The sequence below is a fragment of the Oreochromis aureus genome, linkage group 11 (assembly GCF_013358895.1).
Source record: "Oreochromis aureus strain Israel breed Guangdong linkage group 11, ZZ_aureus, whole genome shotgun sequence".
Classification (NCBI taxonomy): Eukaryota; Metazoa; Chordata; class Actinopteri; order Cichliformes; family Cichlidae; genus Oreochromis; species Oreochromis aureus.
Genome location: NC_052952.1, coordinates 15643867 through 15715955, shown reverse-complemented (window position 1 = coordinate 15715955; position 72089 = coordinate 15643867). Strand labels below are relative to the sequence as shown.

General features: G+C 41.7%; 1 protein-coding gene and 2 pseudogenes across 1 annotated transcript; all 3 read left to right on the top strand.

Moving 5' to 3' along the window:
• The first annotated feature begins 14707 nt into the window (after window positions 1-14707).
• Window positions 14708-17229, top strand: LOC120442638 (annotated as a pseudogene).
• Window positions 17230-42672: 25443 nt separating this feature from the next.
• Window positions 42673-55387, top strand: LOC120442637 (annotated as a pseudogene).
• Window positions 55388-63869: 8482 nt separating this feature from the next.
• Window positions 63870-69755, top strand: LOC116335604 (chemokine-like receptor 1). The gene is made up of 2 exons (XM_039619274.1): window positions 63870-64008; window positions 67474-69755. The coding sequence occupies exon 2, from the start codon at window positions 67494-67496 to the stop codon at window positions 68577-68579; it is 1086 nt and encodes a 361-aa protein (XP_039475208.1). The 5' UTR covers window positions 63870-64008; window positions 67474-67493; the 3' UTR covers window positions 68580-69755.
• The last annotated feature ends 2334 nt before the right edge of the window (window positions 69756-72089 follow it).

Below are 72089 nucleotides of genomic sequence, written 5' to 3'. Positions count from 1 at the left end.
AGATGCATACACATAACAGCATTCAGTTGAAATATGAGGACTTTAAATATAAAGTAGCATGCATACCTTGAAAAACTAAATTTTAGTTTTTAAACTCATCTTGATTTTGTAGAGAAGGTGATCAGGCTTTTTCTTCATCTCCTGAGACCAGCTACACTGGATCATCACCAGCTTGTATCTTTATCCTTTTTCACTCAGTGAAGTCTTTCTTTTTGTTGACCATTCATGTGCATTCGTAACCAAAGCGTATGATCACAGGTGAACACACAATTTCATATTTGAAATAACCCGCTCAGCATTATATGAATTGAATTTTCAACATATGTTAAAGCAAAGACACAGTTAGACACACCATCACGCCTCCTGCATGCTTCACAGTGGCAACCAAGCATGTAGAGACCATCCGTTCACCTTTTCTGTGTTGCACAAAGACACGGCGGGTGGAAACAAAGATCTCAAATTTGGACTCATCAGACCAAAGCACAGATTTCTACTGGTGTCATGTCCATTCCTTGTGTTTCTTGGCCCAAACAAATCTCTTCTGCTTCTTGGTTTTCCTTATCAGTTGTTTCTTACCAGCTATTTGACCATAAAGGCCTGACTTTCGTCGTAGCACTTGATGGATTTTGGGACTGCACTTTGAGATACAGTAAACACAATACAGTACATTGAACTGTATTTTTACAGGGGTTCCAAGGTTCATCGAAAGGATCAGGGGAACAGGGTCTCCACTCTTGCACACAAGTATTCGCACTCATTCCACTCGCTCCTCACAGGGGATCTTTCTCCTCGCACACGCCACACTAGTCAGGCAAACTCATGTACAGGCTCAGGGGGATGGGATGAATCTATATACAAAGACGAGATATTAACACTAAGAACACAAAGGAATACTCTGAATAATACACACCAGGATTTCACTAATGAGGGTTACACAATAGTCCAGAGATGAGATGCTCACAGCCACTACCTTAAGTAGTGATAAGCAGACGGGGTGATGAACCACAGGTCAGTGATTGCTTGCAGGTGTGAAGGCCATGGGCGGGAGCCCACAATGAACTCTGCCCAGGCAGCGCAGAGCGAGTGAGAAGGAGAGAAGAAGACAAATCAAAAAACACATGTAGCCTCACTGAGCCGACCGGGCAGACACAGAGACCATTGAGTACATACTCAAGTCAAAGGGCAGGCAGTTACATTAGGTCTGTATCCATTTATATAAAAAAAAAAAAAAAAAAAAAAAATCTAGGCTATATTAAGTAATGTAATCTAGGCACCATGCAGATACACAGAAAGGCCCCGGTCACACGGTGGATTTAAACACAGCATTTTCTTGCTGTGAGGCAACAGTGTTGACCACCATGCTGCCCAGTATTTCAAAATGGCTTTGCTGAAACCTTTGGTGTTCTCTTTTCATGTTTGTGTCTAAATCTAAAGTCAGAGTGACACACTGTTAGGATCGACACACAAATGTTTATGTTTACATCTTCTCGTGCCTCTCATACATCGTGAACTTCAATAACTGTATCAACAAATCTTTACTTGCTGGCAAGTGAAGTAAATAGTTATGTAAATAGTTATCGCATAAGTTTGTCATCATCACAGCTCTTTTCTTCTTCATCACTTTCTTAACTGGAATCTAGACTTGCAACCTCAATTCCAAATAAAGAAGAAAAATTGAGTTGCCGTGTACAAATAAAACATGTGACCTGTAAATCTCATTAGAACCATATGTTATTCAGAGTGCAAGACAGAAAGCATGTCAAAGGTTTATATTGCGACATTTTACTATTTCATGACAAAAATTTGTTTATTTTTATTTATTGACAGCAACAGAAAAGTTGGGACAGGGGCAACAAAACGCTGGAAAAGTAAGTCGTTCTAAAAAGAAACAACTTGAGGAAACATTTTACAACTAATTGGGTTAACTGGCAACAAGTCAGTAACAAGACTGAGACAACATTACCTTAAAGAGGCAAAGGTTTAAAAAATTAAAGGCTACATCTATAAATTGCGGCACAATCTCAGAATATTGTTCTTCACCATAAAATTACGCAGCATCAGAAATTGCAAGTTAGCAGCACCTCAGATTAGAGCCCAGATAAATGCCACACAGAGTTCCAGTAGCAGACAGACCTCTACATCAACTGTTCAGAAGAGACTGCGCAAATCAGGCCTTTATGGTTGAATAGCTGCTAAGAAACCACTACTAAGGAAAAGCAACAAGCAGAAGAGATTTGTTTGGGCTAAGAAACACAAGGAATGGACATTATGCCAGTAGAAATCTGTGCTTTAGTCTGATAAGTCCAAATTTGAGATCTTTGGTTCCACCCGCCGTGTTTTTGTGGGATGCAGAAAACATGGATAGTTCACACTATGAAGCATGCAGGAGGTGTGATGGTGCTTTGCTGGTGACACTGTTGGGGATTTATTCCAAATTGAAGGCACACTGAACCAGCATGGCTACCACAGCATTCTGCAGCAACATGCCATTCCATCTGGTTTGCTTTGACCATCATTTATTTTTCAACAGGACATTGACCCCAAACACACCTCCAGGCTGTGTAAGAGCTATTTGACCAAGAAGAAGAGTGATGGAGTGCTACGCCAGATGGCCTGACCTCCATGGTCACCTGACCTAAAACCAATCCAACAGACCTAAAAAAAAAGTAAAGTAAAACACAAAAGTTATTACACAGAACACTTTTCTTGCAAGGAATGCAGTATGTTACTTAACTGCACCCACAAGCAAGACATTGGTTGTACTACTCGTTACATTACTTTCATGTTACTCAGTAAAATGATCTGAAACACTGTCTCATAATTACCAATTAATAAATCTACAGGCTACAGCCCCACACACGAACACAAATCTCTATCCTAATGAGGACACATGCGATCTTTGTCTTTGTATTTAGGTATGACCACAAAGCCGAGAACACAAAACAAAGATAAAAACCAGAACAAAGAGACTTATTTAAAGCGTTCGTCACAGTGATTCTACTGTAGAAACTTGAGCAGATAGAAACAGAGGCTGCAGCCTGACTGCTCATCAGTTTGTAACCTGCTGAAGTTCAGCAGCAGCTGGCTTCACCCCATATGACAGCTCACTTTATCACGGTGCTGGGCTGGGGTCAGCATTTACTCAGCTTTAAGTCTGTGAAGGTTTTCGGTCATCCAGGTCAGCTTCTTCAATTCTAAGAGCAACTGGTGGAGAGTCCCAGATTTTAAACGCTATGGGAGTGTCCCCAACAGGGTCATAGACCCCCTATTGATCCTAATCACGAGCCAAGGTGTGAAAACGGGTGGGGGTCACAATCAGCCAAGGTTTTGGGTGAACCCACTGTGAAATCTAGCCCACCCAATCAAGTTATTTACCGACGTCAAATGGCCCAGGATGTGAGTAGGCGTTAAGGCGTCGTTCACAGTGGACATAGGAGGCTTCTTTCACTCCTCTTTCAAACCATCTGTCTAACCATCTGAAAGAGAACTAACGTAATAAACCAGAACCAGTGCACATGAATTGTGGTACAATTTCTTACTCTTAAAACCCCCAAATTACTTTCCAAAATATACAGAATGCTTTCTAAAACAGATGAATCAATATCACTTCCTATTGCAAAATGGGAAGCGGATTTATCAGTTAACTTACACCAAAACTTCTGGTCTCAGATATGCTTCAAAACCTTTCATTTAATTAGAAATCCCAGTCTTCAATTAATTCAATACAAAATACTACATAGAGTGCACTATACAGGTCATCGGATGTTCAAGATGGGCTTTATGTCTACCAACAACTGCTCACACTGCCAAACCAATTCGCCGGACAATTATATCCACGCTCTTTGGTTCTGTCCAACAGTTCAGAAGTTTTGGCGTGAGATATGTGAAGACTTATCGAAGTGTCTGAAATGTAACATTCCAACTTCCCCTTTAGTGTGTTTGTTGGGCAGCTTAGATAATGTCACTACAGAAAAGAATATAGCCCATATGGTTTTCACTGCCCTTTGCATAGCCAAGAAAACAGTCCTCATGAACTGGAAAAATAAAAATAATCTTAATTCTAACCAATATAGAAATTATCTATTAGATTACATTAGTCTTGATACAGCCTCTGCCACCACATCAGATCAATTGCTCTGGGCTCCTTTGATCAGCTCCATCACCTAGTGGGGGTGGGGGGGGGGGGTGTCATAGTTAGGTCCCACCATCGCTGTTATGATTGGTGTGGGGATAGGGACAGGCTTGGGGCGTCGGGGGATTCCCCAGGAGCATCTTCCTTGGAGGGGCCTCCCTGCTGCTGCCGAGTCGGGGCAGTCTGCTTCTCTCCACCCCAGGGAAAAGGGTAACACTACCTGGGTCTGGGTGCAGTTTCCCCCTCCAGGGGCAAGGGTACCTAGACCTGGGGTATAGAGTACGCTTGGGGAGTGTGATTGTGTGTACAGTGTCTATTTATGTCTGTCTCCACGTTGAGGGTGGGAATGGATGTTTGTATCTGTGTGTGCCTGTATGTCTGTGTCTATATGTCAGGTCGGGTATCAGACGCCACCTCTCTGGGGACATCTCAGGCCCTCCAAGGTATGGAGGCCTATCTCCCCCTCACCACTTCCCCTGCCAGTGGCAGACGCCCTCAGACATCGGTGCGTTGGTGGTTCTTTGTGTCCAGGGATGGGCATCCAGGTACACACCGGCTCACTCCTTGGCGGCTGCTGGTCGGGGCCTGGAGCCTGGGGCTCGCTCGGGCCACTTCGGGGGTGGGGTGTCCTCGGCCTCTCGGCCTGGGGCTCGGACACTCTGGCACAGCTGGCTGCCGGTGGAGCTCACGGGCACGTCACTGCAACCCCCCCTGGCTTCTGCTCCGCGGCTGCTGAGTGACCCCTCATCTGGGGCTCTCCTCAGCTCTTTCTGGGATAGTGGTGTGGCTGCCCCTCTGTTGGTCTTCCTTGGTCTCTTGTGTTCTGAGGGCCTCTGGATGTCTGGAGTCTTGATCTCCTCCATACCTGCTTGATGCCCTGGAGGACGGGGCTGTGGCCCCCCACACCCTCTAGCAGATCGTTACATGAAGGAACCTTTTAAATACAAGCGCGTCCATGCTCACAGGTGTACACACGGGTGCTCTCTCACTCACACACACACACACACACTCTACACCCTTTTTGGCTCCTACCTCAAAGCACACTGTGCGCTGTCGATCTTACGTGCTGCACAATAATGTTTAATATTTAGTACTTACTGTTATATTCCCATAGATCATCGTGATGTTTATTATGTTGCTTTTTCTTCTGCTTGTTTTCTCTTTCTTTCTCAACAGGTGATCGATATATGTATTTTTTGGTCTGCTTATTTTGTTGTGTTTTGTTTTTTGCCCTTTATCCCCATCCCTCTTCCCCGCTGTTTTTCTTTCCCTCTCCCCTTTCTTTTCCCCAGTCAAGTCTGTCCCATATTTAGCAAGTGAAAATAAAATAAACAAAAGGTGAATCAAATAGACCATTACGGCAAGGCTGGGATGGTCCATTTGGTAAAGTAAATCCGTTGGGCATCTTTCTTCGCCTTTAGACAATAATTCTGATGGCAAAAGAGCCAAACGGGACAGGCCAAAAAAAAAAAAACACACACACACACACACACACACACACACACGTACTTGAACAGTTCACAGACAATGCTTTGGAAATATTTTTAACTCTTACAGAATATTTTAAAAAGTGTTATTTTCAATATGCAGTGTAAGAATTACAAATTACTTTATGTTATATCAACTACTAATATTTCAAACCTTGAAGTGGATTGAGAAGAAAAATAGTGAAAAATGGTAGGATACATAAGACCGTAATATGTGTAAGAAAAGTTCTACAACATTGTAGGTGCGGCTGTGGGTGCGGCTAGCTTGACCACGGTCACCTCTGGGTGGAGTCGCCGAACTCTGGCGTGTCTCCACACCTGCGGGCAATTGAGCTGCCAGCATTTAAGATCAGCACTCACCACTACTCTTCGCCAAGTGTTCTGCTAACCACAGTTAGTGCTGGCCGTAACAGCTTTTGCTTAAAGAGAGATGGCCCTTATGCTTGGCAGCTCCGTTCTCCTTAGCTCTGGTCTGCTCAACTCACCTGCCCTCCAGCCACCCTCATTGCATTCAATTCTCTCTGCTCTCGGAACCCAGCCACCTCACCCGGACCTCCTACCTCCCCTGTCGCCAGTTCTCCACCTGCAAACTGTAAGGCAAACCTGCTTTGATAATAACTCCTCTGGATCGTATGGACTCAGCCACTAAATCCACTCTACTCTCTTTGCAGTGTATTGAGAATCCCAGTTGGACTCCCTGAAGCCTGTGGCTTTCCTTCATGCCCCTGAGCTTAAGCCTCTGTAGTGAATTTAAGTTCTCTCATGTTCAATCCAATTATGTTTGCTTCTAATCATACCTTCACGTTAAAGTCACAGACTTAAGAAATCTTTGTTCATAGTTGATGGTCTAGTTGTCCTGGCAAAATAATTGTGTGGTTTCTAGTTATTGCTTTACAGATGTAGTAATTCTCAGTTCATAGTCCAATTGTCCTTGCCGTTTAGTGATTTGTACAATAAAGTTGTGTTAATCATGCTAACCTATGCCTCCATGTGAGTTCTACTGAGTCTGTCTATTCCGCCCTCGGCCTTGACAGTTTTGAAGGTCACAGGCAAGAGGTCAGAAACCAATAGTTATTTACAAGCAATCTCACAAGACACGTTGTAATAGAACACATACAACCAGTAGAGGGAGCTATATTACATAACATTAAGAGATCAGGGTAACAATTTTTTTTTTTTTTTTTTTTTTTTAATTACTCTGTAGGACTGCGTGATCTCTCTCTCTCTCTCACACTCTGTCTTGTGGATCAACAATCAGTTTCATTGCCAGCTCATCATCTCCTGAGTCAATAACAAAATGAAAAGAATTAAGAAAAAGCTTTTTGCTTCACTGCTGTCCCACTTTTACTATAAGTCTAATTCTCATCTTATAATAACATGTGCACACAGAACAGCTTATCTTATTGTATTGAACAATTTGTGCGGTATTTGCAGCTGCTGGCCACATGCAGAACTCATTTCATGAAAAACAATTTCTGACTATTAATCGGCAGATGAAACTGGATTTCACATTGGCTTGTGTGTGGTTAGTTTATTCCCCATTTGCCTGTTTCGGGTTTTTTTTTTTTTTTTTTTTTTCAGATCATTTTAAGTTTAACTTCAAGAAATTTGGTATTTTTAGGCTCTAGGTGTGTTACTGTCATTAAGCAATGCAAGTATGGCTATGAGTATATCAGCCTTCCTAACATCCCACTTGGGAAACCAAAATTCAGATAATAATAATAATAATAATAATAATAATAATAATAATAATCTTAAAAATAAGGAACTCATGAAGTAGATTGCCATTCAGCATTGCACCACTGAAGACTTTGCGTGTGGAAATGTTTTTCAGTTGAAGAAATGACTAAACATAAGATTCAAACTAACTGACCAAATGTGAAAGTTGATCACCTACTCTTTACCTTAACATAAACAGGCAAATTTTGATTCATAATTATTTTTGACTGTTTTAGTGAAAGCTAAACTGTAAACTGACGTGAGTTCAGTTAGTTTGGAGGTTCAGAGATATCTAAACAATACACCTTATTACGAAACCTCACAGTGCCAGGGAATTTTATCAGTTGGTTAAAATTGGATGTGGATGCTCTTCTTGAAAGAATCACTGTGAGAGAAACATTAACACAAGGAGAATAAGCCACACTGTGTATATCTTATGGTCCTGAGTTTTTGACCCAGGACCATAAGATATATTAGGTCCTTAAATTAGTCCAGTTCTTGTTCTGGACTTTTTTTTTTTTTTTTAAATTACCAGCAATATGTAAAGCTATGACTTTGAGTTATGTCTCAGTCAGCTGAGTCCTGTATCTCGGTTCACACTCTGCTCGCCACACACACACGACAGTACCTTTTACTTCAATTACTTTATCACGTTATGTGTTACTGCCACTTGAAACACCTTGAATTTCCTCAGACTTCTTTCAAAACTTAACACTGACCAAGCACAAGAAGAACATTGATGACTGTAAGAGTTAACAAGAAATTTCAAGCAAGGTGGCAAAACAGGATGCGGAAATTTTTCGTTATAACAAGTTGCATGGTACATTAATGACAACACAACGATTGTTTTTCTCTCTGTCTCTTTAGAGCAGCTGAGAATTTCTCAGTTTTTGAAAACTGAGTGCCTATGAGTTGTTGTGGGTAATCACATACTCCCTTTCAGAATTTAAAAAAAAAAAAAAAAAAAAAAAAGCATAAAGATTTTCACAAAGGAATAAAAAAAAAAAAAAAACATAGAAAATACATACATGCCTAAACTAATTTACATAATGATTAAAGATAAAGGATACTCCATTAGTTGTTAGAATTTTGTTGTAGAAAGTTGGTCACAATCAATTTTTGACAAGGGCTAAAACTACCTTTGAAAAAAACCCCACAAAAAACAATGGCAATAAAAAGAACTATAAAGAACAGCAATTAAAAAAGAGCTGTATCCAAACCAGGAATATATGCAAACATTTTCTTGTTGTTATGGCAGCAACTAACTGTAGACATCAGTGACACTCAAGGCTTTATATTATGGTGCACCCAGTTACATCTAATCTGATCTTAGAGTCTTCATTATAGAGTTTTGTTTGTTGATGTGCTCTGTATGAAATAATGGAACAAGTGGATTTGTTTGTTTGTTTTTTTTAAACAAAAATAAAACTGACAGAGTCACATTATAATCTTTAAATCAGCTCATGTAAAAGTCTGTACCTCTATATCCATTTTAAAGGTATGTTTTTGGTTAAGCAGATTCAGTTTTTGGGAAATGTTCCAAGCAGATAACAAACATACTCTAGATTGTAATAACGTGTTTGAGTTTGTTCTGGGTCTCTTCCACCTGTGTTTCATCCACACCCATCAGGAGAGCCAGCTGTGGATGGATGTACACAAAATTACATTGAAATTATTTATGGTTTTACACATATCTGTGCACATACACTACATGTGAATTAGTATATAATAAGCAAAAAACATTCCTATTTCCTAAAAGTGCGTTGTTTTTTGTTTTTTTACGAGAGGTTTATAACTTTTTTTTTTTTTAAGTTTTGGTCATCGAGTTGTTTTCATACTTCCATTTTAATGCTTGTGTCTACATATTGAAATTCCAATAACATACTGTTAAGGAAGAAACTGAAATTGTAAGTGGGAGAGTTCCTCTGGCCTCTAAGGAAAGCCTGGCCTGTTCTTGCATCGTGAGTTTCACTCTCTGGCTCAACCAGTATAGTTAAGCATCCCATTCACACTGAAACCACAGTAGTTGTAGTTGCAGTTTACGTGTCGAAGCAGGAGGGGAAACAGTGTTTCTCTTCTGGGTTTGGCTGGCCCAGCCCCGAATAAAACCACGAGTATGGCGACCCAAATGTGCCACAATTGTGATGGATGCAGCATTCCTATTCCTCGGGAAGATGGCCATGATGAATACATATGCCTTGGCTTTCAACATGACATGCTGACCAGGGAAGCTCCAGTCCTGTATTGCCGACATGGACCAGCGAGGCCCATGCTCAGTTTTTTGCCTCCAAGCATGCCAGTGCCTGACTTCCCAACATGCCTAAGGCCAGAGGTTCCTGAAGTGTGGGGCCCGCTATGGGGGAGAAAACACACACACCCCGCTAGCATAATGGATAGGTTTTTGACGGGGCTCCCACATAAACGGAAAGCAGGAGATGAAGCATTGCCAAATAAGTTTCCATATTGGGGGGGCATGAACATTTTTCATGTAAAGCAAAGGGGGGCCTAGCAAATACAGCTTGAGAACTACTGCCTAAGGCTAAGGTAGGCTAAGGTAGGGAAGGTGGATGCCTTATAGGCAATGGCAGAGTGTCCGGGTCCATGGGCCTGGTGTGCAGGCAGTTTGACTCCCCTGCAGCCTTGCACCAGTGGTCCCGTACCTGCAGAAGATTTCCTTGCACGCATAGCCGAGAGCAGATTGCTTGGGGCTTGCTTCCCCCAGTGAATCCGCCCCTGGCCCGTCTGGTCGCCCCCTCATTTCCTAGCCAGGACGCTTGGGTAATGGACACCATGCTAGCTGGGCTACACAGCGCCATGGCAATTCAGGCCTGTCTGTCTTACTCTTACACCTGGCAATTCAGATGCAGGTATGATCTGGGGACCCTGGCAACACAGGCGAGTTCTTGGCTGCTTCTGTAACACTTCTGGAGTCGTTATAGTATATTAGGACCAGTTAGGTTCGACTACTAGAGTAGTAATGAGTGTAGCGTGTGAAAGACCACAGACCAGAAAATAAGTTTAAATTGCTGGCTTATTATTGTCAGGGCTCTGTGTGCAGGCGGATGGAGAGGTGGATCCAATCGCAGGACTCAGACACTGAATTGTAACTTAAACCTCAGCTTTATTGCTGGCACGAAAACAAAACAAACTGAGCAATGGTAGCGAATACTGAACAGTAACATGGAAACACACAGGCATAGTCTGATGGTACGACGCGACACCGGGTTGAGGAAAACACAGGGCTTAAATACACAGGGTAGTAATGAGGGAATGGGCAACGGAAGGGAGACACAGCTGGGAGAGATCAGGGCTAACAAGACGGGGGAACCAAGCTGCACACTAACATAAGACAGACTTTCACAATAAAACGGGAAACATGAATTACTGAACAAGCACGCAGACTTAACACTGAGAGACAGAAAACACCACATGGAACTCAAATACATGAAACCACAAATCCTAAAGCACGGAATAAACAGAAACATGAACTCTAATAATAACCATCATCATCACCACCACAAGAGCATGAGAAAACAATCCAAAACACCAAGATAACTGAAACACAAAGTACCAGAGAAACAAAGAATAATCCATGATGCAAAAGTAAACCAAAACATAATAAACTCAAAATACTGGGTCCGACGGACCCAGAACCGTGACAATTATTGTGTGAAAACAGAATAGACAGTTAACACAAATTACATAAAAACTTTCATCACACATTTAAGGAAAACAAGATATTCTTTCCCTTTTTTAGTTCAGTAATTTCTTTTAATTTATCCTGTTTTATCTCAAAACCTTTTATTTGGCTTTAAAAGGATGTTATTGTCAACCTAGGTTATTGTTTTATTTATTTCAAGTTCATCCTTTAATTTGAATTAACACTGTTATTTTATATCAAGTTTAGTTCTTGTAGGCCCAAGATTTAATTTAATCTTGGTCTAGTTCACCTTTAGATTTCAACCATTTCTTATTTTGTTTTAACCCAACAAAATTATTTACATTTCCACTAACACCATTACAGCATTAAAATGTACAGTTGACCAAAATAAATAAAAACATGTAAAAACTGAAAACAATACAGCAAAAGGCTGAATGACCCCTTAAACAAATGAACAAACAAAAGAAAGTTGTTTCTGTGTCCTTTAACTATTAATCCTGGAATTGCTCTGAATGGTTATCCAATGCTTTGAAAGTCCACTGTTCTTTTGCAGAGGTGTATGGATTAATCCTACCAGTTTCTTTTAGCGAAAGAGCTCAACGTCCAGCAAGGGGCGTTTTTCCCCCTTTCCTGCTCGGTACAGTTCAGTGGGTCCGTGGGTGGCTCGCCATCTTGTTTCTCGCTCAGCGGGTCAAACTCCAATTCTAGCTCGGCATTTCCCGATCCAAACCTTAATGGCCTACCATAACAACAAAGCAATATGCATAAACATTTGAAAATAACACATGGGTAGCCCTTAACAGTAAAAGGGCGTTTTTTCCAACTTATTTAGCCGTTAATGAGGTGACATCAACATGGCGTGCTGAAACACCGTCAAAGGCCTTTGAACTGCAGCCTGTGTGTCGGTTAAGCACCAATGCACCGTTTTTTAACATAAAACAGCATGAATCTGCTACCTTGACTTTCCCTTTGCATAAAATAAGCAATATAATACAACAAAACATTTCTTGGATGAAATAAAATACCATTTCTGAACTCACCAAGTCCCGTTCGGTTATGTTCACAACGTCACCAACCCAAGGACAGGTCGGAAAAACAAAAATTGTCATGAAACACTGTGTGGCAGGCAGGAGATGAGGACTCAAGGTGCAGGACTCACAGACTCAAGGGATGAATTTAAACCACAGCTTTATTTGCTGGTAACAGAAAACGAGCATACAAAGTAAACTAAACTGGGGAATAACGCGCTAAACTTACAGGGAGACACCGGGAGATCCACACAGCATGAGAGACAACGAGGCACTGACTCAGAGAAACAGGGTTTAAATACACTGGGAAGTAACAAGGGGAATGAGACACAGAAGGAGAGCACAGCTGGGAGAAATCAGGACTGACGAGACAAGGAAGCAAAGCAGGGCACATTCACATAAGACACGGACCTTCAAAGTAAAACAGGAAGTATGACACAGAGACGCGAACTTGGCACAGTGGAGACAGCAACTAAGAAACACAGAGACATAAACCATAAGCAGTAGCGGTTTTTGACCATAAGCAGCCCGCTCTGTTGCGGTCCTCGCAACTTGTGGGACTCGTTCAGGCCAGTCTTGCATCTGGCTGACTGGTGAAGCATTCTGATCAAACCATCGCCGCACAGCTGTTTTATAGGTAAGCCGTGGGGCATGGCCAGGCTGGCAGGATTGTCTTAAAGTATCATCCATGCACCATGACCAAAGGGTGTTATTCCCTGTACATATGGAATATATAATGGAGTGAAGAGATATTTAAGTTTTAAGTTAAATTTACCTTAAAGAAAATTGAAAAAAATTTGGTATTGTTAGGCTGTGTTATTGTCAATAAGCAATGCCACACAGTGTATATCTCATGGTCCCAAACATCTTTCAAAACTTAACACTGACCAAGCACAAGAAGAACATTGATGACTGTAAGAGTTAACAAGAAATTTCAAGCAAGATGGCAAAACAGGATGCGGTAATTTTTCGCTATAACAAGTTGCATGGTACATTAATGACAACACAACAATCGTTTTTCTGTCTCTGTCTCTTTAGAGCAGCTGAGAATTTCTCACAGTTTTTGAAAACTTTGTGTTATGGGTAATCACATACTCCCTTTCAAAATTAAAAAGTGAAAAGATTTTCACAAAGGAATAAAAACATAACATAAAAAATCAAAGGATGACAATATCCATAAACCAATTTACATAAAGACTGATAAAGGATACTTTATTGGTTATTAGAATTTTGTCGTAGAAAGTTAATGACAATCAGTTTTTGAAAAGGGCTAAAAGTACCTTTGAAAAAAAACACAAAAACAATGGCAATAAAAAGAACTTTACAGAATAGCGATAAAAAGAGCTGTATCCAAACCAGGAATATATGCAAACATTTTCTTGTTGTTATGGCAGCATCTAACTGCAGACATCAGTGACACTCATCAAGGTTGTATATTATGGTATATGAGTGCTTATAAAATATTTAAAATGTTTACAAAATAGGCTTTCTAAAGTTTTGGTCATCAACTTGTTTTCATACTTGCATTTTAATGCTTGTGTCTACATATTGTGAAATTACACCAACATGCTGTTCAGGAGGACAAACAAAGAGAAAGTGTACATGTTCTTCTTTTCTTACTCCACTCAAAGATGACTTCAGTAATATCATACGTCACTGTTTTAACACTGTCCCCACATGTCCCACACATGTAAATCACTTCATAGTACACTCCTGTATTGTTATTTTTCATCTCAAGAGCGAAAACTTCTGGTTTTCTGAATTTTGTTATTTTATGTCATTAATTTATGATAATTTCTACTCTTCTTTGCTTCTTTCTTAGCTCCACAGTATGAAGGCCTAGACAACCTTCAGTGCCTAAATCTGTGCTCATATAGAAAATCTCTAGTCTGCAAGCATTACAGTAGAAATATTAAAGATTTACAGACATTTATATTGTTTCTTTATATCATCTTCACTGGTCTCAAGACTATGATGGATATGACAATTAACTCTTTCAGTCAAATCAATATAACTGCTGCACCTGATCCAAATGGCTCTGTGTATGCTGAGTTGTTTCAGTCTCTCACCAACATGCGTATTGTTGTTTTCTCCCTGGTCTCTTGCCTTGGCGTGCTCTGGAATCGAGTGGATATCTGAGACCAGGATCAAGATGAAGAAAACAGTCAGTACATTTCAGTACCTCAACCTTGCTGTAGCTGACTTCATCTTTGCAACATCTCTACCCCTGAGTGTGATACACCATAAATATGGTCTTGTGGCGGACCACCAGATGGCTCCACTCACACCCAAGTTGAAGGGAAGAGCTGGGTGGAGATTTTGGCGCTTACTGTATCTTAAGTTCTGAGAGACAGTGTGTGAATAAAACAGTTGGAGTGAGACACACGGACCTCTCGTGTCGTTATTTCTTACCTCCACATTGGTGACCCCGGTAGCGAACATGCTAAGGCTCGACGACGAAGCCAGCTCCGGCCTGGAAGCATCGGCTGCCGCCGGATTTGCACCTCCGCCGATGGCTGCGTTTGCTGTGGCGCTTAAATTGCGGATTTTTGGCTTCACGATCCCCTTCATGGTTCGTGCGTAACGAGAAGCTCAGTTTGCTCTTCGTGGAGTTTCAGCCGACGATACTAAATACCACCATGTGGTGGCTTCTCTTGACCCGCTGTCAACCCGCCGCGTGATGACTCTCCTCCGGGACCCTCCAGCCCAAGGCAAATGCGCCGCTCTCAAGGCGCTGCTGCTGCGGCGTTACTCCCTCTCTGATGCTGAGCGAGCCGAGAAACTCCTTTCCCTCGCGGGCCTGGGCGACGGCACCGCCCTCGAGCTCATGGAAAGCATGCTGTCCTTGCTGGGCGCGGATGATGGAGGATTTCTCTTCACCCACCTCTTTCTCCGACAGTTGCCGGCTCCAGTGCGCGCTGGCCTTGCCAACTCCCGCTATTGGCCACGAAGGATTACCGCTCTCTGGCGGAAGAGGCAGATCGCATCCTCCTTGCTACCAGGAGTTTCGGCGTCCAGGCGGTTGTTCAGGACTCACCAGCGTTTTCCCCTGCCTCCTCACCGATGCTCCAGGGACCCTCCGACTCGTCCACGGTGGCGGAATCGCTGCGGCGGCAGCGCCAGCGAAAAACTTTGCTTTTATCACCAGCGTTTTGGAGCGAAGGCCCGGCGCTGTCTCCCGCCTTGCAGTTTCCAAACCCAGGGAAGCGGGCATGTCAGCGCTTCGGTAGCAGCCGCGACCGCTGGCAACAAGGAAAGGCTGCTTTTCTTAGAGGACTCACGCTGGGGGCGTTTCCTGGTGGACTCCGGCTCACAGAAGAGCCTTCTTCCCCGGCTGGCTCGGACAGGCTAGCTGAGGGCTGCGGGCCATTGCTAACAGCGGCTAATGGCTCTCCCATCAAAACCTTCGGTGAAAGGTTGGTGACTGTTTGCTTTCATGACCGTGACTTTCAGTGGAACTTTGTTGTTGCTGCTAGCTCTGTGCCTATAATAGGCGCTGATTTTCTTTGTGCTCACGGACTGCTGGTTGATGTTGCTAACAGACGTTTAATTGATGCTGTGTCATTTTCCTCATTACCCTGTTTTACTCGGGGTGCTCAGCCCGTGGTGCATGCTAACTCAGTGGATTCGGGTGACGTTTTCAATGTTTGCTTTCTGAGTTTCCCTCACTCACTGTCCCCACTTTCTCGAGCACTGTGACGAAGCATGGGGTGGAGCATTACATAACTACAGTAGGGCCCCGGTTTTCGCGCTGGCAGCGCCGCCTCGACCCTGCTAAACTGGCTGTCGCTCGGGAAGAATTTGCCACCATGGAGCGCCTGGGCATCGTGCAGCGTTCGAATAGTGCCTGGGCTTCTCCGTTACACATGGTGCCTAAATCTGATGGTCGGTGGCGACCTTGTGGGATTTCCGCCGCCTTAATAACGCCACAGAGAACGACCGTTATCCCATTCCCCACATCCAAGATTTTTCCGCCCATCTTGCGGGGACCTCGGTTTTTCGAAGATCGATTTGGTACGGGATATCATCAGGTTCCCGTGCGTGCGGAGGACGTCCCAAAACCGCCGTTATTACACCTTTCGGCCTTTTCGAGTTCCTGCGCATGCCGTTTGGCCTGAAAGGTGCCGCCCAAACCTTCCAGCGGTTGATGGACTCTGTCTTGCGGCTGGCTGCCCTTTGTTTTTGTATATCTTGATGATATCCTGGTGGCCAGCAGCTCGAAGGAGCAGCACCTGTTCCATCTGCATCAGGTTTTTCAGCGTTTGACGGAGCATGGACTGATTATTAATCCGTCTAAATGCCAGTTTGGGTTGCCCGTTCTCGATTTTCTTGGGCACCGCATTTCCGCTGAGGGCGCGGTTCCGTTGCCTGACAAAGTCCGAGCTGTTTCAGAATTTCCGCGTCCTGCAAACGTTAAAGCAATGCAGGAATTTTTGGGGATGGTGAATTTTTACAATCGTTTTCTCCCCAGGGCGGCACATCTGCTGAAGCCCCTTTACGGGCGTTAAAGGTAAGAAGGCTAATGACGCCGTCGACTGGTGTCCAGAAAGCATCCAAGCGTTTTCTGATGCTAAGTCAGCGTTAGCTAATGCTGCCCTTCTGGCCCACCCGTCCCCCTCAGCGCCGATTGCGTTGACCACCGATGCGTCGGACATAGCGGTGGGTGCGGTGCTGGAACAGCGACTCTCGGGTGTCTGGCAACCGCTCGCCTTTTTCAGCCGTACGCTGCGTGACAGCGAACGCAATTACAGCGTTTTTGACAGGGAGCTACTCGCGCTCCACCTGGCGACTCGCCATTTCCGTTTTTTTCTCGAGGGTCGTCACTTTACCGCATACGTGGACCACAAACCCTTGACGTTTGCCATGTCCAAGGTTTCTGATCCATGGAGTGCACGCCAGCAGCGCCAGTTGGCAGCCATTTCTGAGTTCACAACAGACATTCGGCACGTGGCTGGTAAATCCAATCATGTGGCTGACTGTTTGTCCCGTGCGCTGGTTTCTCCTGTCTTTCTCGGCATAGACTACTCCGCCATGGCTGCCGATCAGAGCGGTGACCCGGACATCCTCGAGCTTAAATCCACCCAGACGGGCCTCATACTGGAGGACAGACCCATGCAGGACGGTGGTCCTTTCCTGGTCTGTGACGTTTCCACCGCCGCCCTCGCCCAGTGGTTCCCGTTTCCTGGCGTCGTCGGGTTTTGACTCGGTACATGCTCTCTCTCATCCGGGGGTCCGGGCCTCTGTTAAACTGGTCAGCTCTAAATTTGTTTGGCCAGGCCTTCGCAAATCAGTTAAGGAATGGGCGTCAGCGTGCATTCCCTGCCAGCGTGCGAAGGTTCATAAACACATCAAGGCGCCTCTGGAGCAGTTCTTTATACCCGGCAAACGTTTCGATCATGTGCATGTCGATCTGGTGGGTCCTCTGCCGCCGTCACAAGGTTTTACGCACCTTTTGACAGTTGTTGACCGGACCACCAGGTGGCCGGAGGCAGTCCCCCTGGCATCCACTACTGCAGCAGTGGTGGCCAGGGCATTTTGTCAACCTGGGTCTCGCGTTTGGCCCGCCCGCGGACATTACGTCAGACAGAGGCCCCAGTTCATTTCCGAGCTTTGGTCGGCCATGGCTGATGGACTGGGGGCTAAAGTCCACCGCACAACCGCATACAACCCGCAAGCTAATGGGATGTGTGAACGGTTCCACCGGTCGCTTAAGGCTGCTTTTCGTGCCTCCTTACAAGATGGCAATTGGGTTGACCGCCTCCCGTGGGTTTTGCTTGGGCTGCGCTGTGCGGTTAAGGAGGATCTCGGCGCTTCCCCAGCTGAGCTCGTGTTTGGTCAGCCCCTCCGGCGTGCCTGGAGAATTCTTGCCTGAGAACCCTCCCCTGCTTCGATCCATCAGTGCTATCGCTCAACCCACTTTTGCGCTCGCTTCGGGTTCCTGGTCCTGTGCACCATTGCGTGCCTGACACTTTTGTTCCAAAGACTTTAGAGACTGCTAAGTTTGTTTTTGTCAGGCACGATGCCCACAAGACACCGCTGCGGCCGCTGTATGACGGCCCATTCAGGGTTATCGAACCGGGCCAGAAACATTTTGTTTTGGATTTTGGGGGTCGAAGGGAGACTGTGTGTGTTGACAGACTTAAGCCTGCACATGTTCTTCCGGACAGTAATGTAGTGCCGGCCCAGGCCCTCGCCGTGGCCGCCCTCCTTCAATGGGGTTGACAGACTCTGGTTTCCCCATGGGACTACCCCGGACCACCAACGTTTGAGCCTCCTTCTGCCTTTCCTGCTCGCCTTCACCAGCCTCGTTCACAGGATGGACCTTCTTCTGCCTGTTCTCTCCCTCCCAGGTTCAGTCGTGCGGGTCGTTTGCTTAGGCCCAGGGTCCTGGACTGAATAGAGACCTGACTGTGTGTTCAAGGGGGGGTATGTGTGGCGGACCACCAGATGGCTCCACTCACACCCAAGTTGAAGGGAAGAGCTGGGTGGAGATTTTGGCGCTTACTGTATCTTAAGTTCTGAGAGACAGTGTGTGAATAAAACAGTTGGAGTGAGACACACGGACCTCTCGTGTCGTTATTTCTTACCTCCACAGTCTATATGAACACATTTGTCATGGTCTACATTCTAGTGATCAGTGTGGAACTGAACTGGAACTGAATCACAGTTTAGTGCACTTTACAGTGATTTCACCAGAATGTAGAGTGGTTTTAGTTGAGATACACGGAACGCATTATGAGTTTGCATATTGAGAAGCAGCTTCAAATGCACAAAACCGGGTTGTCCATAGGCTTTATTTCACATGGTCCAATCAAACTGGGAGAGTGTACTCCCAATTACTGAGTAGAGAACCAAACCTTCTGGCCTTTGGTGTAAGTTGGTGCAGGGGTTCTGTTGCGATCGGCATACCCACTGCAATCAAGGAGACAACTAGGAGAAATTAGCACATGGATGCAGTTTCCCGTTACTGAGAGAGGACTGCTCTCATATCAGAGTCTGAGGCATCCACTTCGATGATAAATTAGCAGTTAATATCAGGCTGGGACAGGACTGGAGTGGTGGTGAAACATTTCTTCAGGAGATCAAACACTGACTATGCTGAAGGATTCCACTGGAAAGAGACTTCTTGGAGAGGTTAGATGTGTTAAGAGTAAGGCAATTTTGCTGAAATCTCAGATGAAACAGTGATACAAGTTAGCAAAACTCTGGAAACATTGGAGATGCATGTGGTTAGATGGACTGGCAAGTCTACTACTACCTGCACTTTTGCAGGCTCTGGTTTGAGGTTGCCTTTCTCTACTCTGTAGCACAAGAAGGAAGCTGTGTCAATAGGAAATTCATATTTTTTTCCATTGACAAAAAGTTTATTCCCCAACAAACATTGTAGCACTTGCCTGACGTGGGTTTCATGTTCTTGGGCTGATTTCAAAAACATAAGCATGTCGACGAAGACAAAGTGATTAATGAAGTCCTGGAGGACGTTATTCACAAGGGACTGAAACACAGAGGGGACATTCGAAAGACCAAAAGGTATCACCAGATACTCAAAATGGCAGAGGTGAGGCCGGCTGAGTTCGTCTTCCTGGTGGAGGTATTTATCCACTCATCCGCTTCCTTTACTCTTACCAAATGGTAAGCACTCTGCATGTCCAGTTTACTGAAGATGGTTGCTCCCTGTAATTACTCAAAAGGAGATGTGAACAAATGCAATATATTCTATGCAGGGTCTGATGGTCTTGCCTTTCTTCTCAATGATAATAAACTCTGCCAGTGGAGGACAGTGTTTGTGCACAACAGTAGCATTTTAGCACCAAGCGTCAATGATGTAAACACACACTTCCCCGCCATGACTCTTACCTTTTTTCATAAAGACTCAGTCGGTGCGGTAGCTTGTTAACCCAGCTAGCTGAAAGACAGAGTCCAAGACTTATTGAAAACACAGCAGTCCCTCACCTTTGTGGTTCATAAAAGTATGTGGTATATTTTGTGATCTAGTGAGCAATCATTGTCAATAATGAGTAATTGAATTACAGGCCTGTTTGGGCTAGAGATGTGCATAATGGGCTTGCCCCACTTCTCTCACATCGCTTCCGGTGCCTCCTCTACTGGGTACTGCTAATCTTTGATGTAATGCACACACCTCTAGGCAAGGTAACAGCACCCTGACTGCCATTAGATATTGTAATGAAATTGTCCACTGCCCATTGTCCACTTAGTCCTGCATTTCTCCTGGTGAGTGACAGTCCCTACATTTTAAATAAATATCTGTACTTTCTAGTTTTCACTTTTCAAAGTATGGTTATTATTTTTGCTTTAACACATTTGAAGAGAGTTATTGTTTCCCCACCTGCTGAACCCACTTTGACCCCCAGTTGTACATATTTTCCTGTTTAGAGGCAAAGTCACCTCCTACAATATTTTTTAAAAAATTCCCCTCTCGCCTCTGCGGGCAGTCTGTCCTTCAAGCTCGGGTCCTGTACCAGATGCCTGGGAGCTTGAGGGTCCTGCACAGTAGTTTTTGTTTCCGTCTACTGATATTATTTTATTATTATGTTAATATACCAAAAGGTTTGATTAGCTTTGCACAAAAGTAGAAACATCCTCCAAAGAGCAACTTTTTACTTTCTTACTTTGAGTACATTTCAGAGTTTGTACTTTTTTACTTTTGCTTGAATAAAGAAGTTGAATCAGTACTTCAACTTTTACTGGAGTATTTTTAACAGTAGTTTTTGTACTTCTACTTAAGTACAGAATATCTGTACTTTTGAAACTCTGACAGGGACTACCACATTCACCTGACCTAAATCCAGTAGAAGATCTGGGATATTATGTTTCAGTCTATCTGACGCTGTCAGGCTGCACCTCAGACCATCCAGGAGCTCAGTGATGCCTGGGTCCAGATCTGGGAAAATCTGGTCGCCCAGGACATCATCTGTCCTCTCGTGTTTTCAGGCATGCATACAAGCACAAGGGAGCCACACAAACTACTGAGTACCATTTTAAGTTGATGCAATGAAATTTTTGCCTTACTTTGATTTTCAAAGTGCCGTTGAATTAAAATTTGTGTAGGTTGATAATTTTCAGTTCCATCAAATAGTGTGGCGTCCTGTCATTCATATCACATTACTCAATCCATCTGAATATAGATATCCAGCATGATTGTTTTTCCATTAAGGTCTGATGTGTTTTCAAAGTGTCCCTTTAATTTTTTGAACACTGTAAAAGTTAAGACAGAAATAAACTAAGAATCAAGAGAAAAAATTAATGAGATAAATTTAAGGGCAAAAATGGCAACTTTCAGAGTAAATACAAAAGCTGACCTAGCTTGCAAAACAGGATGCTGATAACAGAGCTATACTGTTGGCACACTATATTTTAGATTTTAGACATCTTTTGCTCTCTCTCTCTCCCTCTCTCTCTCTCTCTCAATTTCTTTCTTTGCGGGCAGTGACGTTTTACCTCACATATATTAACCTGGCATTTTTCTGCATTGTATTCATCAACAACCAACAAGAGAGCTTCCCTAAAGGTAAATGATCTTTGATATTTTCCTTTTGTAAGTTTTTAAAATCATCACATATTTGCTATGTAGGAATAGACTGACCCTGGTATTTACATAATACAATAAGATCATTTATTAAAATTAAGCAAACAAGCTAAGCTGTTGTATTTAAGAGAGAGCACTGCTTTGGTGAGTACTGTAATTGCTTTCTGGCATAAATATAACTTGTCTCTCAGACAGTGATCCTGTGTATGTTTTTCTATCTGTTTCTAATTGTTGTAAAAAAAAACCCGCTTTGCTGCATTAAGGTGTATTCAAACCAAACACGAAGGTCATTACAGTTCTCCTCATTACATAAACATAAAAAGTCTGTGTAATTACACCTGACGTGAAATTGCACTGGGCAACATGAACAGAGGGGAATCTGCCTTTGTGGTAAAATATTTCAACTTCTGAAAAAGGCTGGTGGTTCATGAAAATCATCATCTATGGATTTATTTTTACATATATGCTTATGCACCACTGATTGAATAGATTAAAATAGCATATTTGAATGAGCTTAAATATTTTGGTTCACAATAAGTGCTGCTTTTTAAGATTACTTCATTTAAAATCATTTAAAAGGTTTTATCAAACCTTTTGTCACCAAATTTTGTTCTTTTTTTCATCCTTGTGTCTAGTTGTTACATAAATCAAAGGCCAGACAAAAACACTTCCTTATTTTCCTGCACCTTTTATTGATAACTTCAGTAACTTCATGAGTTACTCTGTTAACAACAAGCATGTCCCTGTTATACCCGTTACTTTGTTGTAAAACTTATTCATCTTGAGATACAATATCTTATTTTTAAAATTGCTTAAATTGATTAGTTCACCTCTTAAATTCACTTTGAAATTTCTTCACTTCCTTCTTGGCTTATCACGTGTGAAATCTAGACCTTAATCTGCCTTAATGTCTAAATCTGTAAGTGAATTCATTACTGATCATGTTGTTTCAACTCTAGGGTCTAATATGGACAGTCTGCAGTTTTGTCATAACTTCAGCTCTACTCAAGCAGAAATCTAAATTATTAGGAAAATTAAAGATTACTTTACATACATTCATACTTACCCTGATGTCTCTTTTCTTTTCTTTTTGTTTTCTTGATATTACAGGTTTCTTGATAAACAATAATGGAGATGGCCAGAATCAATTTCAGTCTAATCAATACAACTGCTGCACCTGATCCAGATGATTATTGGGTTAACTTTTTTCGGTCTCTTACCACCGTGGATGCTGTTGTTTTCTCCCTGGTCTCTGTCCTCGGCATGCTCGGGAATGGACTGGTTATCTGGGTGACCGGGTTCAGGATGAAGAAAACCGTTAACACAGTTTGGTACCTCCACATTGCTGTGGCCGACTTCATCTTTGCAGTGTTTCTAGCCCTTAGAGCAACATCCCTGGCTTTGCAGTTTCACTGGCCCTTTGGCAATTTCATGTGCAAGCTGTGCGGCACTCTAATCTTTCTAAACTTGTTTGCCAGTGTCTACATTATGGTGGTGATCAGTGTGGACAGATGTGTGTCTGTGGTGTGGCCTGTCTGGGCTCAGAACCACCGAAATGTACGCAATGCTACCTATGTTAGTCTGTGTGCTTGGGTGGTGGCTTTTATTGTCAACATTCAATATTATTTTTACATGGACACAAAGAAAAAAAGATGAAAAAACAACTTCCTGCTCCAACAGCGATTTTTTTAAAAAAGCAACACCAACTATCACTCAGACTGTTGTTATCACCAACTTCCTTCTCGGATTTGCAGTCCCCTTCACTGTCATTGTCTCTTGTTATGCTGTCATCATCCATCGTCTGAGGAGAAACCACAGCCTGGCCAGCCAATCAAGTCGCCCCTTTAAAGTTATCACTTCCATTATCGTTGCCTTTTTTCTGTGCTTGGCTCCCTATTGCATCATTGATCTAATTCAGCAGGTGATATTCAAGCCACCAAATGCAACACTTCGCTATGCCTTTCGAATTGTGTCTGACGTTGCCTCGAATTTGATGGTTCTTCACTGCTGCCTGAATCCACTGCTGTATGTCTTCTTGAGACAAGATTTTAAGGCTGAAATCCGAAAATCCATCCTGCATGTTCTGGAGAGTGCCTTGAAGGAAGAGGAGACACGCTCTCCCAGTGACATGAAGTCAGTGAACACCAGGCAGAGCAGAGAGAAGTCAGATTTGATTACTGATGTATAAGGCTGTATATGACATAAATAAACATGTTAAAACATTTCATTCAAAAATTTGGGGGACTTTTTACCAGCTGTAAATATAACTGCAGAGTAAATTTTTATAAGCTTTTATAAAATAATGTTCTTATAAAAATAAATCTAATGGAAACAGCTAATTGTTTAAACTGTGCTGTGATGGTTTATTTCTTCACTGTATTGTTTTTTCTCCCTCTTTGACTCAAAGCTCTACATTAACCTTGTGCCATCATCATCATCATTATTATTATTATCATTATTACTATTATTATTATTATTATTATTATCATTATCATTGTTGTTGTTGTTAAGTGATTATAACAATGTTACTTCCCAGAAGAAGAACCAGTCAGCAAAATCAAAATCAGTATTACTTTTGTTTCCAGTTCACTTTGTGAAACACAAACAATATCAGGTAAATTTAGTTGAATTATCATGATATTATGATGCCAAACACTCACAGATTCTTATCCTTCTTCTTTTGCTCTTTAAAAGCTTTTTAACCCCAGGCACGTCAATAAATGATGACAACTGTGATCATTCTTGCTCATGTAATCACTGTTCCTGTGTTGTTTTACAAATAAACTCTGATATGTATATCAGTAGTATTAACTGAATACATCAAACATTGGATAATAATAATAATCATTTTTAAAAATAGATAGTATAGTATTATCTAGGTGAATAAATAGGTCATTAACACTCTGGTGTTAATGACCTACATCTTGACAGAGGCCTTTTTTACACCTTAGCTTAGGGTTAGGGTGATGAGCCCTATAATAATGGGCCAACAGCCTTCTTAAAGGACAAACCCCTAGTGTTTAAATACCTGGGACTCTCCAATATTTGGTTAGAGTTTTAGTTTTTTTTGAGGCGGTTGGAGGGGGGGGCTTCTCTAACCCAGATATTTACAGCCTTGTTTCCTCTAACAGAGTCATGCTTACAACTGTATACCTTTTAATGCCTCCACTGGTGAAACATTCTACATTTAAAACTACTTTACAATACTTAACCGTGTGAAATAAAGTATTAACAAGTGTGTGATGCAAAATATTAAATAGTTGTGAGATACATAACAATGGGGTATATTTGTATTAAAGATTATTAAATTCCAACACTTGGCCTCAGGGCTGGACTGGGACAAAAAATGAGCCCGGGCATTTTGACTAGAGACCAGCCCACCAGGTATTATAGGAAAAGCCATATTTACCACTCTACACGCTGCGTGGGTGGAGCTCATTGTGAGCTCCTGCCTCTGGCCTTCACCATCTGCAAGCAATCACCTGTGGCTCCTCACCTCGTTTGCTCTCACTACTTAAGGCAGTGACTGAGAGCACCTCGCCGCTGGACTATTGAGTAACGCTCGTCAGTGCTACGTTAGCCTAAGCCAATTTTGAGTTCTCTTCATGAAAATTCTCCATGTTAATTCCTGATCTCTGTGTACAGATTCTTCGTGCTCCGTTTGGAAGTTTGGACACCGAAGTACAGCAGTGAGAGTGGCATGTGTGAGAAAGGGACCTTTCCAAGTGAATTGTGCTGTTCGTGTGGAGTTGAGCAAGAGAGGACGCTTTCCTGATTCTTCCCTGTACCCCTGGGAACCTTGGACCCTTTCCCCTTCACCTATATATAGTGCACCGGGAGTGTGTAAATAAAATTCAGTTTTCTGTGATTTCAGTCTGCGCCTGAGTCCTCCCTGTTCCATTGTGACAGAATAGTCCAGCCAGCCATGGACTCAGCAGACTCGGCGTCCTCAGCCCCAGCCTCGGTTACCTTAGAAGAGCTATTGCACCGGCACGAGCAGATGTTAGTTCGGCTCAGTGGAGAGGTGGCAGCCTTATCTCAGGCCGTCGCCCAGCGAACCCCACTAGTGGAAAGCTCCCCCGAGGCGAGCCCACCGGAGCGCCCAGCCTCTGCCTCATCTCCTCAGGTAACATCAGGCCCTGCTGCAAGCACTGCTGCACCACCTCTCTCCCCTGTGTCTTTAGATAAACTGTTGCCTACACCAGAGGCATTCTAAGGGGAGCTGGGGAAGTGTGCGGGGTTTTTGATGCAGTGCTCCATGCAGTTTCGCCAATTACCACATATATTTTCTAGTGATGGAGTCAAGATTGCCTATTTTGTTCAGTTGTTACATGACCGTGCTTTAACCTGGGCTCAGGCAACTTCAAGCAAATCCTGAAATCACTTATGCAGATTTCCTTTCCAAGTTTAAGACTGTGTTTAATAAAGGCTCTAGCACAGAAGCTGCGGGTCACCGCCTACTTAACCTTAAACAAGGTAAGCGCAGTATGGCTGATTTTTCTGTTGATTTTTGGACCCTGGCAGCATAAACAAAGAGGGGGCAGGAGGCATTAAGGACCACATTACTAAATAACATCAATGAGGACCTAAAGGATGAATTAATGATGCGTGAAGTCCCTCCTTCTCTAGAGGCTGTAATGTCGTTGTGTATTCAGGTGGATGATCGGCTGCGTGCGCGCCGGAGCATGTGGAGGCACACTCTGCGGGAGCCACTGGCATCAAGGGATCCTCCCCCCGAATCACGAGGAGCCCGTGAGTACAGCGAGGGCGAGGAAGGGGAGCAGCCGATGCAGATAGGACGCTCTCGCCTTTCACCCGTGGAACGTCAGCGCTGGTTTTCCGCTGGTGAGTGCCTGTATTGCGGCCGTAATGGCCACTTTATCTCCACCTGCCCGGTTCTGGCAAAAGGGCGCGCCCACCAGTAGTTGAGAGGGTACTGGTGGGCAACCTGTCTGGTAAACATTCTCTTCCATGTCTTATGTTGCCCATTAAGCTTACAATACAGACTATGATTCATCCTCTTTCTGCGCTAATAGACTCTGGTGCTGAGCAAAACTTCATTGATTCCTCACTTACGGTGGCCCCTAGAGACAAAGCACGTACAAACTCCAAAACACTTGCAAACTCCAAAACACATGCAAACTCCAAAACACTTGCAAAATCCAAAACACTTGCAAAATCCAAAACACTTGCAAACTCCAAAACACTTGCAAAATCCAAAACACATGCAAACTCCAAAACACTTGCAAAATCCAAAACACTTGCAAACTCCAAAACACTTGCAAACTCCAAAACACTTGCAAACTCCAAAACACATGCAAACTCCAAAACACTTGCAAACTCCAAAACACTTGCAAACTCCAAAACACTTGCAAAATCCAAAACACATGCAAACTCCAAAACACATGCAAACTCCAAATCACAACGGAAGTGCTCCAGGACGCTAGGGGCAGTGTTGAGCTCAATTTGCAAAATAAACGGCAAGTTTGTCTGTATGGGACGGTCTAGTCTCCGTCGCGCTTCCCAGGTTGCCTAGCAACCATGATACTAACCGCTGGAAACGTGTCATACAACTTTGTTTGACAGAAATGAAGGAGAACATATTTTGTTCATTTGTTTGTTTGTTTCTACAAGAGCTTTGTGTGATTTGATAAGTATCTGAGGCTGAGACCACAGGACTGTAAAACATGATTTTTGGGCTTCATTTCTGTAATGAACAGTCATTTAAGATTAGTTAGTAAATAACAATTAGCTAATGTTGTTCATGAGACTAAAGTCATCTCACTTTGGTAATGTAAATATAATATGGCCAATATTATAGTTATTATATTAATCATTATTAGCTATTACAGCAGTGAACATGAACTCTGTGTCAAATACTGAGCCTCAGTACAGATTCAAGTTGCAGTTATCTATATGTCTTATCACCTTAAATCTTCACTCAAAGAGAAGTATCTTTGACAGTGTATATATAGGTGTATCATATATAAGAGACAAATGTTGTTCCTTCAGTATGTTGGCATTGCTAAATTTGGCTCATTGCTTACATATATTTATAAAAAGAAATGTACAAACTGTGATAACTGTTTCTGATAAAATGAAGAGTAGACTGATATATTAAATATTCCTTTATTGGGTGAGAAAATCAGAGCATGTCATAACTGCTTTAAGTCATACAGAATAGATATCAGAGCCTTAAACAGGCTGACTTCTGCTAAATGGGTCAAACTGGGCAGAAAGTATACAAACACATAACATCCTTATAGAATATGATGTAACACTATAGATCAACTTACCTCAGAATATATAAAGCATATAAACAGTTACAGCAATATGATGCAACAAACACAGCAGTGCTACTAATCCAAAATACTCAAAGCTTCATAGAACTGAAACAAACATTTATTTTTAGCTCCATTCTGCTGCTGATACATACTTCAGGTTTCTGAATATTAAACTTGTTGCTGCCTTTCATAGTGTGTAACTTGAAGGCCCTGAGTACTTTCTCCCACACTGAAAACACTGGGATGATAACATTATTTGAACATTACCTAATAAGACTGATTCAGGACAGACAATTAGTTATGTTAAACTTTCCTAGCAGTCCTTCACAAACAGGGAACAGTCTGTCTATTCTCTCCATCTGTCAGCTGCTGCTGGCTCTTCCTCCTCCTCCTCTTCCTCACACACTGCTGAGTTTGTCCTGGTGGATCATCAGGGGTGCAAAGCCTCACAGATGATGTGCAGCAGTGGGTCCCTCAGTCTGTCCTCACTCTGGACACTTGCAGTTGTCACACATGGAAATCAAATGTGTGATAAGCTGCAGGATTCAAACACAAGTGTAACTTATAAATACATGTTCATCCTTTTATTCCACAATCAGAGAGAAAGAAACAGAGAGAGAGTGCAGGACAGACAGACAGGTGACAGTCTCAGGTGTACACACTGCTACAAAACAGCACAAGAGAAGGAGGATTTAGTGTTTGTGTTATTACGAGTGGTAAACAAGAAGAGTTCCAGATGGTACAGTGGACACATGTGTGACTCCTGTGATTAAAGCATCTTTCTTTCAGCTTAACGAGTGAACCGTCAGCTCGTTCAAACACACGTTAAAGTCCGTTTGGCTCGACACCACCGAACAGAGGCAGCAATATAACATAGCTAACATTAACAGTGCAGTGAATCCTGCTTGTGCCGTCATATTCAGGACTGCAAACCGAGCAGCATCACTGACTTTCAGCTTGTTGTGTTTGTGGATATATGACTGACTTTAATTATCCATAAAATCATCACATTCTCTGTAAGATTAAAGTCAACTATTGAACGGCATATATTTTGAAGTAAAGGCTTTAAAACCAAGTTAGTACAAACATCGCTAATGTCACTTAACTTTGCTGACATGTGGCCAACAGTAATGTTTTAATGTTCTTCATTATAAAAACATTTGCGCATAAATAAGTGACATAATATTCAGTACTTACTTCTGAAAGTTTACTCTTTGGCGGCTCCGCTTCCGCCGTTTTTTTCGGCAAATTATCCACACCACGGCCGCGCTATGAAATCTGGGATATGTTGGGCCATGAAGGCTACACCGACCCATCCTTAAAATTCAGGGAAATTAAGGACGCATTTGAGGGCCGCATTTGAGCAGCCTTTGAATTGGGACAGCCTTCGTCGTGTCGTCGCGGTGACATAATCGTCCTTAAAATGTGGCCTTTAAGGCTGCAGACCCTGAATTGGGATAGAGCCCAAATCCGGTCATTGGTACTTCCTGGCTTGTGTAGTTACTAGGTAACAAAAGCTCAACACTGCCCCTAGCGTCCTGGAGCACTTCCGTTGTGTTTTGGATTTTGCAAGTGTTTTGGATTTTGCAAGTGTTTTGGAGTTTGCATGTGTTTTGGAGTTTGCAAGTGTTTTGGAGTTTGCATGTGTTTTGGAGTTTGCAAGTGTTTTGGATTTTGCAAGTGTTTTGGATTTTGCAAGTGTTTTGGAGTTTGCAAGTGTTTTGGATTTTGCAAGTGTTTTGGAGTTTGCATGTGTTTTGGAGTTTGCAAGTGTTTTGGATTTTGCAAGTGTTTTGGAGTTTGCATGTGTTTTGGAGTTTGCATGTGCTTTGGAGTTTGTACGTGCTTTGTCTCTAGGGGCCACCGTACTCACTAGCCAATAAGCTAAACATTACTACCACAGTTTTACCTAACCCGCTCCGTGTGTCTGCCTTATCCGGCCAACGTTTGCCAGACATTACTCATGTTACTGAACCCTTGTCACTCACTGTCAATGAAAAATTGTACTTAGTAGTCAGTATAAGCTTTTAATGATATAAGTTTGCATATGATAGAATACTGTATGTTGACCTTTTGATGACTTAGACTGTTGTCCACTACAAGACTGTTTTATAAATTCTTTCTCACAGCGATAATAGCTGAACAAGCAGGAAGAGGAGAGCTGGACACTTTTATCTGTGCTCTCTAACAAGAAGAGGGGCCGCGTCCTTCTGAATCTCACAACACACACACATACACCTGAACCACTCTTATCTTCACTCCCTACGCACTAACATTCCTCTGCCTATGAATAGACGTATTCACTGTTGTATTGCTTTGTATATAAATAAAGACCAGAGAGGTAACGGAGCGTGCATTCACAGGGCCCCCACTCTGATGTGAGCGTTCTGTGATCGCCCTTGTATACAAGTAAATGCTGCAGCGTCTGTGTGTTTCTACCCTTAGACTCTTAGCTGAAGAAGTGTCTTTAGAATAAATCTCTTGACACTCACACTCTCTGGTAACCATACTGAAAGAATTAGCTTCTTCGTGTTCAAGGCTCCATTCAGTCCGCTTGTGTTAGGTTACCCCTGGTTGGTGCAACATAACCCCCAGATAGACTGGAAGAAAGAGCGGGTGGAGTGTTGAATGTCACATGAACTGTCTTAAAACTGCCCCCTGGTCACTCCGCTAACCCCAGTTGAGCCCCCAGAGGTTTCTGATTTGTCCGCTATTCCCTCAGTCTATCACGACCTGGCAGCAGTGTTCAGTAAGGTCAAAGCGAGATCGCTTCTCCCCCATAGGCCCTATGATTGTGCCATAGACCTCCTCCCGGGGGCGCCGCTTCCCTCTGGCCGTTTATATAGTCTCACTCAACCTGAGAGAGAGGCAATGGAGAAATGCATCGCTGACTCGCTGACTGCAGGCATCATTCGGCCTTCTTCTTCTCCTGTGGGCGGGGGATTCTTTTTTGTTGACAAGAAAGATAAAACCCTCCGGCCGTGTATAGACTATCGTGGGCTCAATAAGATTATCATCAAAAACAAATACCCGCTGCCACTTCTCTCCTCTGCCTTTGAATTACTTCAAGGAGCTACAGTGTTCAGCAAACTCGATCTGCGAAACGTTTACCACCTAGTGAGGATTCGAAAGGGAGACGAGTGGAAGACGGCATTTAATACACATCTTGGTCATTTTGAGTATTTGGTAATGCCCTTCGGTCTGACAAACGCCCCTGCTGTTTTTCAAGCTCTAGTCAATGATGTCCTCAGGGATTTTATTAACCACTGTGCTTTTGTCTACCTTGATGATATTCTTATTTTTTCAAAGACTGTGGCGGAGCATGAAGTTCATGTGAGGCAAATTCTCCAGCGCCTGTTGGAAAACATACCTTTTGTGAAGGGGGAGAAATGTGAGTTTCACGTCGACTCAGTGGCATTCTTGGGGTATATCATCACTCAAGGTAATCTAAAACCTGACCCGGCAAAGGTCCAAACAGTCTTGGACTGGCCCAAGCCCCCCAATCGTCTGCAGCTCCAGCGTTTTTTGGGCTTTGCCAATTTCTACCGACGCTTCATTAAAGATTTTAGTAAGATCGCATTACCTCTCACAAAACTCACCTCCCCTAAAGTTTCATTTTAGTGGGACCAGCCAGCCCAGGAGGCATTTACCTGCTTAAAGGAACGGTTTGCCACTGCTCCTATCCTTTGACAGCCTGACCTCAATCAGCAGTTCATGGTGGAGGTAGATGCTTCGGAGTCGGGGGTTGGGGCAGTCCTGTCCCAGCGCTTCGAAGGTAAACTCCACCCATGTGCCTTCATTTCTCGCCGCCTCTTGTCTGCAGAGCGGAATTACAACATCGGGGACCGTGAACTGCTGGCTGTAAAACTCGCACTAGAAGAATGGAGGCACTGGGTGGAAGGCGCTGAGCATCCCTTTATTGTGTGGACAGACCATAAAAACCTGGAATACATCCGGTCAGCAAAGCGTCTCAACTCCCGGCAGGCGAGGTGGGCTCTGTTTTTCTCATGATTTGACTTTTCTATCACCTACAGGCCCGGATCACGAAACGTTAAAGCTGATGCCCTTTTCCGGCAATTCACCGTTACGGAGGAAGACTCTGACCCAGAGCCCATCCTCCCTGCCTCCTGCGTGTTCGGAGCAGTTACCTGGGAGATTGAATCCCAGATCCGTGAGGCACAAGACACCGAACCCAACCCAGGCACTGGCCCACCAGGGCGGCTTTACGTCCCCACATCCGTCAGGTCACATGTTCTCCAGTGGGGTCACACCGCCCGCTTTTCCTGCCACCCTGGAATTCGTCGCACAATCTCTTTCTTACAACGTTACTTCTGGTGGCCCACTCTGATAAAAGATACTAGAGAATATGTAACCGCCTGTTCCACATGCGCCCAGAACAAGCACCCTAATCAACCGCCGTCCGGGTTGCTCTAGCCACTCCCTACTCCTGGCTGGCCCTGGTCCCACATCGCCCTGGACTTCGTCACGGGGCTCCCGCCCTCTTCAGGTAACACAGTAATACTAACCATTGTTGACCGTTTTTCCAAGGCTGCGCATTTTGTTGCCCTCCCAAAGCTCCCGACCGCACTGGAGCACTCAACTGCTTACTCCAAGTGTTTAGACTGCACGGCATCCCTGACGATATCGTCTCTGACAGAGGACCTCAGTTTACCTCGCGTGTTTGGAAAGAATTCTGCACAACCCTGGGCGCAAAGGTTAGTCTTTCATCTGGTTTTCACCCTCAGACCAACGGACAGACGGAGCGTGCCAACCAGGAGCTGGAAGCCGCCCTCCGCTGCATTGTCTCTCACAATCAAGCTACCTGGAGTGACCAGTTACCATGGATTGAATATGCTCATAACAGCCTTACCTTGTCCGCCACGGGACTATCTCCGTTCGAAGCTTCTCTGGGATACCAACTGCCACTGTTTCCTGCAATTGAAGGTGAGCACGCGGTCCCCTCTCTTCAACACCACCTCCGCAGGTGCCGTCGGGCCTGGCGTGCTACTCGAGCAGCCCTGCTTTGGACAAAGGAGCGAAATAAGGTCCTCGCTGATCACCGTCGGACCCCCACCCCTAAATATGCAGCGGGTCAAAAGGTATGGCTGTCTACTTGCTTCGTGCCTATTCGAGCAGAGTCTAAGAAACTCACGCCCACCTTCATTGGACCTTTTGAAACTGACTCTATTGTCAACCCAGTATCTGTTCGCCTGAAACTGCCGCGCAACATGCGTATCACAACGTCTTCCATGTGTCTCAGGTCAAGCCCGTGCGCTCCAGCCCGTTGTGCCCTCCTTCCAGGTCCCCTCCACCCGCCCGGCTTGTGGATGGTCAGGTGGTGTATGATATCACTCGTATTATGGACTCTCGGCGCCGGGGGAGGGGTTTTCAGTACCTGGTGGATTGGGAGGGCTACGGGCCAGAGGAACATTCCTGGGTGCCCCGGTCAGCTATCCTGGCTAAGGATTTGATCCGGGAGTTCCATCGTCGGCATCCGGGTAAGCCTGGTGGGTTGCCGGGAGGCTCCCGTTGAGGGGGGGGGGGGGTACTGTCATGGTCCCCGTGCCTGCCTGGCTGGCCCTGTGTGGCTACATGTGTTTTGCTTTTGTCTCTCTCTCTCCTCTCACTCACTCACTCACTCACTGGGCGGAGCTCATTGTGGGCTCCCGCCCCTGGCCTTCACCACCTGCAAGCAATCACCTGTGGCTCCACACCTTGTTTGCTCTCACTACTTAACCCTTTAAGACCTACCATAGAAGTATGTCTGTGAAGGTTCTCAGTCATCCAGGTCATCGTAGTCAAAGGAATTTGCAAAGAAAAGCGTCTGGACTTCTTTAAGTTGCTTGAAGACGTTTCACCTCTCATCCGAGCGCATGGCACAACATAGAAGAGCCACCTCCACAGGACAAGACTCAGCAGTCCATCTGCATCTTAAGGATAAAGGTCACTCTTTTGAGGATGCCAATGTTCACATTTTGGACAGAGAGGACAGATGGTTTGAAAGAGGAGTGAAAGAGGCCATCTATGTCCACTGTGAGCAACCATCTTTGAACAGAGGCGGTGGTTTACGACACCAACTGTCTGCCATCTATAATCCAGTTTTGAGTTCCCTCCCAGACGCCTTAACGCCCCACTCACATCCTGGGCCATCTGACCTCAGGAATTCACATGACAAGGTGGGGCCAGGTTTCACAATGAGCTCACCCGAAACCCTGGCTGATTAGGTCCCACACCCGCTTTCACACCTTGGCTCATGTGATTAGAGGATCACCAGGGGGTCCTTTGTCCCTCTTTGGGGTATACTCCCACTGGGTTTAAATCTGGGACTCTCGGCCATTTGACCTTAGAACTGAAGAAGCTTCTCCGATGAGAGGTGAAACATCTTCAAGCAACTTAAAGAAGTCCAGACGCTTTTCTTTGCAAATTCCTTTGACTACCTTAGAACCAAGTCCGCCAGAGCTTATATTATATTTTTACATGCTGTAGTGCCATTTTTGGGAGCATTTCAAGTTGCTATACATCAATACAACCATTATAGCCCAAATTTTAATAATATGTATGCATTAAGTGCATAGTAATTACATAAATTGTCAATAAACTAAAGTGCAATAAATTACAAAAAAACTGAAAATAGTTTTTGTTTTTTTAACATATATTTCTAGTTAGAGAAATGTAAGAGGCTCATCCCTCAAAACTGTAAATACAAAAAAGTTGCACAAAATAGTTTCCCACCACAGGAAATTTATTTTGAGTGTCTTCATAGTTTTATTTTTGAAATACACCAATTTTTATATACTGCAAGAAAAACGAAAATAAATATTATAGTGCAAATTTGCAAAAAAGCAGCATATGCATCAAAATAAACTATTGCCAGCAGTGCAATTTGAGTCCTAAGCATCCCAGAAACGACACAGAAAGTCATAAAGTCAAAGATAACTTTTAAAAACACCAGTACAGGCTCATGAGGCCCTGATGGTAAAAAACTACATTTCTGCGAAAATGACGTCACTTCCGGTTTCGGGCAGGTCATGGCGGACGTGCGAGAGTTTGGGCTGACGTCTATTCCAACCTAGGAAGTGTTATGAACAGCTGATCGGATCGGCAAAGCGTGTTTCTGGAATATTGTTTTTTTGTTGCTGCAAGCGCTTTTTATGCAGTTTTGGCAAAGCTATATGTGGAAGGAAACTGTGACCTAGGACAAGCTGATGGCATGAGATGTAAGTACAACTCCTCCGGTTTCATATGCAAAAAAAATTATTGCGCTAGCTCACGTGGTTGCAGTGCTACCGGGATTTAAAAATAGTTACGCAAAACAGAGCGTGCCCGCTCTGACTGGTTTTAAAGGGTTAAGGCAGTGACTGAGAGCACCTCGCCGCTGGACTATTGAGTAACGCTCGTCAGTGCTATGTTAGCCTAAGCCAATTTTGAGTTCTCTTCATGAAAATTCTCCATGTTAATTCCTGATCTCTGTGTACAGATTCTTCGTGCTCCATTTGGACACCGAAGTACAGCAGTGAGAGTGGCGTGTGTGAGAAAAGGACCTTTCCAAGTGAATTGTGCTGTTCGTGTGGAGCTGAGCAAGAGAGGACGCTTTCCTGATTCTTCCCTGTACCCCTGGGAACCTTGGACCCTTTCCCCTTCACCTGTATATAGTGCATCGGGAGTGTGTAAATAAAATTCAGTTTTCTGTGATTTCAGTCTGCGCCTGAGTCCTCCCTGTTCCATTGTGACATGTACACTGTCTTGTTGGTATATGTATGATTTCTATACATTTTACATCAGATGAAAACTTTGGTTGTAAGATTCAGACAATTATTTATTAAAAGCTAGATATTTTAAATGAGAATAAGAAAGAAAAGCATTTCTTTGTGCCCCCTTTCCCTGTTAATGCCCTACCTGGCCCCCTGGCAAAACTTTGCTAGACCTGCCCCTGCACAGTAACCAGCGGCCAGCTACTTAAATAACACCAGGATCCTTTTCTGTCTCTCAGAAACAGTTCATAACTTCAACTCATTCATGTGACCTAAAAGATAAACCTGTTTCTCCATCACCTGTGCAGCACTGATGATTTAGTAAGGACATCTCCTGGTTTCATCTTCATGTTGCCCTCTAACCAGATAACCAAACCGATATCATGACCAGCAGCTTTACAGCTGTGGCTCCAGCAAACATCAGCTGATACTAGAAATTAATATTAAATAAATTCTAACAACAGCTGATCAAGCTTAAACATGCTGCTGTTGTTTAACGCGACATCCGCTGGTTTCCTCTTTCTGGTGCAAAGTGAGCGATAAACAAGAGAGACGGGACTTGCGTCAGAAAAGCCGATCAGGTGATCATTGATCAGTTTCATGATTGAAGTAGCAACAGGAGAGGGAGAGGGAGAGAATGAGAGAAGAAAAGGCAGCTGACAGCGTAAAGACGCAGAATAACTCCAGCTTTGTGTCTTTTTCCATTCTAGCTGAAGTACGGGACAAACTGCGTTCCTTTTCAGCTCAATACGAAATTTTCTCTGAATACGGGACGATTCAGTTTTTTACGGGATGGTTGGCAACTTTACTAACTAAACTTATGAATAAAATAAAGTTAACTATCAGTAACATCATAGCACCCACCCAGCAGTATAGAAACTCTGTCATGCTAGCTAGCTCGCAGTACGAGTTATTGTAACTGACTGTAAAAAGTCAGCAGAACGAAAATAAACTACACTTAAACTTGGTTTATATCTGACCCAGATAGACTGCAGGTCATAACTTCTTCCCTGAAGTTCAGTTCACTTGACACTCGCACCGGCGGCCGCTTTGGGTCTGTCCTCCTCCTGCCTCCCCTTTCCCTCATCCACCTGCTGGAAGCTCCGCCATAGTGACCACCAAGCAACTGAGTTATTTTTACACATCAGCCAGCATCTGGCCAATACACCACCTTTCATTGTTTATACCGTTACAAAAACAACAACAACAACAACAACAAAAACATCGGCCCGTAAAAACGAAAAATCACAATTGGCCCACCGGGCAAATGCCCGGTATGCCTGATGGCCAGTCCAGCTAGGCTTGGCCCTATGTGTGAGTATAACATGGTGAATGTTGAAATCCTCCCAAGGTGGGGAATTCAAGACTGGGAGACCAGGTGCTGATCAGAGATCTTCCGAGAACCAGCTTGAAGCAGGGACAACCACAGTAATAACCCAAAGGGTGAAAAGATTTCCACGTTGATGCTGAAGAAGACAACAAGGGTGTACGAAGTGCTCTGCCCTTTCAACCTGCAGCTCCACTGGAACAAAAGAGTGAGAGGTGAAAGAGTACCCTCCTCTAACAAGATTGTGCCTAGCTCCAAATCAATGGAGCACTTGTATCAGAGTTAAACAAATAAAAAAACTATGGTTTACACAGGTTCAGTCGCAGGCACTATCCCCTCATAGCAGGGTAAAACCATCCAAGGACATCTCTGAGGCTAACTCTAACATGTTTGTATGCCACGTCATAGGTGTTCCTCGACAAGACACTGATAAGTTCAAAGGACACAATCAAATTGCAGCAGGATTCACATTCCATTCTTTGAATATGTGATAGAAACTGACAAAAACACAGATTGGATAAATGACATTTATTTTGTCCGGTAACCATTTGCTGATTCCACTACAAATGAAGCTGTATGAGACCAAATGGATGTGACATGTCTCATGACATGGGAAAATAGAATGACACAAAAGGCTGGGTGTGGGTGATGTTTGGTGATGCATGTTGTACCTTCATCCCTAACAATACTGGTGCTAATGGTTCTTTTACAGAAACAGTCACTAAATTAGAAACATTGGCTGATGGATCTAAAGATGTCTCTTATAGTTTGATAAAGATGTCTCACACCAAATGGGTTCATTAACTTAACAGCACTCTCTCATAAATGAACAACTTCATTTAAATAAAGTTTTAAAGCTCTCTTTTTGTAGGCTATTTCATATTTCCAGGTTATGATATTTCACTTAAACTTCATGTGTAATATGATATTTTGGGGTGTTTTTCCTTTGTACTATTACTGCCTTGTTTTGCATACAAATTTTACATTACAATTAAAATTAATCAAAAGGGTGGAGACTCAGCTGAAGAATAGCGGGTTGATGACAAGTAGGGGTAGGTTGAAAAAATTGATTTACCGATTCAAATCGATTTGAAGTTTGAATAATGCGATATCGATTCATTAAATCATAAAGCGATTTTTAAATATGAATGTATTTTGCCAGAAACGCCAGAATCTCAGCTCAAAGCTCACAAAATTATTTCAACAAATGCCAAACAGTTAAAACACTAAATCAGGTAAACTGACTCTGCTAAAAGATGCAAATACAAAGTGTACACGCCAAGTGCTGAAAGCTGATATCTCACAAATTCTGAGACTGCAGGTTTCGTCACCTTCCGACCAAAATTCACTGAACCAGCAGCAAAAGCTTGCTTGGTTATTACGCACCACTCTACTGTTGCTTACAGCGTTGTCACCCGCTGTTTTTTGTTTTGTTTTTTCAAAAATGATCTCAGACAAGACAAGTTTCATTTCTGCTGTACAATACTAAAATAATTTTCCATTTTACAAATGATGCCAAATTGAAAGACGCTTAGCCCTGTCTCTTATAAAACCTCTGTAACTTTGCTCTGTTCCCTGTGCAGTTAGTTGAGGTTATACCATGCTGTTATAGAATAAGTTACACTATCAATTTAGCAGTAATAAAAAGCCTTTAGCAGCTGAGCATACACTGTATTTTTCCCGAGTGTTAGTAATAAATAGCGCATTTTGTGTGCTTTTTTAACCATTGCAGTTGTGTTTGCTCTCCATTTGAGGTCCTCTGTAATATTGATCTTTACAAATTTAAAACACGAGACCCTCTCTACTTCTTCACCCTTGATGGTTAAAGGGGATGGGTCTTCCTTGTGTCTTTTACGATTATCATGTTTTTCTTAACATTCAGGGTCAAGTTGTTCTCTGTATACCAAGCTACCAATTGCCAGGGGGCGGGGTCTGTGACCCAGCATCTTGAGTTACTGTCAGGGCTGTGTGTGCAGGCAGGCAGGGGTGAGGATCCAAATGCAGGACTCGGAGACTGAATGCAACTCAAAAACCACAGCTTTATTGCTGGCAGAAAACAAAACAGAAACCAAACCGGGAAAAACACAAACTAGAACACACAGGCAAAATCTGATGGTGCGACACGACGCTGAACACTGGAGGACACACACTGTGTCGAGGCTTGCTTCGTTTGGCAAAACTCACGTGACCAGTGACGTCCGAAGCTTCATTACGCACGTAACTGATTCGGTACCTGATTCAAATGGAAGGAAGTGAATCATTCACGGGATTTGTGGAGTGTTTTGATGGTGACAGATAGCGAACCACTGATCATTCCACTGAGAGATTTGGTTCTGTTGTGTAGGAGTATTTTGAGTTGATTTTGGTCGGTGGGTTTTCTATGGAGTTAAATCAGGGCCATAATGTTTGTGTAGTTAAAAGAAAAATTTGAAATCGAAAATATGTAAACTGAAAGCAAAAGTCACATTTTTAGAGTGAACTTTGAAAAAGAAAGAGTTGGATTTAAAATAAAATCAAACGTTACATTCTTTCAGATTCAGATCTTTTAAATTAATGTACAAAAAAAAATTCTTCAGGTTCGGATTTTTCTCTCAGCTTCAATTTTTTTTTTTCTTTCAGATCTCTATTTTTCAGTTACAGACTTTTGGCCCTGTTTTGGCGTGGTGGGCGTGGCTACACAGAGAGGGCGGGGAATCATGAGTGACAGCAGACCGCTGCAGGCTCAAGATGGTCCATTTTCATGTTGCCTTCAGGAAACCTGGGAATGAACATAATTTATCAAACACCTCCTGCACTGTATTATTTGATAATGTTTAGAAAACATGTCATGCATAACTGCTAAAACTCAGTTACTAAAGCTCTTTCAAGCAGTAATGTGTACAAATTACGCCGTAACTGATCAATTATGAGACGTTTTCCCAGCCACTACGTGAGAAGTGGTCATTTCCCATGCTCTCAAAGTAGTGCGCATTGTATCGGGTGGGGGCTGCTGTTAACTTGTCCCTCAGTGAACGATGGCTGTGTCCCAATTCAGGGTCTGCACGCTTGAAGTACGCATTTCAAGTGCGATTACGTCACCGCCACGTGACGACGGCTGTCCCAATTCAAAGTGTACTTCAAATGCATACTCCAAATGCGCCGTCGATTTCCCCAAATATCAAGCGTGGTCCGGTGCACGCTTCGGTAGCTATATATCCCACAATCCATAGCGCGGCGGTGGGTGTGGATAATTTTGCTGCAAAACACGGCAGAAGGGAGCGGCTGAAGAGTGAACTGTCAAAAGTAAGTACTGAATATGATGTCACTTATTTATGTGCAAATGTTTAAGAACATTAAAACATTACTGTTGGCCACATGTCGGCAAAGTTATGTGACATTAGCGATGTTTGTACTTTCAGTGGTAACTTGGTTTTAAAGCCTCTACTTCTAAATATATATATAGTCGACCTTAATCTTACAGAGAATGTGATGATTTTATGGATAATTAAAGTCAGTCATATATCCACAAACACAACAAGCTGAAAGTCAGTGATGCTGCTCGGTTTGCAGTCCTGAATATGACGGCACAAGCAGGATTCACTGCACTGTTAATGTTAGCTATGTTATATTGCTGCCTCTGTTCGGTGGTGTGGAGCCAAACGGACTTTAACGTGTGTTTGAACGAGCTGACCGTTCACTCGTTAAGCTGAAAGAAAGATGCTTTAATCACAGGAGTCACGCATGTGTCCACTGGACCATCTGGGAACTCTTCTTGTTTAGCACTCGTAATAACACAAACACTAAATCCTCCTTCTCTTGTGCTGTTTTGTAGCAGTGTATACACCTGAGACTGTCACCTGTCTGTCTGTCCTGCACTCTCTCTGTTTCTTTCTCTCTGATTGTGGAATAAAAGTATGAACATGTATTTATAAGTTACACTTGTGTTTGAATCCTGCAGCTTATCACACATTTGATTTCCATGTGTGACGACTGCAAGTGTCCAGAGTGAGGACAGACTGAGGGACTCACTGCTGCACATCATCTGTGAGGCTTTGCACCCTGATGATCCACCAGGACAAACTCAGCAGTGTGTGAGGAAGAGGAGGAGGAAGAGCCAGCAGCAGCTGACAGATGGAGAGAATAGACAGACTGTTCCCTGTTTGTGAAGGACTGCTAGGAAAGTTTAACATAACTAATTGTCTGTCCTGAATCAGTCTTATTAGGTAATGTTCAAATAATTTGATCATCCCAGTGTTTTCAGTGTGGGAGAAAGTACTCAGGGCCTTCAAGTTACACACTATGAAAGGCAGCAACAAGTTTAATATTCAGAAACCTAAAGTATGTATCAGCAGCAGAATGGAGCTAAAAATAAATGTTTGTTTCAGTTCTATGAAGCTTTGAGTATTTTGGATTAGTAGCACTGCTGTGTTTGTTGCATCATATTGCTGTAATTGTTTCTATGCTTTATATATTCTGAGCTAAGTTGATCTATAGTGTTACATCATATTCTATAAGGACCACTGAAAGTACAAACATCGCTAATGTCACATAACTTTGCCGACATGTGGCCAACAGTAATGTTTTAATGTTCTTAAACATTTGCACATAAATAAGTGACATAATATTCAGTACTTACTTTTGACAGTTCACTCTTCAGCCGCTCCCTTCTGCCGTGTTTTGCAGCAAAATTATCCACACCCACCGCCGCGCTATGGATTGTGGGATATATAGAACCCGCGAAGCGTGCACGGACCACGCTTGATATTTGGGGAAATCGACGGCGCATTTGGAGTATGCATTTGAAGTACACTTTGAATTGGGACAGCCGTCGTCACGTGGCGGTGACGTAATCGCACTTGAAATGCGTACTTCAAGCGTGCAGACCCTGAATTGGGACACAGCCATCGTTCACTGAGGGACAAGTTAACAGCAGCCCCCACCCGATACAATGCGCACTACTTTGAGAGCATGGGAAATGACCACTTCTCACGTAGTGGCTGGGAAAACGTCTCATAATTGATCAGTTACGGCGTAATTTGTACACATTACTGCTTGAAAGAGCTTTAGTAACTGAGTTTTAGCAGTTATGCATGACATGTTTTCTAAACATTATCAAATAATACAGTGCAGGAGGTGTTTGATAAATTATGTTCATTCCCAGGTTTCCTGAAGGCAACATGAAAAATGGACCATCTTGAGCCTGCAGCGGTCTGCTGTCACTCATGATTCCCCGCCCCTCTCTGTGTAGCCACGCCCACCACGCCAAAACAGGGCCAAAAGTCTGTAACTGAAAAATAGAGATCTGAAAGTGAAAAAACAAAAATTGAAGCTGAGAGAAAAATCCGAACCTGAAGAATTTTTTTTTGTACATTAATTTAAAAGATCTGAATCTGAAAGAATGTAACGTTTGATTTTATTTTAAATCCAACTCTTTCTTTTTCAAAGTTCACTCTAAAAATGTGACTTTTGCTTTCAGTTTACATATTTTCGATTTCAAATTTTTGAAATCTGCACTTCAATAGGTTCGACTGCCCTGCGTCTCCTGTCTCCACACCCAGCTCTTCCCATCTTCTCCTTTCGCCTCCCCCCTCTCCTGCCCCCTCAGACTGTCTCACCCTGTCCATCTCAGCAGATGACATCAAAAAAGAATTGGGCAGACTCCACTCCAGCAAAGCTGCTGGCCCTGATGGTGTCAGTCCCAGGGCCCTCAGGTGCTGTGCTTCCCAGCTGTCTGGAGTTCTACAACGGATCTTCAACATGAGCCTGGAGATGCAGAGAGTCCCATCACTCTGGAAGACATCCTGCCTGGTTCCTGTCCCTAAAAAGATCAACCCGTCGACCCTCAGTGACTACAGGCCAGTGGCTCTGACCTCGCATGTCATGAAGACGCTGGAGAGACTCATCCTGAAACATCTGCGTCTGCTGGTGGAGCCCTGGCTGGACCCCCTGCAGTTTGCTTATCAACCTCGTATCGGTGTGGAGGATGCCCTCATCTACCTGCTGGACCAGGCTTATTCTCATCTGGACATTGTTGGGAGCACTGTGAGGGTCATGTTCTTTGACTTCTCTAGTGCTTTTAACACGATCAGACCATCACTGCTGGGGAATAAGCTCATGGAAATGCAGGTGGATGCCCCACTGGTAGGTTGGATTACGGACTATTTAACAAGTCGACCACAGCATGTCCGTCTGAAGAGCTGCCGCTCAGATAACATCCTGAGCAGCACAGGGGCGCCGCAGGGGACGGTCCTATCACCCTTCCTCTTCACCCTCTACACATCTGACTTCAGGTACAAGTCTCAGTCATGCCATCTGCAGAAATTCTCAGATGACTCTGACATCGTGGGCTGTATCAGGGATGGACAGGAGGAGGAGTACAGGAGTGTGGTGGACAGCTTTGTCGAGTGGTGTGAGCTAAACCACCTACAACTTAACATCACAAAGACAAAGGAACTGATTATGGACTTTAGGAAGCAGGCTCCTCCTCCTACCCCTGTCACCATCAGAGGGGCTGATGTGGAGATCGTTGAGGACTACCGGTACCTGGGGGTACACTTGGACTGTAAACTGGACTGGACCAAGAACACCAATGCTATCTTCAAAAAAGGGCAGAGTCGGCTTTTCCTACTGAGGCGGCTCAGGTCCTTCAATGTTGGTAGGAAAATGCTGACCATGTTCTATCACTCGGTGGTGGAGAGCGTCGTGTTCTTTGCAGCTGTGTGCTGGGGAAGTGGGGTGAAGACAGCTGATGCCAACAGGCTGAACAAACTGATTAGAAAGGCTGGTTCTGTCCTGGGTGTCAGACTTGAGAACCTGGAGGAGGTGTCTGAGAGGAGAATGCTAAAAAAGCTTCTTTCTATCATGGACAATCCCTCCCACCCCATGCACGCCCCCATGATGGACCATCGGAGCAAACGCAGCAAAAGACTCATTGCCCCGAAATGCAGAACTGACCGCCACAGGAAATCCTTTGTACCGGTGGCAATAAGACTGTTTAACTCTTCCTCATTCTGTAGGTGATTCTCCTAAGACGATTACCTATATTATTCTGTTCCCTCCCAGACCGTGCAATATTACCCAAAGGTACTTATTGAATATTGTTTTCATCCCCCCATCATATGCTGCTACTCCCTTTATTCTATTGCACAATACTTTGTCACTTTCTAGAACCGCCTGCACTGATAGTTAGTTATTTATTCACCAGGATATAGCTATGTATATTACCTGTTAGAGTTATCCGATACCATGCACTATCCTACTGTATATTACTATATTACTATATTACTGTATATTACTGTACACTATACTTATTGTATATATTGTATATCTTATATCTATTTCATCTGCTCCTCTGTCTCTCCTGCTGCTTTGAGCATGTACGTGACAAAATAAATAAAGTTGTTCTTATTTTTCTTTTAACTACACAAACATTATGGCCCTGATTTAACTCCATAGCTTCAGTGCTTCAGAAAGCTTCATTTGGCCATCACTAGCTGCAGGTGTCTGGGTGAGCATCATTGACAGCTGTGGGGGGAGCTGAAAGATTGACCTGAGAATGTCCGACGATCCAAGGTGATGGAGGCAAGAGGGCAGTTTTTACCTGTAATGCATGACAGCACTAAGCTATAGTTCAAATGGTGGCATAGACTCTGTTTTGCATTGTTTGGTATTTTATATGGGTATATGTTATATTTAGTGATGGGTCCTGCAACACTGACGCACCGACGCATGTATCAAGCTCACCTAGCAAAGCCTGTATCGGTGCGTGCGTCGCTTTAAGAAAAAGTCACGTGATCGATACAGCTGCTGTATCGCTCATTGCCAACGCGCCAAACTGTGGGCGTTTATCAATATGCGTACTTGTGCGTACTTGCGTTCTCGTGTACTCGTGATACGTCATCAGTCGGAGACCAAGTACTGTTCCAATTGATGCGCATCAAGCGAGAACGCGAAAAGTCCCGGATGTGTTCTCGATCCGCCCGTTTTATCGAGCATGCATCGGTGTGGACTTGGGAGAGCTATATATCCCAGAATGCATTTCGTCCAAAACTCAACAGCAATCAGGTTAAAGAAACTCCAGCAGCTGTCTATAGTATTGAGTGTCCACTAAAATAGAAATAAAAGCGTTCTAACATCTCACCTGCTTGTTTTCATTAAGGTATGTACACGTATGTACATGTACACTATTTTTATTAATAGAGGTTTCACTACTGAGGTTAACAATGATATATAAGTCACTTAGATCACTTCTACATGTTAATGTTTGGTTTATTTCAGTGTTTTATTTGTTCCTGAGTAAACCGGTTTGCCTGTGATTACAGTTAAGCTTCATAACATGTTACTCACAGTTAAATTAAGAGGGGACGGCAGTAAAAACTCCGGACCTGTGACATCATCACGTACGCAGGTGTTCCAATTGTACATATCGCGAGTCCGTGCTCGCGTTCTCGGCGATGCGTACTCCCGTGCGTTCTCGGCGAGCGTACTCACCGAGCGATGCGTACGCACGCATCGCAGCGTGCCAGGGCATTGATAAACGGCCTGTGTTTAAAAAGTACCGCATCCTACAGATCTGTCAACGGAATGAGTCACCACCAAAAAAACACAAAATTACTGTCGCTAAAGATTAAAAAAAAAAACCAATACACATCTCTCCATAACAAAATGGAGCCCGAAAGAAAAAGAAATGTTTCTGCTGTGTGGGATCATTTTGATCTTTTAACTGCAAATAAGGGAATAGTTTGACTGTCTTTGTTTCAGTGTAATCTATCAGAATAGGAAAAACAGCAATGTGAGTTGAAGTGTAAATTATTTATTTCATTTTATGCAGGTTAAATGTCGCATCTGTTCTGCGGCGCTTTCTTACACAAACAAAAGCATCTCCTCAGTGTTTAGGCATTACAGATCCAAACATGAAAATGAGGAGACAAACACACCGAGAATGAACACAGGTCGGCCTATATTGACACTGAACAGCTTTATCATCTTTTTTTTTTTTTTATTAATATGTGTTTTATTATTTTGAAATCAAGCATCTAGGCAGACTGTTCTGGACCAGGCAGTCCTGAATTTTATTATAAGGGACTGCCAACCCCTTAGTATTGTGGAGAGTGTCGGAGAGAAACATTCCAAGATCAGAGGATACTTTAACGTACTGGGGGAATAGGAAGACATCTTATCAGAACCTTTTCCACCTGGCTTTACAGCTTTTGTGTACCCCAGCTTCATCTGTGCCTGTGAGTTTTCCAAAGCTGGGGAGATGGTGTCAAAAAAATGCAATCGACTGAATGCAAAAACATTGGATAAACTTATTTTTCTGAATAGAATTTTATAATAAACTCTGAGTCAAATGGGTAATATTACATTCACAATACTTTCATTTTAATTTTCACTTAGTGTCATTCACAATATATTTTATAATGTCTACAATATTTGAAATGTAAAAGATATAAAATGATTCCATGGAAAGTACAATACCTTAGTGTACAAGTATGACTAGGTCATTGAATCAGTGTCTGTTGTGAGTCTCAAGTAAGTTGCCTGCAATGATATTTAAGGTCCAGCAGGTGTCAGTATGGAGCAAAACAGCAACACTGTGTCGACACAGTATCGATACAGTTTGGGGAATGTGCTGAAACGCTTCACGAGGCCTCATCTACCCATCATTAGTTATATTAATTATATTTCTGTTCTTTCTGAGTTACCTGACCTCTGCTCCAGTCCTTCCTGGTTTGGCTGAAAGAGGAGGCTGAGGGTGGAGCTGGTTTAAATGCAGAAGCCAATAAAATGGACTGGACCATCTATTGTGATCATGTAGGGGGAATCGGGTTCTTCTTGAATGATGGTTAGCTGTTATCTCTCCAGTTTTCACCTTTGGTGTATATAATGGTTTATTCATTTGCTATATAACTGGAGCTGTTTCTCATTTGGGCAGGTCAGTTTGTTCAGTTATGTTTTGTTAAGTAACTTTTGAGTAGAGATTTGTTAAGTTAACCTCTTTTATAGGCCCACTTGGTTTTAAAAAAAAAAAAATATTTTTGCCATTTTTAATTTTTATAATCATCTTGTCCTTTTGGGGGTATAATAAAACCCATTTTTTGAAGATTACATTTGTGCCTGTGTGTTCCTGGCTGCTTGGTTCATGATACACAGAAAGAAACAAGATGAGACACAAAAGGCATAAAATGCATGAACAAGAGTGACCTGTACTAACGGTGGTTAGCAGACAAACCGGTGGAGAGCAAATGAAGCTGCTGGCCTTAAATACTGCTGGCTGGTGTGGAATAAGGAATATTTTACTGCTACTTATACTTATTATTGGCATTATCATTGTATTAATTAACATTGCATTAAACCACATAACAAGCATTTGTAATAATACATATAATCAAGAAACAGGCTTGAGTAAAGGCCTGAATGTATTCAGCTTCTTGTTGCATTTGAGTTTGCCTAGCAACAGGTGACGCAAAGAGGAGGACAAGTCCATGGGGACCTCAAAGGCCTGAGATCATCACCATATTTGAAAGAGGATGCCAGAAAGGGGAACTTCTGTGTCTGCATTTATCTCTTAAAATTGAACATTGTCTGTAAAAGAGGCAAATAATGTTCTTAAGATGCAAATTATGTGCTTGTAAACGCATGAGGGGGCGTCATAATACCCTGATGTTATAAAAGCAATCTGAAGTGTATTTTTGGACGGGGATTTACAACTGATGGTTTCCAGTGTACGTCTCCCCACGCTGCGTGTATTCATTAAAAATCAATTGTTTGATCGACCTCTTTTGGACCATCATTGTTTTACTCTCGTCCTCAATTTCGGACCCGTAACACTGGTAATCCCTGGATTGCCATCAGGTGAGCCTACCAGCTGCGTTGATGAGAGCCCTGCCCAAAAGGTGGGGCTGCGAGTGAAAACAAGGAAAAAACGCAGCCACTTACCCAGCCTATGACAACTGAAGCCTTTCATTGAACTACCAAATAAAAAAAATGGTACTCTCTCTCATGGCAGCACTTCTGCTATAATTTTGTTCATATTTAATAAAATAAAAATGTAGACATAAGTGTACACATTGGTTTTTGACTGCTAGTGAAAATTGTTTTCTTTACAAATAATTTTCTCACTGAACGAACACAGCCAATCCCTCAACATGTTTCTACTCTCTGCTCATATTGCCTTCATATTAAATACATTTTTGCTTTTTAAAGAATTTATTTTAAGATAACAAACACTCCCTGGACACTCATCTCAATGACTCAGCTTTACCAAGAGTGAAGACAGCTGGAGGAAAAAGAAAACACCAGAAATGGAAAAGTAATGTGATAAGTGTGTGTTCATTTCCCCACAAATTCCAGTTCCTCCAATTCATCTGCTGCAAGCTGTGAGTCTTTGCCATTTGGCAAAAGAAGTATGCTATCTAGAACAGTTTTCTTACTCAAAAAGAACATTTCAGACTAATTTGGTGATGTACATTATACAAATGCATGTTACAATGAGATTTGTCTTGTATGACCACTCTTCTGGCTAATTTAACATTTCCAGGCATTAGGAGTGTAAATGTTAGAATCAATTCAACACATTTGTACTTGTCCATGCGACTGCATGTGTTGTGATTGTGTTTCTCTCTCTGATGTCCTTGTTTAGAAGCACTGATCTTCAGTCTTTGCTGAATCATTGTACTACATGCAGTTAGTGAAGCCTGGCTCCTTCGCATGCTTGCTTGTTCACCTTGTACTTGAAAGAATACTTACCCGTTGTCTTTGTTTGTGCAGATTCTCTTTGGAATAACTTCCCCTGGAGAGGGATGACTCACTGCCTGTTAGCTTATCAATGTTCATGAGCGAGATTTTGTGGAGTCATTTGGACCTGTGGGGTTGCACTTTAAGCCTGTGCATGATTTCTTATCTCTCCTGGCCATCAGCAGCCCCAAGTCTAAGCTGGGCTCTTCGCACTTGCAATTTCAGCCTTCTGCAGGTATTCTGTTCTGTCAGCCATCAGCGGGCCCACACCATTGAAGTTCTTATTTCCTTTCTGCATCTTTCAGCCTCCACAGCTCTCTGCTCCCTGTTGGCCATCTGCAGTGCTGTGCCTTAACCCAAGCTCTACCTCTCTCCTGAACTTGACATCTTCTGATCAAATGGCACTGGAAGGTGGCCACCGGGCCCAACATTCATGCTGATGCTCTGGACAGTCTGTTACTCAATCCAGCAGACTCGCCTTTAGTCCTGTTCGAGATCCTTTCAGACCTTCCCAGTCTCTCACTCGTCTCGGTGCTTATGCTTGCTATGCCTCTCAGTGCTATGCATTACTCCTAACGTGCAGATGTTCCCTTCCCCATAGGCCTGAACTGCCGAGCTTTCTTTCTTTCTTCGGCGCCCTGCTCTAATCCCTTTCACAGCTGAGGTTCCGTTCCATCGAGACGGGCTATCGGAGTCTAACCGCCAAACACCTCTAATTTCTGTTAATCAATAAACCATGTTCATTCTTTCTAATCTCTCCTTATTGAAATGCTGGTTTTCCATTTAGCTAACTATTACCTTCAGGTGTTGTTAGGCTGTGACTAAGTTATTGTCATTAAACAGTGCAACTATGGTCATTTCATCTACGTCAGCTATTCTGTGATTGATGAAGGGCTGATCAAGTCATTAGTGTGGAGGGAAAAGAGAAACTGACTCAGGCGGTTCTCTGGTATTGGAGATGGCATGCCATAACATCCTGGGTCTTTCACTTTGGACAGGAGGAAACTGCTAAGGCTTTAGCTTTGGTCTGACATAGGAAACTGTCCATCCATGCATTCATTTTCTTCATCCACTTATCCATTCATTATCCGGGTTGCCTCTCACGCTATCCCAGCTGACACAGGCAAGAGGCACAGTACACCTTAGCCATTCTGTGTGTAGTGCTAACACAAAGAGACAGGCAACCATTCACACTCGCATTCACTCCTGTTGGCAATCTAAAATAAAACTTAGAACTAAAGCTAAATCCACATAGAAACGTCAGATGGTGGATTTGAACCCAAGACCGTCTTGATGTGAGGAAACAGTAATAAATGCTATGACATTCAATTTGAATTAAGATTAAAAATAAGGTTAAAACTAACCCAGCAGGTGTAAGTTACATGTATATAATCTAGTCTTTACATTGCAGTAGGCAGACAAACTTCTTTAAATTTACTAATGATTTAGTAAAATCTAAATCTAAACTGATGTGAATTTAGTTCAGGGACATCAAAATAAAGCTCACAAGTAAGCTTTAGATGGCAGAGAAATATTTTTGGTCGGTTAAAATCTGATGTGGATGCTCTTCATAGCAGAAACATCAGGAACAGATGGAACAAGCTAAATAATATGTTCTACTCTATGTTATTATGACTTATTGGTTGTGGGTTTCCTCAAATTGATTTTGTAACTTTACACTGGTCAAAAACCAAAGCGAGACCGCTAACTGTCAAAGTTATACGAGCAAGATTGCAAAACAGGATGTTAGCAGCCCCACACTGTTCCCCTGTCTTTTGCTTGCAGTGAAATTCTGCTTTTTTATTTATTTATTTATTTTTAAATTTTAGCTTGTGATGGGTACATTGACTTTTATTTTGCTCTCATATTTCTCCTTTCCTTTTGTTTTTTGTTTTTATACAGTTTAGCTTGACTTATATAAACCTGTCATACTTTGTTCCAGGATTCTTCAAAAGTGGCTTCATCCACACCAACAACGGAGCTTTACTAAAGTTATGTAATATTTCTTTGATAATTTCCTATTTTGATCTTGGATTGAATTGTGAAATCATGCTGACATAACTCTGATCTAAATAATAACGTAGGCTTATTTATTAAGATTATATAAGTTAAACCATTGTATTTAACAGAAAGTGTTGCTTTTGTAAGGACAATGACTTTGTAACATATTTCAAATTAAAGCTGTCAGAATTACAACTTCTCTTAATTCTTTGGTGGTTAAAGGCAGTTCTGTTGTTATGTCTGTGTCTAAATGCAAAAAAAGAAAGAAAGAAAATAAAGAAACATCAAACACTAATAAATAAATACTCTAAAGCATTTTATTTGAAAATAAGTTCTTTTTTTATAGGAATACATGGTGGTGGTGGTGGTTGTTGTTGTTGTTGTTGTTTTTGTTGTTGTTGTTGTGTTTGGTTTTTTTGGGTGGGGGTAATATATTTTAAAATGTAATTAATAACGTTTATAATATTTAGAAAAAATTTGGAATTCCATTTAAAAGGAGTACAGTGTGTTAAATAAGTTTCAAAGAACATTTGCATTATATGTGGTTCGTTTTTATTTTAGTGACGTTGGTATTTTATTGTGCAGAACTTTGAAAGAGGAAGTTTTTTCAAGTGTGCATATGAACTGGACTATCTGCTCAACAGTCTTTGTTGCTGCGCACATTTTGCAATCTGCCTGTGAGAAGCTCAAAATCCACAGTGCAGCTGCTCATGGCGTCCCCAAGCCTCAGGCCTGGCCATTAATTTCTGGAATATGTTGTCACTGGCATTATTATAATTAAATAGGTTGGCCCAATTCATTTAGGAGAGAGTGTTGCTCTTATGAGGATAGTGACTTAAAGTAATTCATAGTAAGGTTCCTGGCATATTTGTAGCTTCTATAAACCGTTTGGTCAATATATGTTTCGTTTTTAAGACCGTGACTGATGTTGTCTATCTGTCTGCAACCTCAAAAACAAAAAACATCCATCCATCCATCCATCCATCCATCTTCATCCGCTTTATCCGAGGCCAGGTCGCGGGGGCAGCAGCCTAAGCAGAGAAGCCCAGACCTCCCTCTCCCCAGCCACCTCCTCCAGCTTATCCGGGGGAACACCAAGGCGTTCCCAGGCCAGCCGAGAGATATAATCTCTCCAGCGTGTCCTGGGTCTGCCCCGGGGCCTCCTCCCAGTGGGACATGCCCGGAACACCTCACCCAGGAGGCGCCCAGGAGGCATCCTTGTCAGATGCCCGAACCACCTCAACTGGCTCCTTTCGATGTGGAGGAGCAGCGGCTCTACTCTGAGCCCCTCCCGGATGGCCGAACTTCTCACCCTATCTCTAAGGGAGGCCAGCCACCCTTCGGAGGAAGCTCATTTCTGCCGCTTGTATCCGCGATCTCGTTCTTTCGGTCACTACCCACAGCTCGTGGCCATAGGTGAGGGTAGGGACGTGAGATCGACCGGTAAATTGAGAGCTTCGCTTTTACACTCAGCTCCCTCTTCACCACGACGGACCGGTGCAGCGTCCGCATCACTGCAGCCGCAGCACCAATCCGCCTGTCGATCTCCGCTCCCTTCTCCCATCACTCGCGAACAAGACCCCGAGATACTTGAACTCCTCCACTTGGGGCAGGAACTCATCCCGACCCGGAGTGGGCACTCCACCCTTTTCCGGCTGAGAACCATGGCCTCAGATTTGGAGGTGCTGATCCTCATTCCCGCTGCTTCACACTCGGCTGCGAACCGTTCCAGTGCGAGCTGGAGGCCATCACCTGATGAAGCCAACAGAACCACATCATCCGCAAAAAGCAGAGATGAGATTCTGAGGCCACCAAAGCGAAAGCCCTCCGCCACTTGGCTGCACCTAGAAATCCTGTCCATAAAAATTATGAACAGAACCGGTGACAAAGGGCAGCCCTGGCGGAGCCCATCACCCACCGGAACGAGTCCGACTTATTGCCGGCAATGCGAACCAAACTCTTGCAACGGTTGTATAGGGATCGAATGGCCCGTAGCAATGGGCCAGACACCCCATACTCCCGCAACACCTCCCACAGGACACCCGAGGGACACGGTCGAATGCCTTCTCCAAGTCCACAAAACACATGTAGACTGGTTGGGCAAACTCCCATGCACCCTCGAGTATCCTTGAGAGGATAAAGAGCTGGTCCAGTGTTCCGCGACCAGGACGAAAACCGCATTGTTCCTCCTGTATCCGAGGTTCGACTAGCGGACGAACTCTCCTTTCCAGCACCCTGGCATAGACTTTCCCAGGGAGGCTGAGGAGTGTGATCCCCTGTAGTTGGAACACACCTCCGGTCTCCCCTCTTAAAGATGGGGACCACCACCCGGTCTGCCAGTCCAGGGTACTGCCCTGATCTCCACGCAACATTGTAGGGCGTGTCAACCAGGACAGCCCTACAACGTCCAGAGCCTTCAGGAACTCGGGGCGGACCTCATCAACACCAGGGGCTCTGCCACCAAGGAGTTGTTTAACTGCCTCAGTGACCTCGCCCCCGGAAATTGGCGGGTCATTCCCCTCATCCCCAGATTCTGCTTCCTCCTCGGAAGACGTGTCAGTGGGATTAAGGAGGTCCTCGAAGTATTCCTTCCACCGCCTGACAATTTTCTCAGTCGACGTCAGCAGCGCTCCGCCAGCACTATACACAGTGCAGACACTGTGTATACACAAAACACCAAAATCAAGCTTATGGTTAAGTTCAATAAAGAGAAATTCTATTCACCTATCTTGCTGTATGCCTGCTTGTCTATTCTTTACATTATTTCCACTTTCTCACATGGTAAAACTCAGAGCTGACATCATTGCTCAAATCAAATGATTTTCTTGCTTGCCTTGTGTGAGCCAATCAGCTTACATTCTGCATGTCTTAAATCTCAGTGCTTTTCTGTCAAAAAATCTTTTCATTAGTGATTATTTAATTTGATTATTTGAGTATTTCATTATACAACTTTAGTTTCGATTTTACTCTTAGTCCGAGTGGATTAAAAAAGGGATCTTGTTTTTTTTTCAGTCAAATAAGCTTGTTCAACAACTTAAGTCTTAAAATTCACCCTCTAATCTGGATTTATTCAAAATTGAAGGTACAATGAACCAGCATGGCTACCACAGCATTCTGCAATGACATCTGGTTTGCGTTTAGTTGGACTATCATTTATTTTTCAACAAGGCAATGACCTTAAGACAATGGCCCCAATCAGACTGCAGCGCTGTCAACAAAGCAAAGGGTGGCTACTTTCAGGAATCTAAAAAATGCAACATATTTAAAGTTATTTATCCATTTTTTCGTTGCTACATAATTCCATATATCTTGCATCATGTAATTGATGTCCCCACTATGTATCTAAAATGTAGAAAGTACAAAAAATAAAGAAAAAAACTTTTGAATGAGAAGGTGTGTCCAAACTTTTGACTGATAGTGTGCATGCACATCTGAAAGAAGAGCTTTGGAAAACAGACATTACAAAATTATTTAATTTTGTTGTTTCTTTATGTCATTCTTAAGACAGTGATGGAGACGACCACCGACGCCTTTGATCTAATCGGCACAACTACTGCACCTGATACTGGCAATGACATTGGGCTGATACACAACACAATGCCTCAACACAATGTCTCTCATACTCTATTCCCTGTCCTTTATCTGTATGCTCAGGAATGGAGTGATTATCTGGGTGACCGGGTTCAAGATGAAGAAAACTGTTAACACAGTTTGGTTCCTCAACCTTGCTGTGGCCGACTTCGTCTTTGTAGCATTTCTGCCCCTGAGTGTGACATACATAGCTTCAGGTTTCCACTGGCCTTTTGGCAACTTCATGTGCAAGCTGAACACCACCATCAGCTTTCTGAACATGTAGCCAGTGTCTACATTCTGGTGGTGATCAGTGTGGACAGATGTGTGTCTGTGGTGTGGCCCGTCTGGGCTCAGAACCACCGAAATGTACACAGAGCATCCTACGTGAGTCTGTGTGTTTGGGTGGTGGCTTTGATTCTCAGTGCACCATATTTCATCTTCAGGGACGTCGGGCCATCGTACCACAATAAGGATATCATCAACTGCTTCAACAACTTTGCTCTTTCTGATGACGAGGACACATACGATCCGACTGAGTTGTTTCGTCATCAGGCCATGATTTTCACGCGCTTCCTACTGGGATTTGTTGTGCCCTTTACTGTGATTGTCTCGTGTTATGCTGTCATAATCCATAGTCTCAGAAGAAACCGCACACTGGCCAATCAGTCAAGTCGCCCCTTTAAGATCATCACTGCCATTATCATCACTTTCTTTCTGTGCTGGTCTCCCTTTCACATCATGGGTCTAATTGAGATGGCAAATTCCATGCCAGAATATTCAAGTGAGATATTAGATGATATCATCATCATTGGGTCGCCAATAGCCACCAGTCTGGCCTTTCTCAACAGCTGCCTGAATCCACTTCTGTATGTGTTCATGGGCCAAGATTTTAAGGATAAAGTCCGCAAATCCATCCTGAATGTGCTGGAGAGTGCCTTCCAGGAAGAGATTTCTCGCTCATACACATATACAAACTCAATGATCACCACTCGCAGCAAAGAGAAGTCATTTTCTGATGCTGAGTTATAAGGCTGTTAAAGACATGAACCAACTGTACTGCGTAGAAATAACTGTATAAAAAATCATGTTTTAAACAACTTTTAATCAAAAGTTCTCTTAATCAAAAGAGTTCATCTGTCAGCTGTAGGAGGATTTCCTCTTTATCTTCACTTTGTTGTTGTGACAGCAGAGAGTTTCTCAGCTACAGCCTCCTAGACTTTGTTTTAGTGATATTGTACAATAAGCTTGTAATTCATTCATGTGTTAAAGCATTGAGGATGGTTAAAATTGTTACTTCTAAGGTGTTCACAATCTGAGTTCGGTTTATCCATCTGTGGTAGCTGTGGTGTTTTATTAGTTTTGCTGTCACACTTTCTCAGACTCAGGGTATAAATAATTTGCACATTTTTGGAGAAGAGAAACTAGTTTCAGAATTGGTGTTTTGTTTGCAGCTGAATGCATGCAACACAAGCAATACCAATCTGTAGGAAGGAAACATCTTTCATTCACACTCCACATGTAAATTTCTTCCTCTCTGCATAAGACACAAAAGAATCCAGATTAAAAGTGCATTATCAGTTGAAGAATAGGCCTTAACTTCTGGTTTTACTGATCACTGACAGTAATAAAGACTGTGCTTCTTGCTAGACAATACATTATCCTGTTATTTTACCCTGTAAATAAGCACCTAGAGGTGACCCTTGTGATGATTTGTCACTATATAAATAAAACAGAATTTAAATTAAATGAATCTATAAAACTGATTCTGCCCAGCATTAATGCTGGAGTTTGAAATAAAAATGTTGAACTGCTGGACTAACTGATAACAATTATGATTGTAAATGACAAAACTGGCTCACAATATTGAAAACAAATGGCACCTTTAGGTACATATGAAAGTAAAATGTGTAAAATGTGTAACCCTGTAATCAAATTCTCATTTGACAGATTTGAGTATAATGAACAACAGATCTAATGGACTATAGAACCACTGGAAAGCTGATAGGAAGTGAGAGGTTAATGTCTGTGGCCTCCATAAGTATTGTTATAATTCTTCAAATATTAATTAATCCTGATTGTAACCAAAAAGACTCTACAAATCTACATTTTTTAAAATTTCAGAGATAAAATCAGCCTTTTGGAGGTTTACCTCAACAACTAAACTAGAAGGAACAGTTATCAGCCTTGTTGATAGTCCTCGGATCTATCAAATGAATAATCAGCCAATCAGTAAAAATGTTATGGGTTTGCTATGCATGTCGTCAACATTATAAAATCTTGATTCCGCTATAAGAAACTAATGTATTTTTTAATTTTTCTTATCCCAAATGGCCAAATCTACTTGTCTTTAAATGTTTATAAGTATTGTATTACTATTGTGAATATTTCTGTCAACATTATTTGCATCAATAAAACATTTTTGGCTTTAATGCTTTCCCACTGATAATGTCGACCTATATCTCATTTCATTATCAAAATATGAATGCAGAAAAAAACTTATTTCCCTCTACTGAATATTTAAAGGATGATTTGTGATACTGAGAAACACAATAGTTATTAAAATAACATTATTTTTGCTATACCTTTGATGAGAAGTATCGCAGCAGTGTTGAAAGATAAAGATAAGCTCATGCTGACTGATTTATAGCTTTTAATCGAGTGATTACTGCCTTAGACCACTTTGCACAATTAAAGGCGTCAGTAGGCTCCAATCTTTTTCCCCTCTTTCATGTGTTACAGTGAAGTTGTCAGGCAGTGGATAAACATTGGAAATATTCCTCAGAGATTTTGATCCATATCCTCCTGAACCGAGGAAAAAAGAATCTAATCATTGAACTTTTTTCCTAAGACTTCCTTCCTCTTTGGAGCTAAGAGAAGCCACCCAAACCACACAAGCTATCAATGGGAAGCCCAGGATGTCCTCTATTTAGTAGATCAGGCCTTAACAGGGTAGCTCAAATAGGACATAAATGAATAGGCTGTTTCTCAGGAGGACATTGACGTGATTGCATCGCACAGTTGCTACACATTTGTTGGTTGCACATCCATTATGTAAAACCCAAAGGTGCTCTGTTGGAGCGATCTGGTGACTGTGGAGGTCATCTAATTCACTGTCATGTTTAATAAAGCTGTTTGAGATTATTTGAGATTTTTGACTTTGACTCACAGGTAGATGGAGTAAACAAAAAACTGGCTGATGACCAAAGTACAAAAAAAGAACTAAAGGAAAAAAAGAAACTGCACCTAAACTGAGAACTAATACTAGGCAAGGGAGAGCTGGAGCTGGGAAATAAGAGGGGAAAATGAACTGACACTCTGAAAAAGACAAAGGAGAAGACAATAACTATATATACTCAAAAGGGTGATTACAGCAGTGAAGATAACAAATAGAACAGAATAGAGAATAACAGACCAGAGAAAGGAAGCAAAATTTAAGACAATGAAAAAGGAACACAACCTCCAAAATAAAAAAGGAAGTGACAGAACTAAATAGGGAAACTGCAGACATGTTAATGGACCTTACGGAGGATGAAACACCGGGAAAAGAGCTAAACTCTAAACCAACTGAGAACTAGGAGCAAACCTAAACACACTAAAGAACACATGAAGTGAATATAAACCTTTAACAAACCAGGGATCACAAAGGATAAATAAAAAATAATAATAAAATAAATAATAACAAAAATATATTTAAAAAGAATAAATAATTAAGTAAATAAAACTAAAACTAAAAAAAATAAAATAAAATAAAATCTTCTTTATTGTCTAAGCCTCCCTTTGTTCTTTGTCACATTCTACCTCAAAGCTGTGTTTTCTCTGATCCTTCCTGGATTGTTAGTTCCTGGCTCCTGCTTTTGTATTGTTTTTGTATAGTAATTCCTGCAACACAGTAATTCATGACAGAAATTTAGATGAATAATTGGTAATCTTAAGTAACTAAAACATATGAATACAAAAAAAACTCCAAATTCAGAGTCCTGAAAAAACAGTAAGATAAAATCACTTACATAGGATACACATGTGCATCGTTTATCATAGCTCCTCCATGAAGCCTGCTCTGTCTTCTAGATGAATTTTGACATCCTGTAAGATGCCAAAATGAAATAATTTTCAGGTCTTAAGAGACAGAGGAAAAATGAGAAACAGAAATGAGAAATCCCAGCCTTCTTCCATTCTGTAAAATGATTAATAAACTGGCTGAGAGTCAACATGTCTTTATTCCAAGGTCTATATTAGATCATTGAGATTATTGATTGTTTTACTCTTATTGAAGTTAAGAACAAGAACATAACTGACAGATTAGAACTTTCCATTAGAAGTCATCATCTTTATTGTTGTCTTTTTCATTTTAAAAGTCTTTGGAGGTGAATGAGGAGCAGTACCTGGATTGAGGAGAAGAGGAGTGCAGGCTGAGCAGGTGAAAGAGCAGGGAGGGATTGACTAAAAGGAATGGTGCTTGGGAGGTTGTGCACAGCAGGTAGGTGCTTTGTCATGAAGCATGATGAGTGTGTAAACGGGAATTGGTAGATTCCTGATGAGTGAGCTGGGTGACACTCGAGGAACATGGAAACACATGTTAGCAAAGTGAAGATCAAAAAGAACAATTTAGAGAATTTAATGTATATTTAACGACTGTGGGTGAGTTATTGTAAAGGAACAGTTACAATAAGGGTTGTAAATGTATACAACCAACAAAAGCACATGTCTAAAATCATGTAAATATGTGAATTAATCACTTGTTTGTCCACTTTAACAAGTCCAATGACAGTGGGCAGCTGGAGTCACATTGAAAGGATGATATTGAAAAGATTGCTTTTATCACCTCTTGCTACAGTTATATACAGTGGGATGCAAAAGTTCGGGCAACCTTGTTAATAGTCATGATTTTCCTGTATAAATCGTTGGTTGTTACAATGAAAAATGTCAGTTAAATATATCATATAGGAGACACACACAGTGATATTTGAGAAGTGAAATGAAGTTTATTGGATTTACAGAAAGTGTGCAATAATTGTTTAAACAAAATCAGGCAGATGCATAAATTTGGGCACCACAAAAAAAGAAATGAAATCAATATTTAGTAGATCCACCTTTTGCAAAAATTACAGCCTCTAAACGCTTCCTGTAAGTTCCAATGAGAGTCTGGATTGTGGCTGAAGGTATTTTGGACCTTTTGTCTTCACAAAACATCTCTAGTTCATTCAGGTTTGATGGCCTCCGAGCATGGACAGCTCTCTTTAACTCACACCACAGATTTTCAACAATATTCAGGTCTGGGGACTGAGATGGCCATTCCAGAACATTGTACTTGTTCCTCTGCATGAATGCCTTAGTGGATTTTGAGCAGTGTTTCGGGTCGTTGTCTTGTTGAAAGATCCAGCCCCGGCACAGCTTCAGCTTTGTCACTGATTCCTGGATATTGGTCTCCAGAATCTGCTGATACTGAGTGGAATCTATGTGTCCCTCAACTTTGACAAGATTCCCAGTCCCTGCACTGGTCACACAGCCCCACTCACTGTAGGTAGCAGGTGTTTTTCTTGGAATGCTGTGTTCTTTTTCCTCCATGCATAACGCCCCTTGTTATGCCCAAATAACTCAATTTTAGTTTCAACAGTCCACAGCACCTTATTCCAGAATGAAGCTGGCTTGTCTAAATGTGCTTTAGCATATTTCAAGTGGCTCTGTTTGTGCTGTGTGTGGAGAAAAGGCTTCCTCTGCATCACTCTCGCATACAGCATCTCCTTGTGTAAAGTGCGCCGAATGGTTGAACGATGCACAGTGACTCCATCTGCTGCAAGATGACGTTGTAGGTCTTTGGTGCTGGTCTGTGGGTTGACTCTGACTGTTCTCACCATTCGTCGCTTCTGTCTATCCGAGATTTTTCTTGGTCTGCCACTTCGAGCCTTAACTTGAACTGAGCCTGTGGTCTTCCATTTTCTCACTATGTTCCTAACTGTGGAAACAGACAGCTTAAATCTCTGAGACACCTTTCTGTATCCTTCCCCTAAACCATGATGGTGAACAATCTTTGTCTTCAGGTCATTTGAGAGTTGTTTTGAGACCCACATGTTGCTACTCTTCAGAGAAAATTAAAAGAGGAGGGAAACTTACAATTGACCCCCTTAAATACTCTTTCTCATTATTGGATTCACCTGTGTAGTAGGTCAGGGGTCACTGAGCTTACCAAGCCAATTTGAGTTCCAATAATTAGTTCTAAAGGTTTTAGAATCAATAAAATGACAACAGTGCCCAAATTTATGCACCTGCCTGATTTTGTTTAAACAATTATTGCACACTTTCTGTAAATCCAATAAACTTCATTTCACTTCTCAAATATCACTGTGTGTGACTCCTATATGATATATTTAACTGACATTTTGTGTTGTAACAACCAACGATTTATACAGGGAAATAATGACTATTAACAAGGTTGCCCAAACTTTTGCATCCCGCTGTATTTTAAATACTTTTGTAAAATCAATCAATTTCACATTAGCATTCAAACTAATGCCTTGCATGACACAAAACTGGTATAGTTTACTTTTAGCATAATTCTCATAATTATGGGTAGATTTGTGTAACAGAACTGAGAATGACTGGGTTTAGGTCAAATATACTGTTGTCCCCGAGCCTGCCAATGTGTCTTTCACATCACTGTGAGTTAATTTTGGAACACTCCTCTTTGTAGAAATGTTTGAATTTGGCAACACTGGAGATTTTTTGGGGCACAAACAACCTGTTCAAGATATCTCAGGTTAAGTAAGGTAAAGTTATGTATATCATGTAGGATTGAATTGCTTTTCTCCCTTAACAGATGATAGCATTATTTAAAAACTACTTTTTGTATTTATTCAGGTTGTCTTTGTCTACTGTTGAAATTTGTTTGCTGATCTGAAACATTTAAGTATTACAAATAAGCTAGAAGCTAAGAAATCAGAAAGTTGGCGAATGCTTTTTTCATTGCACTGTATATATCTAACCAGCAGAAGGAGTCTTTACGCTTTAGTTTTACTGATATAGTGCAGCAGTCTTGAGAAGAAGACATGAGCACAGACGGGCTGATTTGCAGCTTTTAATGATGTAATTGCAGCAACATGCTTGGGTACAAATCAACCAGTAAATCCCCATCTTTTTGTCACTGTAAGTGTATTCTGGTCAAGAAGTCAGGCAGCTGGTAAATAAGTGGAGTCTGATAAGCTATTTTATACAATAAAAGTCAGTTACTACTAGTATCATTTACATATTTTCCTCTTTTTTCTTCACTCTTCCATCTTTTTAAAATTAGTTTAGTTGCTTTATGCATCATAAAGAAACGCACTTTTGGTCTGAGTCTCATAGAAATCAGGTGTCAAAGACTTATTCAGTTAATAAAACGGAGAAAGGCAAAGGTCAACCCTCTGACATCTAAGTCAACATCAGCGATGACTTAACTCTAGCTCTGAATCCTAACCCCGACCTTCATGATTTATAGAAAAAACATAATCTTTCTTCATTTCTTTCTTTGTCCACTGATTGAGAACTGGTTAAGAAAATGGATGGATGGATTATCATGTAAATGTCCCACTCAAAGTTAAACTGCAAACTCACATAGAATCAACTCCTTTGTAGCTCCAGGGATATCAATACAATATACCTCAAATTGAGCTGTAGGTGGCAGGGGAGTAATTTTGTTGATTAGAATCAATGAATGTTTTCTTACACAGATTCAAAGCAAAATTCAATACCTATTATTTATTACTTACTTTATATACCAAATGAAATACTATTCCCTTAAAAGAGAATAGTCCAGTGAGTGCACTTCATTATCAGTATTATTATCATTATTATTATCATTATTATTATTAATATGGTTTGTATAACTGTGTCATGTTGTCATGAAGCTGCAGTTACATTCAGTTCCAAAAAATATGCTCTACCTTTACCTTAAACTATTATTATATTGTCAATTTATAACTGTTTCATGGGCTATGAGCTCATGTGGTCTGGAGCTTTGGCAGAGCTTGTGTGAGCCAACAGGGTAACTTTTACACCTGGTAGCCTTAATGTCACTATTATTAAACCTCCTGCTAGTGAGGAGACTTTCCTTTTGGGTCTTCAAGACGAGCAGTGTAATGCCATCCTGCTATCATGTCGGAGGGCGAGCAGCAGCTGCTCCATCTTCTTCTGGACCACTGAGTGTTTGGCTCAAAGTACTCACAGACACATTTCATATAGCACTCTATATAGATACACATTTTTTTTTTAAGTTTGCTGGTTAGCTTCTACATTTTTATTTCAAGGAGTATTTAGTGACATTCTCTTGCCATGAAGACATTATAGTTTTGTTTTTCATGGACTGGGAAAGGACTCAATGACTTAAAGAACATATGCACATGTTTCAGGGTTAAGCAGAAATGCGTTGTAATGAGTTGTAATACAACATCAGTAGAAGTGTTGTAAAAAAATTCTCCATTTCAATTCTGATCATAAGTTAAAAGGAACAGAAAATCAGATTTCACCATACTCGCTCAAAGGGTCAAATTTTGGTAATTATTAGAGTGATTTAAGTTTCCTTTAAATCCCAAATGCAGGGCAGATGTAAGAAGGCTGATGATGTTGATGATGATGATGATGATGATGATCTGAAGCTGTTAAGAATGTACAGTCCAGAAAAAAGGTATGAGATTCTGGACACAGATGGTTAACTGCTGTCGGACCCTAAATAAATTGTCCTCTGTTGTTACGTTGTTACAGATACTGTTTCAACTGCTATTCCTTGAGAAGTTGACTCATTGGTTACATTTCCACAAGGAGTTTGTTTTTTGTTTTTTCGTGAAAATATTGTGCAGACACAAGAAAAGGACAGTTGGCTTTCAGCGTAAGAAGTAGTTTATCAAGATTGCAAAGCCGGATGCTGATAAGAGCCCCATACTGCGTCACTGAAAAGAAATAGAAAGATTCTCATTTTAAATGTTGTGCAAACTTCCTGTAGATCTAGTTCTTCATAAGGGGTGACATATCATCCATAAACTGTTTCATTAATCTGCAGTAAATTCATCCACAAAAAAGAGCTTTGCTAAATTACTAAATAACATACTTAGTATCTGATGTATCTGCACTTATGTGCTTATGTGTATCTGCACTTATGTGCAGATATGCACTTATGTGCACTTATGTGCACTTATGTGCAGATACATCAGGTATTTTTCTATAAACCTGAAGAAAAAAATCACTAATCATGAACATAAAGTGTTTTTTATGTTTCTTGCAAATAAAAACAAAAACAAAATAAACACCCAAGGCATAGGGACAATAAGTTGGAAAGTGATTATTTTGCTTTTATTTACTGAATTATATTATATGCTACTGATTATGGAAACAGGTTGGTTTTCCTCAGAATATTTCATGACTTGATACTTACCAAACCCAAGGTTGCAACAGAAAGATAATGGTGTTAAATAGCAAAACAGCCAGCTATCAGCTGTGTAACGCTTTGGCCCTCTCACAAGAATATATATGTTCTAATGTTACATGTCTTTTGCTTTCAGAAAGATAATACTGTATTCTTGATGCAATATGTTGCAGTCCAAATTTAGCAATTTGTGTGAGGGCATTGCAAACCCTCACACTGCCAACCATCATAGAATGCTCTCTCATGTTTTAACTTTTACAAAACTTCCTGTGGTTTTGCATGTTTATCAGCAGTGACATACACCCCACACAAGTCTCAGCTAAGCTGTCAGAGTTGGATCAGACATTCTTCTGCAGAGGATTCATCAACAGCCAACAAGACAGCTTCACAAGGTATTTACTTCATTTTTCACCAAGCATGAAAGATTTCCCAGGAATATTTCTCTAAATATGTATACGTGCAAAGAAAAAACAGGAAATTCATTTTTTTAAACTGTCACATGATGTAAAAACACAAATTTAGTGTTATTTCACAGGACTAGTGCTAGTTTTCAAGAACAAGGGTGATGTGCAAAGCTGTATCTAAACTATAAAGGGATAAAGTTGTTGCCATGCCATGAGGATATGTGAAAGAGTTGCTGAAGTCAGGTTAAGAAGGGAGGTGATGATCAATGAGCAGCATTATGGCTTCATGCCAAGAAAGAGCACTGCAGATGTAATGTTTGCCTTGAGAATGTAGATGCAAAGTATAAAGAAGGTCAGAATTCATACGGGAGCGGAAGAGGAGTATGTGATGGTAGTGCTGGACATGTATGAGGACCAGTGTTGGTCAAGTTACTTGAAAACAGTAATCAGTAACTAATTACTGATTACTTCCCCCAAAAAGTAATCCTGTTACTTTACTGATTACTTATTTTTAAGTAATTAATTACTTAGTTACTTAGTTACTTTTTAAAAACACGATTTACAACATGAATAGGTGATAAAGCGATAGATCTTTCAGCCCAATTCTACTTTTTCTGCATAATCCATCATACAAAATGTAATCAAATGGAAAAGTCTCTTTTTAAAACTTGTTTTATTAGTTTTAATCTTTTAACTTTATGCATCAAGCAAAAATTAAATTATATGCAGCATTCTCTGACTGGAAGAAATTTGTTTAACATTTAAACCTATTTTCTGCACATTCCAGCAGATAAAATAAAATATTTTTTTTGTGTTTACACTCACTCTTTCAAATAGATGCAAGTAAAACACAGCAGAAAATAAGTAAAATCAAAGACTAGCGGTCCTGTTGCTCTATTTTCACCTGTAAAGCAGGAGTGGGGTAGGCGGAGGTTTACCCTGGTGCAGGTGTGCCGCAGCGGTCAGTGGAAGAATCCGCAAGTGTCTCTGTGAATTTCACATTATGTCATAGCGCACTCGGTGCTTGCTTGGAAGTTTAGGGGTTTTTCGCTGTAAAAAGAAGTTTTCTTCCCACGCACAACGGACACTAATGTTTTTGTCACTTTTTATGGAATCAAACTCAAAGTAAGGTCAGTACTTCCACGCTTTAAACGCTGCACGCTCATACTCTCTCCCGCACTCCATATATTATCCATTGTTGATCTGCACACAGCTGTTGTCACGACGTTGCACTCGCTTAGGTCACTGTCATGAGACATTCTGGCAAAAAACTCAAGGTTTTAGTAACGCAGTAATGCAGCGTTTCTACGGGAAAGTAACGGTAATCTAATTACCGTTTTTGCAATAGTAATCCCTTACTTTACTCATTACCTGAAAAAAGTAATCGGATTACAGTAATGCCTTACAAGTAACCTCTTCTTGTTTGTAGCATTAGGTTGACAGATGAGGTCAGCAAGGAGTCTTTGTGGACTATGATGATGACTATGATGACATTGTGTTCTTTAGTGAGAGGACCGAGCAGGTGGAAGAGAACCTGAAGAGGTGACGGTATTCACAGAGTAGCAGGGAAATCTAGAGAAATTTTGTTAGCGTGGCATGTGAGTGACATAGGATTCAGATGGGGTGGCAAAAACAATACCATTTTGAGTACATAAATTAGAAATGAGTACTTCAGAGGAACACCTCAGGTGAACATTAGAGGCAAGACTGTGATGATTTTGACATGTGACATGTGAGGGATAATGGATATATATTGGACAAAGGAAGTGTAAGATGGGGGAAAAAAACAAATCACTTTAAAGACGATCACTTTTTGGCACAACACCTGTTGCTAGGGGGCAAAACAATCGAATGAGTGCTGCTGTTTGACTGAGAAGAATAAAGTAGTCGTGGTAAGCCAATCACACGACCAATTCAAGATGACAAAGCAACAAGGTGATATATACCAGTTTTTAAATTATTTTGAAAGGCCACGCAAAAACAAAGTCATGATAAACAATATATATGCGTGTTTTTTCCTGAATAGTTTCGTCACGTTTACTGTCTAAGGACAGCGCTAGCAAGCACTCTCTGCTTATGACCAAAAAATACAAAAAACAAAACAAAAAACAGCCCTTTCGTGTTGGTGGACAAATGCACCATGTCGACCAACCAAAAATGATATGGCAACATGACATTTGGTTGTTTAGGAGTGACGGAGAGAGAGCAGGAGAGAGTTAGAAGGAAAGACAGCAGAAAAAGAGAGAGCGAGTTATGAGATGTGAGAGATTTGTGACGTTTAGCGTGTTTGGAGTGTGTAGTTAATGTGTTGTCTTGTGCAGTTAGTGTGTAGTGTTGTGGATAGTTTTGTGTTGTGTGTCAGAACAATAAGGTGACTGCTGTCTCCAGGCAGAAAGCATGAGTGATACATCTCCTGCTGTCAGACCTGCAGGTATCAGGCTGTGATGTTCTCCTTTGTAGTGAACAGAAATATTTGGTGTGGCACAAATAATTTGTGTGACATCTTATTGAATGCAGAACACCTGATTGTTATGTAAATCAGCGGTCCCCAACCCCCGGGCCTCGGAGCAGTACCGGTCCGTGAGTCGTTTGGTACCGGGCCGCGAGAGTCGAGGCTCAGGTGTGAAATGTATGGTTTTCAGCGTTAGTTTGTTATCGTTTTTATCGTTAACTCGGTTTTCCTGGGTCTTTTCACGTGTGTTATGAATAAATCTTCTTTTTTTCGGTACCGGCACTAGTTTTATTTTGTTGTATTTATCCGCGACACCTTATTGCCAGTCCGTGAAAATATTGTCGGGCATAAACCGGTCCGTGGCACAAAAAAGGTTGGGGACCGCTGATGTAAATAGTTTGAAATGGTTATTAAGGGTTAGGGGGTAAAAGGTAAATGGGTGCAAATAACGTTGTTGTTTGCAAAACTTGTGCATATGATTTTAAAATTGACAATTTATATTTGCATTGAAAGTTATGAAATATGATTCATTAAACATGATTGTGGTTGTTACAGTAAAAAATATATAACTTTTTCTACTTGGATTTTGTGTTTTTTGTCTGATTTTAGATCAATTGTGTTAATACAGTATGTCAAAATGAAAACATAACTGTAAATTCAGACACGTGAGATTGTGCTGTAAAGGATACCAAACAAGACAAAGTAAATAGTTTTTAAAGGTGAAATGTAGAGGAAACATCAAAAGTAGTTCAAAATGGCCAATTATATGGGCCCCAGAGGGTTAAAGGGTGCAGCAGATAGAAGAAGATTACTTGATTACAGAAAAAGTGTGCTTTTTTGAGGATTTCAAATTTTAAGATAATGCCCTTTCATGTTTGTCTAATTGTCTGGGAGCTATGTTGACACACTGTCTTAGACTGAATGTCACCATAGCTTCAGTTTCAGTTTCCTATTAACTTTGACTGGGAGCTGAACCTTTTACTTATTTTTTTTCTTTGCAGGTCTAAAGTCAGTGAGGGAGATGGCGACTAACTCTTTCAATCCAATCAAAACAACTGCTGCACCTGATGGAAATGGCTCTGAGAATAGTGGCAGTAATGGTGGGCTCAACATCATGTCTCTTATAATTTATTCCCTGGCCTTTGTCCTCGGTGTGCTCGGGAATGGAGTGGTTATCTGGGTGACCGGCTTCAAGATGAAAAAAACTGTTAACACAGTTTGGTACCTCAACCTTGCTGTGGCTGACTTCCTCTTCACTGCATTTTTGCCCCTGAGTGTGACTTACACAGCTTTGGATTTCCACTGGCATTTTGGCAACTTCATGTGCAAGCTGAACACCACCATCAGCTTTCTGAACATGTTTGCCAGTGTCTACATTCTGGTGGTGATCAGTGTGGACAGATGTGTGTCTGTGGTGTGGCCCGTCTGTGCTCAGAACCACCGAAATGTACGCAAGGCATCCTATGTGAGTCTGTGTGTTTGGGTGGTGGCTTTGATTCTCAGTGCTCCATACTTCATCTTCAGGGACACTGAAAAAGACTCTGACAAAATCTTCTGCTTCGACAACTATGCTCTTTCTGATGACTATGAAACACCACCTGTGACACAGTTATGGCAATTTCGTTATCAGGCCATGATTATCACACGCTTCCTCCTAGGATTTGTTGTGCCCTTCACTGTCATTGTCTCGTGTTATGCTGTCATAATTCATCGTCTCAGAAGAAACCGCACACTGGCCAATCAGTCAAGTCGCCCCTTTAAGATCATTGCTGCCATTATCATCACTTTCTTTCTGTGCTGGGCTCCCTTTCACATCATGAGTCTAATTGAGATGGCAAGTCACATGCCAGAATATTCAAGTAAAATATTAAAAGGTATCATTCCAATTGGGATGCCAATAGCCACCAGTCTGGCCTTTCTCAACAGCTGCCTGAATCCACTTCTGTATGTGTTCATGGGCCAAGATTTTAAACATAAAGTCCGCAAATCCATCCTGAATGTGCTGGAGAGTGCCTTCAAGGAAGAGGAGACACGCAGTCACACTTACACAAAGTCAGTGGACACCAGTCAGAGCCGAGAGAGTTCAGATTTGAATACTGAGGTATAAGAAACAAAATAATTAAGCTGTAAAGCATATGTCAAATTGCTTATGGGCTTTTCACTACCTTAAGTATGATTCAGATATGTAACTGATGCAGTTGCACTATGCAGACTTGCTGTTGGTATCTTTGATTCACAGCTGTGCATTCAGGCTGCTTGTTTTTGAAATTCAAAAGAATTGTAAAATTCCTTTTCACTATATTTCATCATTATTATATTCTTACGCTCATCTGCTTTGTATAATATTCTTCTAAAATTTTAACAAAATGAACTCTTTGTAAAAGCTTCTATGTCTATGTAAAGAATATAATATATATACATTTTTTCAACTTTTTCACTTCTTCTCAGCTATGGTGGCATCAATAAAAGATGACAATGATGATCATTCTTTCATACCATCATTTAAATTTTGAGAGTGTATTTGGACTTAACTGTTTCTCCACTTATACATCCTGTAATCACCACATGTGGGCTCAAAATAATTTTTTATTGTATTGTATATCTATAAATAAATCCTCATATGTGTATCAATTAATCCAACATCTAATAAGAAACATTTAATGACAGCAGCTTATCACGATCAAAAAACAAGTAACAGAAAATACTGATTATTATAAGATCAACCAGTTTCCATACTAAAACGTCATTGCACCGCCAAACATGAATGAGTTGCAATTTCTAATAACTAAATTAAGAAAATCAGACAAAATGCGCTTTGTTTCTCTTTTGTGTTGACTAGACAGGAAGTGGTTAAATCATCTGTCATTTATAAGCATAATTATTTTTGGTACACTTTTTATGCCAAAGCTATTTATTAAAAGTAGGCAAACAAGTGAAATAGAGGGTGAATTAAGAGAATACAGTGTTTATAAGATGACATGTAATTATCCTGTGTAAATAAATAAACACACAGCACAAACAAATACATAAGATTCACGAAACATGTGTTTTGGACAGTTTTGTTTTCAGCACAGTTTTGTGTTCAGCCACACAGTTGCACCTGAAAGCGAATACAAATGCATATTCTCAGAGACATTTATTCAGATTAAGATAAAATCTAGTCAAATAAACATAAATATAAATGGAATAAAATGAACCTTGAATATATTAATTCACTTTGTAGTTGTTAGGTTTTTGTAATGTTGATTGTCATTTATGCTTAGGAATATTTAACCATATATGCTTAGAGGTGTATAATCGATTGTGTAGTGATAGGAGGTTTGATCCTTAATAGTCTACAACAGCATTGTGTGCATTCCAGAGTGTTCTGGCTTTCACACCCACACTCTGGGAGCATGGGAGAGGTCGTACCTTGTCTTACTGTTTTATGGTAGGATAAACGTATCTATATCTGTTTTAGTCTAAGTGCCTTTTGTTTAGATGAACTGCTGGACTTCCAGGCCAGCAGGTTTAGGGAAGTCATATATGGGGCCACACACACACACACACACACACACACACACACACACACACACACACACACACACACACACACACACAGGATATTCTTTGTTCACATGCATACCTATGTAAGATGTCATATGTTAATGAACCTATGCATATTCATGTAACCACAATAAAAGAGCAGTGTTACGGGGGAGCGGACGAGAGCAACTGGGGTCAAGCGAAGGAACGGCGCCTGTCCAGTTCTCTCCCGTGCACGTGAAACATAAAGAATGTTGCCTACTCGTGTCTTGCTTGCTGTGTAATTACATTGCCTTCAATGTTCCAGCGAATAGGGTTAAGCTATAAACCTATCAGTAGTAACTCCCCGTATTTGTATTATAATTTGCCTTTAGATACATTTGCAATAACTTTGAACATTTTACATGTTGAATTAACCTCATAACTTGACATTATTGCTGCTCTTATTCACTTTTAGTTATTTATTTTTGGGGCATTACTACTCATTACTACTGTAATTTGGCATAGTTTAGTGCCTTAATCTGGATCACTATTCGTGTTGTTTTAGCACTGGGGGCTCATGTCGACAAAATTCATTTTCTTCGTAACTTCAACAGTATTTGACATCAAGTAGTGATTTGGGGGTAATTAATTGAGTATAACTACACTACATTCATACTGTTTGTCTTATATTGTTATATCTTATATTATATCTTACATAAACTGCAGGCCTCAAGAAAATGATGGAGACCAATGTTCCCTCTAAGCTGCGCACGTGCGCAATTGCGCACTGCTGGCACGGTCTCTGTGCACAGAAAATCTGCGTTGCGCACAAAAAAAGATCTAACCTGAATTGAAATTAAAATTAAAACTTTAACAATTCTTTTTTGCAGTGTTAGTCAGTGAGTGACTGGCTGCTCCTGTATGGGATTAGAACGATGCCACCTTATCCTATAGTCCAGCCAATAATGCGAATCACATTCGTATATACGCAGCCAATCAACGTCGTTGACAGGCTATGACACCGTCCTTATGTGCCGACACCGGCGTTTTAGCTAGCAAAGCGGCGTGGCTGATGAGGAGTGAAGCCACATTAATGACAACGTGTACAACCATTGGAGATGTGAGCAGGACAGACGGAACAATTGACGGAAAAAGTGTGGACTTTATACCAGTTTTTAAATTGTGTTGATAGGCCACGTAAAACCAGAGTTATGATAAAAATATCTGCAATGTTTGGTTTTCTTCCTGAATACTATCGTTGTTTATATTTACTGCGGGAAGAAACGGTAAAAACAGCATTTTATAAGGAAAATGCTCGAAAGCACTCTCCACCTGTGAGCAAAAACAAAACCAAAAAACCCCCACCCTTTCCTATTGTTGGAAAAATGTACCATGTCGACCAATCAAAAAATAATATGGCAACATGGCATTTAATTGTTTAGGAAGGGGGAACTTTTAGGAGTGACGGTGGTGTTTTGAGATGTGAGAGATTTGCAACGTTTAGCGCAAATCTTGTGTAGTTAGTGTGTAGTTAGTGTGTAGTGTAGTCAATAGTTTTGTTGTGTGTGTCAGAACAATGAGGCGACTGCTGAAAGTTACAGGTGTTACAGGCGTGATACATCTCCTGTTGCCAGGCCTGCAGGTATCAGGCTGTTGTTCTCCTTTATCTCATAGTGGACAGAAATTATTTTTTGGAGTGGCACAAATAATTTGTGTGGCATCAGATTTGATGCAGAACAGCTGATTGTTCTGTAAATAGTTTTAAATATTTATTTAAAAAACACCTTGGCTGCATTTTCAGTTAGTTTTTTGAAGAATTAACTATATAATTAATTGCCCAACATTGGTCATTATATACTGTATTTTGCAGACAGAGTTACAGGACTCTCTCCCAGACCACAGACTCATACTCATAATACAACTCAGAGCTTTATAAATAAAAAACAGAAAGTTGTGTTTTCAAAATTGGAGTTCAAGTTATTTTTATTTCCAACAGTGTTAACATACTACACAGGTCACAAACAAGTTTTGTTTTAATTTTCATTGTAAGTGGGCTAAAGCAGTTAATTAAAAGTAGTCTAACATAAATGTAAATGCTGCAATTTGATTA

What these genes read in the sequence shown, in the direction of transcription:
- LOC116335604 (XM_039619274.1), top strand. Translation starts at nt 67,494, where the DNA reads ATGGCGACTAACTCTTTCAATCCAATCAAAACAACTGCTGCACCTGAT.